This window comes from Pogoniulus pusillus, chromosome 14, assembly GCF_015220805.1.
Source record: "Pogoniulus pusillus isolate bPogPus1 chromosome 14, bPogPus1.pri, whole genome shotgun sequence".
Classification (NCBI taxonomy): Eukaryota; Metazoa; Chordata; class Aves; order Piciformes; family Lybiidae; genus Pogoniulus; species Pogoniulus pusillus.
Genome location: NC_087277.1, coordinates 24,088,791 through 24,160,565, shown reverse-complemented (window position 1 = coordinate 24,160,565; position 71,775 = coordinate 24,088,791). Strand labels below are relative to the sequence as shown.

General features: G+C 43.2%; 2 protein-coding genes across 2 annotated transcripts; both read left to right on the top strand.

Annotated features, from left to right (window-relative positions):
- The first annotated feature begins 29,019 nt into the window (after positions 1–29,019).
- On the top strand, positions 29,020–32,928 carry MRPL53 (mitochondrial ribosomal protein L53). The gene is made up of 3 exons (XM_064153981.1): positions 29,020–29,149; positions 30,525–30,637; positions 32,319–32,928. The coding sequence occupies exons 1-3, from the start codon at positions 29,061–29,063 to the stop codon at positions 32,444–32,446; spliced, it is 330 nt and encodes a 109-aa protein (XP_064010051.1). The 5' UTR covers positions 29,020–29,060; the 3' UTR covers positions 32,447–32,928.
- Positions 32,929–42,106: 9,178 nt separating this feature from the next.
- Positions 42,107–47,455, top strand: LOC135181424 (fatty acid-binding protein 5). Its single transcript, XM_064154600.1, has 4 exons — positions 42,107–42,363; positions 45,258–45,430; positions 46,352–46,456; positions 46,585–47,455. Exons 1-4 carry the CDS (start codon positions 42,288–42,290, stop codon positions 46,633–46,635), a joined length of 405 nt encoding a protein of 134 aa, XP_064010670.1. The 5' UTR covers positions 42,107–42,287; the 3' UTR covers positions 46,636–47,455.
- The last annotated feature ends 24,320 nt before the right edge of the window (positions 47,456–71,775 follow it).

Here is a 71,775-nt window from a genome sequence, read left to right as displayed (position 1 = left end):
ATAAGCAATGAGAATCTGGCAATTAATTTTTTCTTTAGGAGGACTTTCTAATTAATTCTTAATTAAAATGTGGTACAAAAAGAGTTTGCTCTGTGCCCACATAATTTGTTTGCTGAAGGTTGCTTCCCTAGTTAAAAATGACAGAGTAAACCCTTTTATATAGTCACAGCTTTATGACTCCTCATGTGTCTTGACTGGCAAGCTCACTGTACCTTATCCCAACATTATGAAAGTAGTTGTTCATCATTTCTTGGAAAATGGAGCTTCCTTTTCTTTTAAAGAGAACCATTCTGAGTAGGAGAAGAAAAGCTCATTGTAATGTATAAATAAAAGCCACATATTTTCTGCTTGGATCATTGTATTTAGATGCAAATGTAGCCTTTGGATCCCGGTCCATGAGATGTACAGGGTGTGAAAGGATATTGCTGATTCCTGCAATATTGAATGTATATACTATGAATTAAAATGACAAGCCCACAACACTCAGCTAGAGGCATTTAAACTCACTGCTAGATGTCTTCTTTTGAAATCAGTTTGTGTACTCTGCTGAGTCCCCTCCAAAGGACAGATCTACAGTGTGTGTGTCGCAAAGGTGCACTGTTCACTTCGTGTAGATGCCTTGGATTCATAGCAGAAATTAATCTGTGACTCACTTGGAACTGTAAAGCTCAGTCCCTTTGCCAGTTAATTGCTACACTAGCTTGTGCTGCGCACCATACGGAAGCACCCTTTTAAATATGCAAAGAAAGCAAGCTAAAAATAAATCACAGCTGCTGTTAGATGGGGGGTCTAGAGACACAACCGCGGCAGAAAAAGGAAAAGGAACCCTCTTGGTTTAAATACAGCTAAACTGCTTTTAAGACTGAGAAGTTATTCTTCTGTTCTCCAAATCAATATTCACTAATTGTATCCAGAACAGAGAACGATGAATATAAACCTTTGAGATAACACCAGTAATTACAACATGCAGTTTCATAGCTGCAATGTTACTTTAATCATTGCTGTATTCATTTGTATTTGGCTTGTAAGGATCAATTTACATCAACACATGTTTTTTCACTGATATTCTCAGTTTAAGTCCAAACCATGATCTTAACTTAAAATACAACAGAGCTCTGCAGGTGGAAATGAACTTTATCTTCACAGCAGTATTTGCTCCTGAGCAAAAGTAGTGGCTTGACCTCACCCACATAACTAAATCAAGTGAATAATTTGAGCCTTGGCATATTATCTCTGATTTTCTACAACCAGCAAAGTAGGTCTGTGAGAAACACTTCACTATGTTGTGCACATTATCCAGAACAGATCTGTGATAGAAATACCTCATTTACTCTGCATAATACCTGCTTCATCCAACACTCAACTTTTTCTCCTGTGTCAGATTTGTGGATACACACAGCACAGGAGTTTCAGTGAGCAAGGGGAGAGGAAACCCTTCCCACTTCCTACTTAACTGCTGAAACTGTTGAAAACCGTTTTCTCACTGGAGGAGTTTAAACCAAACGTCCCCTGGCTGGGGAGGGGGGAGGCACAACTGCTGATGACAGCAGAGCAGGCTCACATGGCTGTGCACTGACCGCAGAGGCACCCTCTGTCACGCTGGCAGGTAGGGCAGTGTGAGCTGTGGGGGCAGAAGTGATGTCACTAGGAGAAACTGATTATTAATTCTGATAATTTGCCTGGTTCATCTGGCTGCCTGGTCCATGCAGACCTGTGATGACACTGCTGAAGAGATGATGGGGCTAAGACTGATGGGGAGAAGTCTCACCACGTGTGAAATGGTTTGAGACCCCACTCATTCTGCTCTTGCCCATTTCCTTTCTTCAGACCCAGCTAATACCACTGGGAAATCGACAGCAATCCATCACAGGCACAAAAAGAGAGAACTGTTGCAAGGAGAATAGTTTCTGCTCTGGAAGCTATCTTGGCAGCTAAAGGAGGACAGCAGTAAGTTCCAGATTGATGAAGAATGCATGCAAGATTATCATGAGGACAACCTAGCAATAGCAATAGTAATAGCAGTAACTAGTGCAGACTGCCACAGGAATAGCTGCTTCTGCTCTTCATGAAGCTAGTAAAAAACTTAGATGACCAGTTGCCTCCAGCTGTGTGCACTGGTGGTACAGCCCAGTGTAGGACTAGAGACATTTTAACACTTACAGTTTAACAGATTCACAGACTACACTGGGTTGGAAAGGACTCTCAAAGGTCATCTTGTCCAACTCCCATGCTGTCAGCAGGGACACCTCCAGCTGGATCAGGCAGCACTGGGACATCAAGTCTGATCTTGAATGTCTCTAGGGACAAGAATTCATCCATGTTCCTGGGCACCTGTTCCAGGGCTTCACCACTCTCACTGTAAAGAACTTCTTCCTTATGTCCAACCTAAATCTACCCTGCTCCAGTTTAAAACCATTGCCTCTTGTCCTATTGCAACAAGTCCTTCCAAACAGTCCTTACCCAGCTTTCCAGGAGGTCCCCATCAGATATTGAAATGTAGATATAAGGTCTTCCCAGAGCCTTGTCTTCTCCAGGCTGAACAGTCCCAATTCTGTCAGTCTTACACCACTTTTAATGTGTGTTTGGAACATTTTGAATGCTTCAAAGTAAAAGTGCCTGTCCCAGCAGAAAGCAGTGAGTGACTAGACCCACCACTCAAGCTAGCAAAGACCTGAAAGACTCACCTGCCTAAAACATCAGGTGTGTTACAGAAGTAATCAAAGACTGCTGATAAGGAGAGTCCTCCAGGATGCACTTCTGATTGTCACATGAGGAAGACGAAGCAGGAGTGCATGAAAAAAAAGTGCTGATTTCAGTATCAGACTTGCCTCTCCTAACGAAGAGCAGGATGAGGTGCTTAGGCAACATTCTGTCCCTTCTGAACAGACAAATATGACCAAGGGTAGCTGCCTGCTGAGTTTTCTGCTTCAAACCCTTCCTGTTTTCAGCCAAATTGCAATTAATAACTTTCCAAAGTAGTTTCTATCCTATGTTCTTCCTTACTTAGCAGGTACTTAGCAAGTGACATGTCTTTGCAGTGAGAAGGGGGGATTATTTTGGATCACTGCAAGCCCCACTGCAGAAGATGACACCATGCTACCCCATGTCACTTCACTCTTCATTCCCAACTCCTTTACCAATTCCTGTCATGAAATGGGGCTGCAGGTGATTACTGTCCTGGAGGCAGGAACAAAAGAAAGCAGTTGAAGAACTGCTGACTTAATCTTCTGCCCTTACTAGTTCCCTGTTCTAAACCCAGACCTTCTCCTTTGGGTGAAGGATGCAAATTGCCACTTGTGGAAAAGTCCAGTTCTTGATGTTCATTTGAGCTGCCCCTGTGGGGGTTGAGAACGCACTCACACACAGGGCAGCCTTGTCCTGGGGCCCTGAGCACTACAAGCCTCATACTTGTGCTGAGGTGTGCCTGTGCTCATCCTCTACCTGGCACAATTCTTTGCTTGCCCCACACTTGTCTCACTACAGATGTGTCTGGTGATCCTTGGGCTGTGTCTGAGCCCATCACAATCACTGGCTGTGTTTGGCTGCCTGGGCTGTCACTCCCAGTTCTCAGCTTCCAACCAGGACCATTCCCTCTATATCTCTGCAGGACCACTGTGGGCACTGCCCTCCAGAAAGGCCAGCTGATCACTACCAGTTTCAGAGGGTTCCATAAATGCCCTGGCCAGGAATCCAGCTATCCATGTAGGATCTTCCCAGGTCCCTGAAGCTAAATTAGCCAAGCAGTCTGCAGGAGTCCCTGCTCCTGACCATAACCAGCCCTCATGTTCAAACTGGTGCTACCACAACACAGGGCAGGCATGCCAGATTTTGGGGATCATATTCTGATGTACCTGCTTCTAGAGTGCACATTGTACTCCATGCAGTTTGGCTTTTACTTCTTAGCCTTCCAACACGGCAAACTAATGCACTCTAGATGTGCATCCTCCTGACTGCTATCCTTTTCCACCACTGAATTTAATAATATGGGGCAGTAAATAAAACTTTTTCTTCTCAGTTAATAAAATATGGATGTAAATGATTTTTTAGGAAGAAGTTCTACACAGCAAGAGTGACTGCCCATTGGAATGGGCTGCCTGGGGAGGTGGTGGAGTCACCATCCCTGGAGGTGTTTAAGAGGAGGCTGGAAGAGGCACTTAGTGCCATGGTTTAGTTAATTAGAAGGGTTAGGTGATAGATTGGACTCGATGATCCTAAAAGTCTTTTCCAACTTGGCTAATTCTGTGATATAAAACTTGGGAAAAGATTCCTAGAGGACAGCAGAAGCTGGGGCAGGCCACGACATGGAGACCATCCAGGTGAGTGCATGGAGACAGCTGTTACAGGCTGCACCCTCTCTGGATATTCTCTACACTCTCCAGGTGACAGAGGGCAAGGATCTATGTGAGCACAGATTGCTGCTGCTTCTTGGAGTGGAAGTATGGCTTGCCAGGCCCTGTTCTCTACCCTCACAAGTGAGCACATCATGCTGTTCTTCTTTTGAACTTAACAAACACTACCTAAAAATCTCTTCCTTTACATCATCTTTGCTCTGCATGAATAGCTGCTCCAGAGAGGATAGGCTTACAGGAGAGGAACATCTTCTAATGCTCAACCTAACTGTATATCTAGCAGGCACACATTGCCTTGTGCAAACATTATCCTTTCACTGAGGTGTTCCTGCTCCACCTCCATGGTACAATTATAGGCAAAAAAGTGTACTCCTGCACCTACCCTCCCTTGCTGTCAGGACAGCCAAGTTAAGAGCCACCAGCCCTCTTGCATAAAAACCTGGCTGCTCCCCTGCCCTTTCCTGTCCCTTTCACTTACTCTCACAACCAGTGACCAGGGCTTTTCAGAAGGCCTCATTCCTGCAAACATTTCCTGCAGCCTCATTTGCTTTATCATATGACTGCCTCCCATGGTAATTTATAGTACTTCTCCCATCAGTTGGCAGTCATGTGCAATCCTCTCTGGCTGGCAACAATACTGCCCTTGTAGTCACACAGGTTTAGTTATTCTCAGATAAATGATCTTTCATTTTATCGAAGTTCATCCAGTTTCTACTACTGCAGCACTGAAGTTCATCTGCTCATTCCAATAGGATGCCCAAGCCTCCTCTCTTTCCATGTTGCCATCCAGCTTCAGGGCATTAGCAAGTCCTACTAACACTGCTCTTATTTATTGTGCTGAAATCACTAATGGAAATATTAAAAAAGATGGGTCACAAGATTGAGGAATTTCTGTAGCTCACAGCTCTTTGATTTAATGTTTTGCAGTCAGCCCTGATCTGCTAGGGTTTGCAGACCCTAGATGGTAAAGGCTGACTGAAGGACTCGTGCAGGCAGAGCAGTGTCTTCATGGAGCTGTTCAAAGAAGGCAGCACCAGGCAGACTGCAATCGAGATCTACTGGGTGGTGACTTCATTGCAAGCCAGCATCAAGTTAGTCTGATGCCAACCAGTGAACGACTGATGCAGTGGTGGTGGAAGTTTGTGAGGTAATTACCAATGTGTTGTGACTGCAAAATGATTGCTTTGTAAGTGACAGCCATCTTGAGGAGAGGACAGTCCCAGAGTGCTGCTGATGGCAGTCAGACACGTCCCTTTCCTGCACACACAGTGATTGTCTACAGAGATTCTGTGGATACCTCAGTGTGAAAGAATACCAGTGAGGATGACTTATTTGCGTAGGAGGGCATATTCTACAGCTCCTGTGCTAGCAGATTCCAGTCTGCTCAGCATGCCTTCAAGTATCTGTTCTAGTAGGCAATGAGAGAGGCCCCCGGGACGCATTTGGCCCACGGCAGCAATGCCCAGGCACAGGGTTGTGGTTTGTGTGCAGAAGCACTGCCTGGGAAGATGAGACCATTTATTCACAGAGATGTCAGCCCTCCAGTGCCAGTTGGCCTCAGCACCTGGGAGTGTTCCTGGGAATGTCTAATTTACTTCTATAGACACAGCCTTTGTGAATGCCACTGTGGGATACCTTGGCAATGTGCATGGTGCTGTGTGGTCCAGATCTATTTGAATATGAAAGCATCTTTTCTCCTTTACAAAATATGAGCTCGTGCTGTCATTTCAGGAGGGTTCAGTGTACCCTCTCCTAGCCTGGCTGATGAGGCCATTCCCTGCTATGAGAACAAATGGCAGGAGGTGGCTCAGTTGTGCACCAATTTGCTGCTTAATGGACACAGAACCAGTATTAGTCAAACTGAAAGCAAAATGGCAGTGTCTGTAAGCCAGCCAAGGTGCCAGGAAGCTCGGTGTTACTGAAAGTAGAGGGGTGGGAGGTAAATGGCACAACATTTGCAAGGATAATGCAAAGAGCTTTTTGCTGGAGTGGGCTTAGGACACCATCAGTTTGCAGGCCTGGTACAGACAATTAAAGAGCTCATCTGTCATTACTGGGAGCAGTCCAGAAGAGGTAGGCATTGCAAGGGCTTTGTGTGCTGGAGCTTTGTGTGCACAGGGTGAGGAAGTATGACGCTGTATTACTTTGTCACATCCATGCCAGCTGGCAATGGCTTACAGTCATTTTGAAATCTATTAAAAGTTTGGATCAGCCAGCCTGTTCCTTGTGTTTCCTTAAGTACTTAGCTGCCAATGGAACTAAAGCAGGTAAAAGGCTAAACACCTAAACAAACCAACTTAAAGGAATAACTATATCTTTGTTAAGAACAAAGTAGGCAGTAAGCAAAGTTTGCAAAGGAAAACCCCTGCCTTGCTACCTGTGGAGAGGATCCCAGCACCATGCAGTGTCATCTCCCCTTTGATGGGCTTGATTTGATCAGTATTTCTGCTCTTCTCCCCATTGTTATGGTGGGCACAAGAGGAAGAGACCCAAACCTCTGCTGATGTCAACCTCCTGCCCATGACAGAATTTTAAGGGGGGTTCTCTGATCTAGAGTTCATTAGTACAGAAATTATGCTGGAGCTAGAGAGATCTGCAGCAGAGTCCAATCCGCTCATGCTTTCTCATCCTGCAGCTACACCTGTGGCACTCTGTGGTGACCTTACTCTCCCTGGCCATCAGCAAGCTGTCCCTGTCTCCTCTAGCTCCCTGCTCATGAAGGTAACTGAACTCCAACTCAACTTGTACATCATTGTAATTTCTTTTTCTTCCTCTTCTCCTCCAGTGGGTTCCTCTCCCTAAAGCACTCAGTGGCTGTCGTAGTGTGTAAAAGTCTAAGTCCTGATATACAAGGAGAGAATCACAGTATTTTCTTTGTTCTGGTAAAGTAATAAAAGAAAATGCCTTTTAATATCCTTTCCTTTAGCAAGGTCACATCTAGATACCTCTGACAGTTCACTAAGTCTTTATTTCTTCTTTCAATGTTTGTCTTCCAAAAGCATCTGACTCCTAGGTTCTCAGGTTGCAAAAAATACTAGCAATGACAGGGGTTTTATATAAATAATGCTTTTGATCATAATCAACAAAATGCTTTTTAGCTTGGCAGAGGTCCTTGCAAGTTTCAAACATGACTTTTTTTTAACAGTTAAGGTCTTCATCTCATAGTCCACCCATGTTAATATACTGCAGATGCTAAACTGCAAAAGGCAATAAAGTGTTTCTGTGCTAAAAACCCTTTTGTGACTTGTGGATGAAGGACTGCAAGTGTCAAGAGGGAGCAAGAACTTCAATAACATCAAGCTTCATCAGTTGGGAATGAAGAACTGTAAGCACACATAAGCAAGAGACTGAACTGTGATACAGAAGCCTGTTCACAAAATATCTGTCTTCCTCCTTCACCCCCTCACTGCTCACAGGCAGTACATGGAGGAACCAAGTACCTCTCCACTGACTTTTGTAGTCAATAGAGCCAAGAGTGTTCATAGCAGAGACTGCCCAGGACAGCACCTGAATGCTAGCACTAATGTGCCAAACTCAGTGTGTGCTAGGCACAGATAGATGACATACAGTCACTTTGTTAGTTTGCCATTTTCTGTACTGAAAAGGCAGTATTCAGTTAAATTCTAGTAGAAGACATCCCAAGCTGCAAGGTTAGATATCAGCTCTCTGTCTGAGATCACACATACTGATGATGGCAAGGAACAGATTGCTTCTTCCCTTGACTGAGACAGAAGTCATCCTGTAGGAAGCAGTAGCTACCAAAATAGTTTCAGTCACTGGTCATGAGATTTACATGGGATGCTTCTTCAGGAAGCCTCAGCTTGGCATCAGTTGTGACTCTGTGTGATGGTTTGGGTGTTACCCACCCCCACACACTTTGGAAATCCCCCAGACTAGACTCAGCCAGCTCTGGAAATTGAATGAAGCTTATATTTACAGCTTAGCAGAATATACAGGCAGATATTTACAGTATATACAGTTATAGACAGAAATAGACAAGGTAAAAGGTAATACAGAAACACAACAGCCCTCCCAGAAACCTGAGTCCCCAGGAGGGGCTCACAACTGCCCTTCCACCTTCTCTCACCCCTCTCAACCTTACCCCAGTCCCACAGAAGAATGGAGGTTCGGCCAGGGGGTTAGGAAGCAAAGTAGATTAATCAGAGAAATGGCAGAGAGGCTAGAGAGACATGCAGCTCAGAGCTCCCAAGCAGAACAACTCCCTTATCTATGTTTTGATTCTTGTTCTTATATGTCTCAGCAAGCCTATGAGTGAATTAGACATCAGCACTGTTTCTCTCCTATGAGAGGCTGAGGGAGCTGGGTTTGTTTAGCCTGGGGAAGAGGAGGCTCAGGGCAGGCCAGGTGGGGGTTGGTCTCTTCTCCCAGGCAACCAGCAACAGAACAAGGGGACACAGTTTCAAGCTGTGCCGGGGGAAGTATAGGCTGGATGTTAGGAGGAAGTTCTTCACAGAGAGAGTGACTGGCATTGGAATGGGCTGCCCAGGGAGGTGGTGGAGTCACTGTCCCTGGAGGTGTTCAAGAAAAGCCTGGATGAGGCACTTAGTGCCATGGTGTAGATGACTGGATAGAGCTGGGTGCTAGGTTGGACTGGATGATCTTGGAGGTCTCTTCCAACCTGGTTGATTCTATGGTCAGGAGACCAAAGCCAGCCCTATAATGCTGTAGTAACAGCACTGGCTTTTATGAGCTTTCACTAGAGCATGAGGCACTCAGCTGCCAGTATGGATGAAATGGGTTTGATTCTCCTCTTCCTACTGCAACTTAAGTAAGAAGCTGTTCTTTGGGGTAAAACAGTGTTGCATTATTGTGTGAAAGCTTAAGAATCGGATTTGTGGGGCTCAATGTCACGGGGAGCTGACTGTGAAAGTAGAGTGCTATGACTGGTATTGGTTGTACTGTGGTATATGAGCACAGACCACACTGGCATGTGAAGCACAAGGAAAATGAGAAAGCTTCCTACCAGGATGTCTCAATTTGCCTAGAAGAACTTCTGCATTGCCATTTTGAGCAGTGGAACGTCTTAGACTCTTTGCATCACTTAGCATTCCAGAGTAAAACTGGCTTTGCTTTTGTGCAATGAGTGCATTTCCCTGATCAATTTACACTTAAGCATGGAAAATCAAGGGAAGTGGTAATACTAGACTTTCTCTGGCTGGTTGTAGCTAGCACCTTCTCTGATTTTCACTTATGGTCTGGGAGGAATAGTTTTACTACCACTGAACCATAAGGGGATGAGAGGAAAAGTAAAGAGCAGCTGGGTTTAATGAGCTGGAACAGATGTAGGTATTAAAGCAGTGTGTACACTTGTCATGTGAAGAGAACCTACGTGGATATAAATGACTAGCAATTTAAATCAAGACTGAAGTTACAGACCCTACAATAGGCACACCCTGAAAAAGGTTCACAACTTGGTGCCTTAAATTGTTTTCTTGGCCACAGATAAGTCTAAAGCAACTTAATTTACCCCATAAATCATATGTGATGGAGCTTTCATTCTGGACTAGACTGTATCATGGTTTTCTTTTTACAGATGCCTCTTCCTTTTCTCTCACATTTTATGTCAGCCTATATGGGTGCTTCAAAGGCAAATTCCTAGAATGCTGTTTGAGCAGTTGTTTATACTTTTGAAAGCTACTCCAAAGGTGTACACCAACATTTTTGAGTTTTTGTGCAGTGCTCATGAGTAGCTGGAAAGGAAAAAAACCCTGAAATCCATTGAAGAGAAATGTGATAGTTTTATATTTTCAGTTAAAGCATTAAAAATAAATCATATGTTAAGAGGATCTCCATACTTCAACAGCAATGTAATCTTAAGTGACAGGATCTGGTATTGGAAATATGTAATTTTCTCTGTGGAATTAAAGGTATCAATTTATATTTATGCAGAAAAATTGAACTGCTTAATTTTAGACTGAGATTAACAATTTTTCATCCTACTAGCTTGACAGTTTTCAGTATTTAAGCAAGACTGGGATGAAACCATGATGGAAAAACTTTTAATCAGTAATTTATTCTTTTAATCAATGCTAATAGTTATTCCTAGGGCTAGAAATTTAATAAAAACATAAAGATTATTAAAGATGGCTTAGAGGAAATTGAATGCCCCCAAAAGGTGTTGCTTTCACAGTTAATGACAGCATCTGTGCTTAAAATTCAAACCAGCTTTTCTTCATTACTTATGAAAAAAAATTAGTTAATTTTTATGCATTCTGTCCCTTAAAATCCTCCCCTACTGCCCCAGGTCAAAAAAATCAAGTGTCCCTCAAGGGGATTCAGCCTGCAAGACTTTGGATGGACACCTTTGTCAAGGGGCTGGTGCTTGGCAGGCATTTGTGAAGTGCCTCCTGCCAAGAGCTCTTTCCAGCAGACAGTAACAGCTGGGTTATGCCCAACTTCTGGAGGGAGCAGGAAACTGTCATCAAGGGCCTATTGTGTGGTTCCAGGGGCTTTCCCTTGAAAGTGGCCTTTTGCTGTACCAGGGCATAGCTTAGGTGGGCTGCTAGGGGATGACACACGATGAGAAATCTGCCTTGGTACAGCAGAGTATCAGTCTGGATTCTGCACTACAGGAGAGTCCCAGTGACTCGAATGGAATCTGACCTCTGTGAATGAGAAATACATTCCTAAAGAAGCAGAGGTCTTCTTATTGCTGATGTTGAAGATGCTTGTGGGGCTGCATATTTTTAATTCCTCCAAGTAGCTCTTCAGATACTGTGAAGCTACTTAAGGAAAAGCAGAGGAGTGCCTCAACTCCCTGTGGTTGTCTTTCTGTTAATGGGTGGCCCTACACCACACGATGCTCTTTACAACTATGTAGATTCCTTATCTCACTCCAAAATTAACAAATGATGCTAAAATTGTACAAAACCACATGTTTTGATTATGTGTATCAAGGACTCATGTTGCATTATTTTGCTCTCCTAGCAGTAATCTTATTTTACTCATGCTATCAAATTGTTCTTTGAGGCTGCTCTGGAGTAACCAGGAGCCTAACCTGCCTGTAATGGCTCAGTAAGTTGCACTTTCAAATCCTGCTTGACATCCCATATTCAAGAATTCAAATTTCATTCAAAGAATTAGTTCCTGACTGCACCTCTAGCACGTCAGAGCTGTAGCACATGCCAGTCTCCACACACTTTTAAAAACGCCAGCAAAAGGAGTTGACTGCAACTTCTCAGCTTTATTCAGAGCTGAATGACTGATCCCTGAAATCATGGTTGATTGAAGCAGACAAGGAAGGGGAGGGTTCCTCAGGCACAGAGATTTGTGGTATCTCATGTTAATAGCAGCTCAGGGATTGCCTGGCTTGTGGTCATGTCTCGAGTTTTTTTGAGGCAGTTCTGGTGCCTATATGCAACAGTCAAAGTGCAGTTCTCGTTAGCTGACATTTTAAACTAGCTTTTGTGTACAAAAGAGGTGCTGGTGCTTCAATTGTCTTCATGTGGGGTCTGTTTGCCTGTCATCCTTGACCTTTTTATTTTTTTGGAACCACACTTGACAGATAATGACTTGAATTTGTACGAGTTAATGGAGATACACAGCTGGATGGAAGGTACAAACTGTTCTTAGCTTTGCTATGGGAACGACTTGAACACAAAGAGTGTAACTATATTGCTAATTTTCAGAGGCCACACAAAGGAGTGTCCTTAGGTCTGCCTCAGGTGCAGAAAACTGTTGGATAGGTGTTCTTTTCTCCTCTTAAACGTGAGGGAATTCTCTGGAAATTAATACCATCGGTCCTGCTGCTCAAAGAACTACTGGCTGAGGTGTGCCTAATACAAGTCTCTCCAGTCCAACATACCAGTGACTAAGACAAATTCTTTGCATTGTTTGGTGCTTGTGGTGACATCTGTAAAACATTAGGCAAAGATCTATCTCTCAAACCAAGACCTTCAACTGTCAATGTGAGACCTGATTTTCAGCATTCAGGCTGACAATATTGTCACATCTCACAGAAGGATGCAGCTTTTTTTCAACAGTAAGCCTCTCGCTAAAAACATCGAATCAAAGTCCAAAATGCACTAGACAACTAACGGTGCAGATTTTCTTGTAACATATATTGCTGTACATCAGGAGTATAGAGTGGGATTCAACTAAATTTGCAACGGTTGCCAAAAAGGAGATGGGCTCTTGAGATACCCTGACAGTGATTTATTTAGTTGCAGGCATTTTCTTCAGATAATTGTACAACAGACTTGTGGCTGCACACAATCATCTTTACTTTGTTACTGTTCCACAGATACTAACATCTGCCAATTAGTGCTTTGCTACTGTCCAGATTCCAAGTGGGCTCTACTCAGTACAGCCCTGCGGCAGTCTCAGCAGCACCTGAACTCAGCTGTGATCAGCCAGTCATGCCAGGCAGCTTCCACACCCAAAGATACTATGTTGTTGGCTAAAGCCTGGCTTAAGTGCTGCAGCCCTTTCAAAACATGATTTGAGCTGTTTTTATCTCTGGTTGTTTCTGTATCCCTGCACATTGTCTTTGGCTGTGTCCAGCAGAAAATATAAGGAAATAGATTTTTTCAAAATGCAACATCAACTTTTGGCTTTGTGGCTGGTGCCATCACAGGGGTTTTGGCTTTTATGACAATGGGACATTCTTCAGTGTCCCACATGCCTTTTAGGGAGTGATGAGATCCACCTGCCCAGAAGAGGCATGGGAGTCTTTGGCAACAGTTTGGCCAACTGGGTGAAGCAGGCCTTAAACTCAAGGGCATGGCAGGTGGGGTCCAAAGTGCCAACCAGAAGAGGAGGAGTTGCACTCTACGTTGAGTAGAACCCCAAATGTATAGAAGTCAACTATGCTGATATCTAAGCCCTATCTAATGCCTCTGGGCCAAGATCAGAGGTTCATCTCCTAGAGGAACCTTACAGAAGACATCTGCTACCAACCTCCAAACCAAGACAATGAAGCCAACAAAGCAATATTCGAGTCACTGAAGCAAATTGTGGGTCAACAGAACCTGGTTTTATGGGTGACTTCAACTATGCAGGCATTCACTGGAAGAACAAGACAGCAGTTCACCTGTCATCCACCAAGTTCCTGCCATGTGCAGAGGACTTCTTCATATGAGAGCTAGACAACCTTGAGGTTCCTTCCAACCTGGTATTCTATGAAATATAAAGAAGCCAAAAATATTGAGAGATTTCCTCCTGTGCAATCCCTTGGTTCAGGAATCAAGGGTTTAGGCAGCCAAACAGTTGTGGAGCTGCTCTACTTAATGGTGCCTGATAAACTTTCTCTTCATGATTTTTTTCTAATCCTGTTTTCAGCCAGTTAAACTTTGAAAAAAACCCATATATATATATATATATATATATATATATATATATGTATCTGTGTGGCTGACAGAGAGGTGAAGAGAGTGGATTTTAAAGCTGCTGGGAACAAGCAGGTATGTAATTGAAAATGTGCATTCATACTTGTGCTAGTTTGAGCCTAGCTAGAATGTTTTGGTGAGAAGAATTAGACTACAGGCTGTGAAAAGGAAACAGTGGTGATGTCTACTTCACTCACAGGCTTGCTGAAATGTATAAGAACATGAACACAAACACAGATAACAGAGTTGCTCCCTGTCTCTCTCGGGATGAATTCTCTCTAACCTAACCTGCTGTCTGTGTGACTAATCCATCTGCTTCCTAACCCCCCTGGCCGACCCTCCAAACTACCTTGAGCATAAAGCAAAGTCTTGGCTAAGGTAGAGGTGTGGGAGGAAGGTGGAAGGGTGGTTGAGTGCCCCTCCTGAGGAGTCAGGTTTCTGGGAGGTCTGTTGTGTTTCTGTATTACTTTCAAACTTGTATATTTCTGTCTACAGCTGTATAGATTGTAAATACCTGCTTGTATATTGTGCTAAGCTGTAAATACAAAGCTTCATTCCATTTCCAGAGCTGCTGAGTCTAGTCTGGGTGATTTTTCCAAAGTGAGGGGTGGGGGAGAGGGGTAAGACCCAAACCATCACAACAGCTAGTCACCCAGCCAGGGAATACCTTAGGATCAATTACAAAAAAATCCATCTTATCACTTAAATTTCAACAGTTCATGACTGATGTCCTTGTCACATTAACTTAAGGCAACATGAACACTCTGTGAACAGAAAACAGCCAATAACATTCAACCAAAGTCACTTGGGTTTCCTTAGACATCCTTCATCCTAATATTGATCAATTTGCTAATGTTTTTGTTATGGGAGATGGAAAGATTAAACCCATGTATTTTCACCTTTCTCTACAGAAATTTCTTACTCCAATACTTCCAGGCAGTACCAAAGACCACTCTGTCACTCTGAGTATAAATACTGACAAAGAACCAATTAAAAATACTCATGTTCTGTGTTTTCCCCCAGCACAAATTTCTATTTCATACAATCTAAGGTCTTTCAGATTTGTTTCAGTGTCTCACCTTTACCCTGGTGCTGAACCTTGCAGCCCGTTAGTGTACAGGAAATGACAAATTACACTAGTTTCAAGTGGAGAACATCTTTCTTTGTTTCCTGAGGGAAAGCAAAGCTGGTATTATTTCCCTCTCTGTGTGAAGCTGCTGTGTGCTTCTTCCAAAGGGCAGAAGTAGCCACTGGAGTGATTCACATTTAAGTAGCCTGAGAGTCTAATTATCTAAGGAACATTCTTTTGAGCATATGAAAGGGAAAAGGGAAAATTACCAGGCAAATAATACTAATACCACCACACTACTACAGTGCACTGTGCAGTGCCAAATCATATTGTTTTCACCTACAGTTCTTCGTCTAATTACCTGATTGTTTAGCTAAATCCAAAGAGCACAAGAGTCCTTTGCTGTAGCAGCAACAAGGACCTGATGAATGAAGAAGACTGAGAACTATGCAGTCATGAATGTAGGCACATATTTTAGGAAAGGAGTTGGCTCTTCTCTGGTTAAGAGATGCCATCCCATGGCAGAGCACCACTTCCTAGGCACATCAGAACATTTCTGCACCTTTGACTGAAGCTGATTGCTTGTTGTGGTGGCAACCAGCACTACTGAAATCTTGTTGGGAGGAGTCCAATTGGGAAAGATGAGTCTTCTCTCTACACTTTTCAAGCCAGTTTGTTCTCTCTACAGTTTTCAAGCTAGTTTGTTACTACTGCTGCAATTAAACGACAGTGGTTCTGTTGTGTTGCAAGGCCTGAAAGGCAAAAGAAGTCCATCTGAAGTATGCTTATTATGAGAGTAGTTAACTCCTATTATTCTCCCTGTTGAATGTGTAACATGAATTCATCTTTCCTAACACCCATGTCATTTTCCCTATCTCCCAATTATGTTTTTAAATGCCATATAATAACTAAACATCATGAAGATTAAGTTCTCCTCAAAAAAACAAACTGCTGTGAAGTTAGATCAGATCAAAATCATTCCTGGCACAGTACAGCCCTGTAGTAACTCAGGGCAAGTCACAAGAAAAATCTCTAGCTAGGAGTTGTCTTGTATTTGAGGCTCACTTTCATAGAATCATAGAATCATCCAGGTTGGAAGAGACCTCCAAGATGATCCACTCCAACCTAGCACCCAGCCCTATCCAGTTATCTACACCATGGCACTAAATGCCTCATCCAGGCTTTTCTTGAACACCTCCAGGGACAGTGACTCCACCACCTCCCTAGGCAGCCCATTACAATGGCAAATCACTCCCTCTGTGAAGAACTTCCTCCTAACATCCAGCCTACACTTGTCCTGGCACAACTTGAGACTGTGTCCCCTTGTTCTATTGCTGGTTGTCTGGGAGAAGACCAAACTTTGCCCCAGAGCTCCACAAAACTCCTATTAGTGAGTTGCTTGTGAATAGTAATGGTCAGACTTGGCAATCTGGCTGGCTCATAGGGAAAATAAAACACAAAACAGGTTAAAGATAGGTTCCTGTTGTTTGGAACTGGAGAGATCTTACATTCTCATAACAATGTATGAAATTCAACAGGCAAGCAAGAAGGAACTAATACATTTTATATCTAACTGGAACATGACAGGAAAGTTGTAAGATGAGGAAATTTGTTGACAGTGTTGGGAGCAGGTACAACCATTCCAACATCATCTAGCAGCTAAGTTCTAGCAACAGAGTTAGGCTGATTAATTGTCATGAAAATCTAATTCACGAGCTGGTGCCATTTGTTTACTTTCATTCTGCTTCTTAGGTTGGAGCAGGAGAAAGAAAATCATATTCCTGGAAAATCCTCCAGATACATTTTGAAATGATTCATCCTTCCCAAATATAAGAGAATATTTAACAACTGAACTATCAATTCTTTACTGCCTTTCCATAACAACACTCATCACACTAATACATGTCCTTTCTGCCTCTTTATTTGGTATGCTGATCTCTATTCACAAACCAACTGCACACTCTGAAGAAAGAGTAAAAAATACACCAAAATTTAAAAATACTCTTTCATTTCCTCTTTTGTAGATCTCTACAGATAAACTTCCAATGAGACTGAATTCTGTTTGGTTTCCTAATACTGGAATTTTGTGTTAAAAACAAACTTAGTGAAGAGAGCTACAATTTTTGTGAGATCACCTCAGATTTACTCCCACCTCCAGTGAATGAAATTACAATATTTGCTATGCTTACAGAATCCAGCAATGTAAGTGCCCTTTTTAAGACATCCTTTGGAGGTACATTGGGATATCCAAGTCATCTGCATGGGCTAGCACATATAACATGGTACCTCTCACAAGGTGGGTAGCTGGAGGCTAGGCAGAATGCATCCACTGTCTACAATCATAGTAAGCACCTGTGCACTGACAGCTGAGTCCTGCCCAAGAGTGAAGCACTCTGCCACTTCTTTATTCACTTGGATCCTTTTAAATCTCTGCCCAAGTTCAGCAGAAGGGAAGATGGACCCACCCATAAAAAGGGAGGGCAAAAAGGGGGATGTCACTGTGGCCCGAGAGAGTTTTTCCCTGTTCATCATCCACCAAAGAAATCCTGGTCAAGAATGTTCCCAAGCTGCCTGTGGCTGTAAGGAGCAGGGAAGTAAGGAGGCAGTAGGGAAATCCTGCATCCTTTAAACCCACAGCACTGGCTGTAACTAGCTTGACACATTTAAGTTATAGAAGACTTTCTGGAGTTCTGGAGAACAATGTTCCCACAAAGCAAAACAGAGAGTGCTCAGTAAAAGAAGCAAGGAATACGGCAAGGGAGAAGATAGGGTTTCCTTTCACCTTACATTTGCTTATCTTTGGTCCAATGCTTAACATACTAGAAAAAGAAACATGGGTAACGCAAGTCTTACAAGCAGGGTGATAATGTAAAGAAACTAAAGAGACACTCGGATGGAGGGGACCAATTAAGCAATCTATACCTGCCAGGAGAAGAATGTCCTCACCACAGCAATGACTGCAATAAAAGAAAACAAAAGACCAATTCTTTCTTCTCCTAAGGCAAATAAGACTTGAAGCACATTGTGGCATGAGGCACACATGTCAGAGAAATGAAAGGCATCTGATATTTGCTTAGCTTCCAACAAGAGAGTACAATTTTGGCACAGCCTAAGTGGTATAGAAAAGCAGGTGTGAGGTATGAATTTCACATTACCTGCTTCTATTGCCAGCATTACATGCTCTGTTACTTTAGCTGGAATCTCACATTTAAAGGGTGGGGAGGGGTGGTGGAAATGACATTCTGAAATGTCCAAGAGAAGATTTACACAAGCTCTGGTTGTTCAGCTGTGCACCAGTTTGAGAAAATGCTTTTTGGGAAAATCCATTAAAGCAAATCTGATATGACTTGTGGAGTTGCAAAATTAGGTGAGCTCCGCATAGAAACAGTCATCATTTCTTTGGCACTCAGTGATAGAAGTTAGTAGTTACAAGGATATCCTGGAATTAAGAAGTTTTAATTTATTTGCATTTTTAAAAAAATGGGATGAACTTTGAACTAATTTCATCTGAATAAATATAATGGCAACTACCTATTGACTCTGAACAAACACAAGTTTTGTGCCTGATCAGTGCCATCCCAGAAATAAGCACAGAGACACGTTAACACATTTGAACATGCTTAATATGCAGGGGAAATTTTGGGTGGCTCTCTTCTCCCTTGTCTTTGCAGAAAAATTACTCCTTGAGCACAGGAAAGTGGATCCTAAATGTACTTGCTAAACAAAACTCTGCCCCTATGAAGTTAGCTCCTATGGACTCATAGAGGACCACTCAGGGCATCGCCAACCTGTAGGACACTTCAGGAAGGGCTGCATTTTATTGCAGAAAAGCAGTGGGTTCAATTGATGTACGCTGCAGCCCCGTTCCCATGAAATAATAGCGACAGAAAGCATCAGATCCTTCTCTATGAACTCTGGTGCAGGTGCCCATCATCATCTAATGCATTGCCAAGGCAACATCAGCCTGACGATGTTCCCTGTGATAGGACAAGGAGCAGTGTGTGTAAGTTGCAGCACAAGAGGTTCCACCTCAACACAAGGGGGGACTTCTTTACTGTAAGGGTCACAGAACACTGGAACAGGCTCCCCAAACAGGTTGTGGAGTCTCCTTCTCTGGAGACTTTCAAGCCCTGCCTGGTTGCATTCCTCTGTGATCTGTACTAGATTGCGTGGTCCTGTTCTGGCAGGGGGGTGGACTCAGTGATCTCCTTGAGTCCCTTCCAACCCCTAACATCCTGTGATCCTGTGATGTACTTCCACATTTGATGTGGTTACTTGTCTTTCATTATCAAGGTGTTGGAAATTGTCTGACATGATACTGGCTAATTATCTGGGGAGCAGAGGAGTGCTTTTTGGTTCTTACTCTGTCGTTACTGGTTACCTGTAGTTTCTAGATCACAACTCCATACTTAAGTTAGCAGTGTAGCCTCTCTTCCTCTCTTCTGTGCCAGTATTAATCTTGACCATTAATCAGCAGTTTTTATAGAATCATAGGTTCATAGAATTAAGCAACTTACCTCTTCATTTTGATATTGTAACCAACACACTGTGCAAAGGCTTTAATTTGTACCTGCTTAACTGAGACATCTCTTTACTAATTGCATCTGGAATAAAAAAAGTCTTTTCCAGCTCACTGCATTCAGTATTTCTCTGGAATGTTTACCCTACACGAAGGTAAGTAAAGCATCAGTTTTTCAGCCATGGTTTCAAGCACTAGCTGAGCAAAGCTGCTTAAAGCACCTCAGGTACCCAAAGGGTCAAAGCAATGTCTTTAACATATTAATAGGAAGCAAAGGGATTGGTATATCTTCTGTATTTCATCCAGATGTTATGTATTTTCATGCATGCTCTTATGCTGATAGAATCTGACAGAAAAAAAGTGCAGTTATGAAAGCAAACTAAGACTGCTTCATGTTCATCTACTTTTCCTGATACAAAAAGGTTCATAAATAGATAAAACATGTTGTCATTGCCATGACATGTCTCTTCAAATAGCTTCCTGATTTTTTGCTTCCACAACTTGATCATTCTCAAGTAATAAGGAGCCAGTTACACATACCTTTAAACTTGATAGAGCCATTTTATGCAGGAGTGTGCAGTGTCACTCAAAACCAAGCAGCTTTAGTAAAGTTGGTGATGGCTTTGGCAAGTTTCTCATGAGGATCAGAATCTTCATCAGTAATTTCTCTCTGTAAAATACAGTTTCAGCAACACAGAGAATTATTCAGATTTCTACCACTTTGAGTACTGCTTTCTGGCCCTACTTGTCTTTGGGAGGTTCCTCCTTTGACTCACCCTTTCCACACATTTACAAGGTGGGAGTGCAACAGCCTAATTTCTTTAGCTAGAGCAAATGATAAATGTCATTATTAGCTGCAAGGACTTATAACTACTTTGGGAACTGCTGGCTGCTGTTAGATGGTGGGTGGCAGGTTCAGCCAACTGCAGCTCTTGAGCTGTTCAAGTGCAACTTGCTACGTTGGGGCTGGATGTGTGAGCAGGAGACGGTGCTAATGTGAGGCCAAATGCTTAATATGAATATTCAACAGCAGGAGATCCAGGAGAGACTGCTGGAACCAATGCTGCTGATTTCCAAAGGAGCAATGGGATGTCCTGGTGCATTGCTGAATGGTGGAATTCCAAGTACAAACATAGAAAAGATTTCTGAACAGGATTTTTAAAGATATTTTGTCTCTGCTAAACATCAAGAGCTTCTGTCTTTGCTAGCATCAAGAGGTTCCTCTGCAAAACATCAAGAGGTTTTATCTCTGCTTAAGCACAAATCCCAATCTCACACAGTCCATTTACCTATTGAATCTCATCCATTACTCCAATTTATGTGTTTCTGATTGATGTGGTCGGCACAAGGGGCACAGACACCAAGTTTAAGAAGTAAACTTATCTTTTACTTATATAGAGAGCACTAAAAGAACAAGCAAAATAATAATGACACAGCAAAGGTAAAATACATCAAGGGAAGTTTAGCTACAGTGCTAAGAAAGATACATCACCAATTGCCCCAATACTTTACTGTCATCCAGATCCACAGATGCTGGGGAGCCCTGGTTACAGTGAGGATTTGGAGAACCTTTCCTGCCAACTGGGAAGTCATACACAGTGCATCCACTCATAGGTGAGGCCTCCAAAATCACTGTAAGAGGGTCCGCTTTTATACTGTTGAATAAACAAGTTCATGTCACTACAAATGCAGGCATATCTGTTATTGTTCTCTAGCTAAATTCTTCCTATAGCCTGGCCAGGGCACAGGGAAGAACTAAGGGAGTGTGTCTGTCTATTTGGGTTTGACTAATCCTTCCCAGCAGGGCCAAACCTCTGGCTGTGTGGCTTTGACAGTCTCCCTAATATGGTCTTAATAGTCCAACAATCAAGGCCATTCACCTACATAGTCTAAATGATTTACCAAATAAAGCTGGACATCTGCTTACATGGCCTTGACACTCTACTAAATAAGGCAAGTTAAATACATTCCCAGGACATGTCAGCTCCACCAATGATTAATAGATACACATTCCACTAATGATATCTAACATTTGACTGGAATGTTCATTTATTTAGAGGTCAGCTTTGTCTCAGAGTCTATTGCTCAGGCCAGAGCAATTCACCCAGGAACCTACCATCAGCTCTGGCCACAATCCCTCGAGACTTTGAAGCATGTGGAGACTCTTTGAAGTATTGCAGCATTAGGAAGCTGGGTAGCTGTTCCTTCACTCGTGTTTTACTTTATGATCTGCTTTAATCTTCTTGGAGGTGCTCTAAGAGGAGGAAAAAGAATGAGTCATAACCTAGTTTGCAGAAACCTTAGCAACATGCCACAATCAGAAACACAGGTAGGAAAAAATCCCCCTACAGCTATGACATTCCTCAAGATAATTATCTTTACTGAGGAATTGTACCAGGACAGTAAAAAAAATGCATTATTGCTGTAAGTACAGTGAAAAATATGGTAGAGAGGCAATATTTGAAAGCAATACAAGTAATTTCTCCAGAACCTGATCTGCTAGAAGAATTTTACTCACTGAGCTGCTGCAGTGACCTATAAACAGACAAGAATACTCCTATACTGGATAAGGAAGGTGTACAACATAAAGCAAAAATCCTTGTGACATACTTGAGTACACTCTCCAGTTGTTGTTGTTGTTGTTGAGTACACACATCAGTGAGGCAACACTGATGTCAAAGGTCAGAAACTGTGAAAACGAATCACAAAGCAATAACTGCAGTAGGTTATATAAAGTTGTATCAGACTAAGAGAAGAAACATGGTCCTCTATGAGTTGATTACAGTGAGGTGAAAGCCCCACAGAAAGCAGCACAAGATGAGGCAGCAGAGATGTTTGCCTCATCACAGTGAGGGAGCTGCCTTACTGCTGGAAACGTGTTGTGAGGTGTCAAAGGCAACTGCTTCTGTGCTCTGCATTGCTGCCGAAATTTCTCACATGGTGAACTTCATTCTCTCTAGACACTGCAAGAGCATCACTCGTACTAGTTTGGACAACAGTGTCTGCAGTGACAAACCCTTTTTGTGGCTGTAGCATGGGAGTGGACTATGAATGGTCAGACATAATTTTAACTGTAGTAGTGCCAGACAAACACAACTACCACTGTACAAGGGACACATAGACAAGGACAGATCTTGTCACCCAGACCTCACATTGCTCCTGTACTTGGAATCAATACACTACTGATGCATGTTGCATGAAAAGGTCTCTTTGGAAAATGTTGATTTATTGACATGGAGTTGTTGGGAGGGATTACAGTAGAGAGTAAATTAAGGTACTCCTGCATTGCAGATGTGATGGAGATTGATTTACATGGCTAAGTGCAGTTTCTCCACCTTCATTTTAAAGCAGTTATCCTTTGAATGTTATCTTGAAACTATTTTAGTGTGGTAATACTTGTTTGCAAATGTTTGTTTCTCACTAAGCTTCTTCTTAAGGCCTTAGTAAAGCACACATAAACTTGCTTACTGCTAGAAATGATCTTTGGAAAAGAAATTTTAATTCTTAATGGCTTTATACATTGCTAGTTCATTATAAAATGGGAAAGCAAGATAAAAATAAATGCAATGCAAATATTTCCAGTGTTATAGTGTTGATTCATGTGGATAATTTTTATTAATCAATACTACAAAGGGAAAGGTAACTGACCTAAGTTAAATTTGATCCTGCACCTTCCATATATGAACAAAAACTGTATACATAAATCTAAACACAAATGTTGGAGATCTGTGGCTCATACATTCTCTGTTTAATGTATATCTACTTCACAAAAGGAAGTGAATAAAGATAAGAGCTGAACTGTTTATCCAAAGGGTCCCAAGATATTTAACTTAGAATGATAGAATCAACCAGGTTGGAAGAGACCTCCAAGATGATCCACTCCAACCTAGCACCCAGCCCTATCCAGTCATCTACACCATGGCACTAAGTGCCTCATCCAGGCTTTCTTGAACACCTCCAGGGACGGTGACTCCACCATCCCCCTGGGCAGCCCATTCCAATGCCAATCACTCTCTCTGTGAAGAACTTCCTTCTAACATCCAGCCCACACCTCCCCTGGCACAACTTGAGACTGTGTCCCCTTCTTCTGTTGCTGGTTGTCTGGGAGAAGAGACCAACCCCCACCTGGCTACAACTTAGCCAGGTAGTTGAGGATCAGTGAAATCTGAATATGCAATGATGAATTCAAGACTGAATCAGAATTGCCATGATTTCTTCTGGTTAGAGTGACATAGAAAACAATCTTTGATATTTTTAAAACATTAAGATACCCTGTCTGGAAGATCCAGCCTTTTGGAACTAGGCTGGTAACCAATAATCTGCTATCCCACACTGAGATATCTCACAGCTGAACATGGCCACTTATCCCTTAATGATTAGCGTTTACTGATCCCCACAATTTTCAAGTGGACTCTGAGACTCCTGGATCCTCTCTGGAAGCCTACCAACAGTAAAAATTAGATTTTCAAATAATTCAGATTTAAAAAAAAAAAATTCAAAACAATCTTTCATGAATCCACCTGCAAATAGTCCACAAATTACTATAGGTCCACAGGTTGAAAACCACTGCTCTAAGAAATGATACTTGCTTCATTACTGCATTAACTGCTGAGATATACCCACATGTGTACTCTTTATTCCATACAGTCCTAATTTCATTTGTGTAAAATAAAATCCCTGGGAATATCTATCTAAATTGTCATCTGCTGTCCACTGTTTACATAATACAGCTTCTGTATGTTTAACAACTCCTGCATTATCTTATTTGTTCTCCTCTCTCTTCTGACATGCTTACTTCAATTAGTATAATTTAATTATTAAACTACTACTATAATCACCTAAGGAGATATCTGACAAATACTTCAACATGGCTCAGATCTTTATTCTTCTAATTGCTGCAGTAAGTGTGTACGTATCACTGCCTATATCTGGAATTCTTGTGTGACATCAGCTGAATCACAGCCTTCCTGTGCTGTGCAGGCTTTTAACCAAACATACCTGTTACTCTAGGATCAGGTCGAGATCAACAGATTCTTTACCCTGATGCCAGAAGTTTTAGCATGGAGTTACTAACTAAGCATAGGACTGCAAACACACAATGAGCTTCATGTGAAGGATGTGGCGGTATATTTAAATTGACAATAAAGAATGTTTATCGTTGCTTCAAAGGACTGCAAATTACCTTGATATTGGAATTGCAGTATTGAATTTATCAGCTTGTCACTGACATCAATATGTTTTTAAGTTTAAAGAAATATGGCCTTCCAGTCAGGTACTAAGAATTCTTTACAATGTAACTCTTGGGAACATAACTTTTACTTAGTTAATAGATAAAATGAACTGAAACTATTTACAGAAAATGGTTAGATAAAAATCTCCTAATTTGACACCTTCACAGAGAGACTGAGTTGCCATTGGAATGGGCTGCCCAGGGAGGTGGTGGAGTCACTGTCCCTGGAGGTGTTCAAGAAAAGCCTGGATGAGGCACTTGGTGCCATGGCCTAGTTGACTGGCTAGGGCTGGGTGCTAGGTTGGACTGGCTGATCTTGGAGGTCTCTTCCAACCTGCTTGATTCTATGATTCTACTTCCTGTAAGTCTAGTGACTAGGCACTTCATGCTTCCACCTTTATCTGCCTTAGTAGCTATTCTCAGGCTTACATTTATTTAATGTCTAGATACTTTCTTGCAGTCCATAAAAATAGACGTTAAAACTGTTGCACAAATAAGCTTTGCTGAACATCAAGTGAAAGTTCTTGCCATGGAAAGAATTAAAGTGCAAACAAAGGCTGTCTTGGCTGGTCACCACATTCAGTTGAGCAGTATTACTATAGCTTGCTGACAATATCAATAACTTAAGACATCAATCTATAGGCATGGCTATTCTTAGCACAAGACAGTAATAACAAACTGCTTTGCTTACAATATTCACAATGTTGAAGCATGTCCTTAACATAGCAGTACAAAAGTACTGCTGAGCTCTTTAAAACGTGTGAAGAGTTGTAAAAGGCACAGACAAACCTTCACAAATCCTTTGAAAACACAGATTGAATTCCAGTACCCCAGCTTTGTCCAAATCGTGCACTTCAGGTAATCTATTCCCTCTTAAATGATGATAAAGTCTCTATTAAGAGTTAGGTCTGTGTAAAAGGAATGTACCTGTGACCTCACAGTCCTTGTATGCAAGGACCTTTAACATAAAAATATGCACTTTTAAACTACCTGGAGTTTCAAGCCCAGGTACCAGACCTAAAGGCTTCAGGTGCTAACCTTGGGTTGCTGGCATTCGTTTCATTTCACCTTTGTGCCTTGTGCTGTTATGATAATGAACTGTCTTTGTTGGAGGCAACTTGTGCTAGTTTGAAGCTCGCTAGAATGTTTTGGTGAGAAGTATTAGATCACAGGCTGAGAAACAATGGAGATGTCTACTTCACTCATAGGCTTGCTGAGAGGTATAAGAACAAGAAACCAGACATAGATAAGGGAGTCACTATTTGGGCTGTGGGCTGCATTTCTCTCTAACCTCACCCTTCGTCTCTCTGATGAATCCACTTGCTTCCTAACCCCCTGGCCGACCCTCCATTCTTCCTTGGGGCACAAGACAATGTCTGCGGTAAGGTAGAGGGGTGAGAGAAGGTGGAAGGGTGGTTGGGAGCCCCTCCTAGGGACTCAGGTTTCTGGGAGGGCTGTTGTGTTTCTGTATTACCTTTACCTTGTATATTTCTGTATATAACTGTATATACTGTAAATATCTGCTTGTATGTTCTGCTAAGCTGTAAATATAAGCTCCATTCAGATTTCCAGAGCTGTCTGAATCTAGTCTGGGGGGATTTCCAAAGTGGGGGGGGGGCAGAGAACACCCAAATCACCACACAACTCTATATGAAAACCAACATGAAACTCAACTGACAGATGCACCTCTTCAGTGTAGTATTTATTAGACAGGGAAGATAACCAGAGGAAGTAAAGCTTTTGCTCTGCCACATATGAAAGTGTAGCTTGAACAACTTCAGTATGATCCTCAAAGAAATTGAGTTTAAAAAGTGATGAAGTGGCACACTGTCTTTCCAGCCAGTTTAAGGCTGAATATCATTTTAGCAAACACTTCTGGCGGCACCTGTTAACCTCAGACAAGGAGTAAAGAGCAACTAGGGAATCTGTTTATTCACTCCCATAAAAGCTTTCCTTAGTTGATATGCAGTACTTCTTAAATTCAGTAGCTGGCAAACGGGGCAAAAGTATGCAGTTCAAAGGAACAAAACCAGACAGAAATCACTGACTGGTTTATATTCTTATGACTCAGCACACTAAGTGCTCCTCCAATGTGCTAAGGGAGTCATCCCAACATGTGGCACCGGTATTTTATAGTGACTTTGTGATCTTAACCATTCTCTGTCCATTGCTCTTACAAAGATATGCTCCATAATATTGCACTTGTGAGACTGGTTTTGTGTTTGCAGAAGTCATTTGTTTCTCCTGTCAGGCCTAGCACACCCTCGTTCTCAGAGAGCCTCTCTTACTGCATCCAGTTCTGGAGCCCTCATTACAATAAGGATATGGAAATGCTGGAGTGTGTCCAGAGCAGGGCCACAGGGATGATCAGAGGGCTGGAGCACCTCTGCTATGAGGACAGACTGAAAGAGTTGGGGCTGTTCAGTCTGGAGAAGAGGAGGCTCCCAGGTGACCTTATTGTGGCCTTCCACTATCTGAAGGGGGCCTACAAAAAAGCTGGGGAGGGACTTTTCAGGATATCAGGGAGTGACAGGACTAGAGGGAATGGAGCAAAGCTGCAGGTAGGTAGGCTCAGACTGGATGTGAGGAAGAAGTTCTTCAGCATGAGAGTGGTGAGAGCCTGGAATGGGTTGCCCAGGGAGGTGGTTGAGGCCTAGTCCCTAGAGGTGTTTAAGGCCAGGCTGGATGAGGCTGTGGCCAGCCTGATCTAGGGTAGGGTGTCCCTGCCCATGACAGGGGGGTTGGAACTGGCTGATCCTTGTGGTCCCTTCCAACCCTGTTTCTATGATTGTCCCCAGTAATTTGTTAAAAAAGATGACTTCCAATAAGCAAAGATAATCTTCCAAGAACAAGTTACCTTTTACGAAGGAAGCCAGATATTTGGAATTCCTCTAACGGGAATCATGGGTCTGCACTGAATATTCCACAGAAGTTCGCAACATGCCTTTAAATGCCATTGCTCGTGGGTTTATTCCACGTTACCTCTAACATTCCCGAGTTCTTGGTGCCGCTGAGCAGAGCGAAGCTATGAGACCGCGGCACCATTTTCTCCGGGAGGTTTCTGCCACCTAGTGGGGACGCAGAGCTGACACCATCCACACCGACACGCAAACCCTTTGTTCAGACAGCAGGTGCGCAGCCCCTCTAGCTAACCCCTCACAAAACACCACACGCATTCGCTCCCGCCGCCAGCCCCTCTAGCTAACCCCTCACAAACCACCACACGCATTCGCTCCCGCCGCCAGCCCCTCTAGCTAACCCCTCACAAAACACCACACGCACTCGCTCCCGCCGCCAGCCCCTCTAGCTAACCCCTCACAAAACACCACACGCACTCGCTCCCGCCGCCAGCCCCTCTAGCTAACCCCTCACAAAACACCACACGCACTCGCTCCCGCCGCCAGCCCCTCTAGCTAACCCCTCACAAAACACCACACGCACTCGCTCCCGCCACCAGCCCCTCTAGCTAACCCCTCACAAAACACCACACGCACTCGCTCCCGCCGCCAGCCCCTCTAGCTAACCCCTCACAAAACACCACACGCACTCGCTCCCGCCGCCAGCCCCTCTAGCTAACCCCTCACAAAACACCACACGCACTCGCTCCCGCCGCCAGCCCCTCTAGCTAACCCCTCACAAAACACCACACGCATTCGCTCCCGCCGCCAGCCCCTCTCGCTAACCCCTCACAAAACACCACACGCATTCGCTCCCGCCGCCAGCCCCTCTAGCTAACCCCTCACAAAACACCACACGCATTCGCTCCCGCCACCAGCCCCTCTAGCTAACCCCTCACAAAACACCACACGCATTCGCTCCCGCCGCCAGCCCCTCTAGCTAACCCCTCACAAAACACCACACGCATTCGCTCCCGCCACCAGCCCCGCTCGCTAAACTCTCTGCTGCTTGAGTGCGAAGTACTGCCCGTCAGTAATTAGATGTGTAGGCTACTGTTTTAGTGACCCTCACTAATATCCTTGTCTGTTGGGTTGTATTAAACGAACTGCTTCTGGAAGATACCAAAAGCTATCAGGTCACAAAGATTTAACGTAAAGAAATCAGAAACAACCTTGCTCTTTCTGTTTGTGGACACTGCACGCTGTAGCTTCCCGTAAGGGTTGCCCCATGCTTTCTTCCTCTCCTGCATGCAAGTCTTGACAGCACAAGGGTTTGCTCCTTCTGCTGCAAAGCACAGGGGAGGACTTTTAAGTGAATTCCATGTCAAATTCCGCCCTTTTTTCCCCTCTGCGTGTACGGACCGTGTCACAGCATTAGAGAGGAGCCGGGACGGACTGCCCCTTCTCCCTCCCTGCCTCAGCCATCACGTGCCCGGTCCTCAGCGCCTCTCGGTATCAAACTAAGCTCGCCGGGTAAACCGCGGGCACAGCGCCACGGGCGGGCAGTCACCCCCGGTGCCCGCCTATGCCCGGGGCCAGCCGCCCGAAGCGAGGGAAGGGCTCGGGCGGCCTTTCCCAGGTGCCTGCGGGGCGGATGCCCGCCTCTCTCCCGGGGGCTGCTGGGAGTTGTAGTACGGGACGGAAGGAAGATGGCGTCCAAGATTAGCGTGGTGCTGCGGCCGGTGAAGAGCATCGTGGTCCGATTCTGTCCCTTCGAGACCAACGTGGAGAGCACACGGTGAGGGATTTGCGGGGGCAGCTGTGGCCCTGGCTCTGCGGCGGCCTGAGTTCTTCCTATGCGCGACCTTGCCCGGGCTCCTTGCTCTGTACATCTACAGCGCCCTTCCTGCCCTCGGGACGTGGGTTCTGAGCGCCTCACGGCCGGTGCGGGGACTGAACTTTTTGCCTTGACGTTTACTTACTTGGGGCCGTACAGGCTGGGTTTATATGTGCCCGGAGTGCGGCCTGTGCCCTTGGCCGCTCTTGGGCTCTGCGGCAGGGCTTGGGGCCAGGCCTGGTGGCTGCTGCCCTTGGAAGCGTGGAGGGCTCCTGGGGAGCAGGGAGCGCGGCCGCCCCAACCGGCTGCTGCCTCAGTCGCGGCCGTGGCAGGCGCAAAATAAAGCTGTTCAAACCTCTGGCACTGCGGTGCTCGGTCACTTGCTGTCCAAGATCTTGGTCGCAAATCATGAGGGAAACAGCATGTGTTCTATCTCTGCAAAAGAACCTCCTTTTCCCGAACTTCTGCATCTGCTGTACTTTACCTTCGTGATCTTGCTCTTTGAAGGCTTGCGTTTGTTATGGCGTAGTAGCTTGAATAGGCAAAACCGTAACGTTTTAGAATGCTTTTGCTACGCGTTACCAGAGTGCACTCACTGTTCGGTCTGTGTTGATTTTTGGTGGGTCTCTGCCCAAGCATTGACCCTTGCATGTGGATATGTGCATTTAGCTTTATCAAAGGGAGATGCCTTCGGCTGCTGAGCTTGTAGTCGAAATGCTGTTAATGGGAGAGAAAGGGGGCAACATCTACTGCTGTTAATTACTTATTGGAAAAACAGAATTATGCTTCTCAAGTGATGTAAGTTCTGCACCAAACAACTGTAAAATGTTGTTTTGAAATGTCTTTGCAGCTAGATCTGCTTTAGAAATTACCTTAGTAACACAAGTTAACTTTGAACGTCTCTTCACCTACCAAGAATGTCTTGCACTTCAGAAATCTACAGAAGACTGATGATGTTCAAGCAATAAATGTCTCAAACTAAAAATAAAACATTGGCAAGCAACTGATGTATAAGGAAAAATGAGAATTAGTTTACTGATTATTTAAATTATTGTTAGTAACCCAGCTGAGAGAAAAGCAGAAAGTGCATACACTGGATTTTTGCAGGAACTTTGGGTATGCTTTCTACACATTAGCACATAAGGACTATCCATTTGGATTTTAAAGAGTGATTGTCTTGTAAGATGTACCTGTCTGAAGTGATTAAATACAAATCCCGTTTTGCTTATGCTTTTGTTGCCCAGCAATATCAAGATATCCAAACCCATTTTACAACAATACTTAACGATTGTTTCTATCTGCAACTTACTTAATATATTTTCAAATATATTTGCAGAAAATTTCTTCAGCGTATAAACCATAAAAACATCCAGGCCACCAACAGAAACTGTGAAGTGACTGCTGATGTGAGGCACGATGGATCTGAACCAGTTGTAGATGTCAAATTTGGTAAGGAGTTAATTTTAAACCTTGAGTTAAAAACAAGCCCAAACTTGTGCATTTGTGTCGTTATGATATCATGTCTCTATGGTTGTTTCTTTTTACTCTTTTTTGTTCTGGCATGTAGCTAGACAGTATGCAGCTAGGAAGAAAGAAGGAATAGGGAGTCACTAACAGCCCAATGTCTACATAAACATGGCTGTAAGCCTCTGTACTACATACAGTTAGCTTTAGTTGATCTTGGATCAAAGAACTGACTTAACTTTAAGGTTAAGTATACTTTTGTGTGACATACTTGTATGGTGACAGGTAGGACTCCAGGGAGGTAAGTGCAGCTCTGTTTTGATGTAAGATTCTGTTCACTTTCTATGATTTTTTTACTGTTAACTCTGGTGGTGGCATCTGTCTTGAGAACTAAGAAGATGAGTACCTTTGGTTGCTTATGCAAGTGACTGACTTACTATGCAGTCCAAAGGAACTGCTCATGGATATGACCATACATGTGCATATGGACTTGCAGAATGAGGTCAACTGATGCAGAAGAAATTTTTGCTTTCCTTTGAGGGTATGGTGAACAGGCAGGGAACTGATGATGGAGATTTCATCAGTTCTGGAAGCACTCCAGTTTCCAGGCTGTGAACAGATGGCTCTAATCTGCTTTTGTCCTTTTTTCTGGCTGCATCTTCCTGCAGTGCTGTAATGGACTGATATGTCATAGAGACCATTAAAGTTCCCACTGATTCTTACTACCCCTTTTCTTTAACTTTCATATATTTACTGAATCAGTAGAAGTGTCAAGAGTGTTGATTGTACTTCATTTTGCTTAGGAAAGTCTAATTACTTCAGTGTTGACATTGCTTGTTTTCCCCCCCCTCCAGGCCTCTCTCTTTCCTGACCTTGTCCTCACTCTGATGTGTTGCGACTTAAGCAGTAAAGCTTAATATTTCTCACAGTATAAAAAACACACCAATTTATTTCCCTAATGACAAGAGCTACAGCCCTGAACTCTTAGTTTCCTAACAGCTAATTATTTTCCATATAAAGAGTTTCTAGCCCTTGTAGTTGGCAGACATGGGGCTGGAACTTTGATAGCCACACAGAGTGCTGTGTCGTATGGGCTTGAGGATGGCTTCTGTGTTTGCAAATCTTGCAAAAAAAATTATCTTGGCTACAATGCTGCCACCTCCTTCTTTTTAAATAATTGCTTTTAGAATGCTAGAGTATCTAATGCTTGCTGCTTGCTTTGGTGTTCTTTTCATTTATTTATTATAACCACCAGCCTGTGTCAACCAATTTATTATTTTGGCTAAAGAAGTAAGTTAAACAGACCATAGACAACATGCTGCTAAAATGCTGAGCCATGTATGGAAATTATGTCTTCCAGTGCCTTCTGTTCCTTCTGTTAGATGACTTTGAGGGCATGGTATGAGCCATTCTCATCAAATATGTGTTTCTGCTATAGGTATAGCCAAAGAAATGTTTCAGATTTTTCGATAATGCAGCACAGAGGTGAAAATTCCATGTGTTGTATGCAGTTTAATATGTTTGATTGTTGGTGGTGCATAATCAGATTCCTTGGTAAATGGAAGACTTTATAATCAGACAAGATGAACAGGATATTTGGGTTTGTTGCACATTGAAGTAATTGTGACTTAGACTTTGTGACTTCTAAACATTTTTTCCTTTACAGCTGATGGAGACCGTTTGATAATGAAAGGAGCCAACTTGACAACAGTAGAGATGTTAACAGCATTGGGGTCCAGATGTAGTGCAAAAGACATTAAGGAAGAACAGAAACTCAAGAAGAGTCGTCACTGAAGAGCAGAAAAGCAAGAGGAGCAGTCCCTGAAGAGCAGAAAACCAACTGTGTTTGAATTTACATGTGTTAAAACCAGCAGGCTGCACAGAAGGCTTTTTTTCTCCTGTGCAACTAAAACTGAAAGAGAGATGACCAAAACACCAAGCAGTTTAACATGCCACAGGAGGAACCATTTTAACATTGCCCACCCTCCCCTGAAGGAAAACATCGTGGATCAACCTATCTTCTAACACTAGTGGGTCAGAGTGGCTTAAGATGCTTGAATGCCTCTTTCTAAGGAGCTGCCTCAGTCCTCTGCCTGACAGACTATCACATGTATTTGCATATGAATGTGATTAATGCACATTAGCTATTAAATTGACAGCGAAAACAGATCTCTTTGGACATTATTTCCTACAAAGCTTCTATACAGTGGAATGCACAGTACTATTAGAATGCTTATTATTTGTCAAAACTATTAAATACAAATACCCAAATAAAACTCAGAAAGTTTTTGTTGTTGACTTAGCTGAGCAAGTTGCAAAGAGAGGGTGGATTTTAGAATGCTGCTTATAACCCACCTGTTGCTAAGTCCCTGTTGTTTGCTTCCCCTCTTTTACAAGAAGGTGTGACATTTCATATCTTAGAATCAACCAGGCTGAAAGAGACCTCCAAGATCATCCAGTCCAACCTAGCACCCACCCCTATCCAGTCAACTAGACCATGCCACTAAGTGCCTCATCCAGGCTTTTCTTGAACACCTCCAGGGACGGCAACTCCACCACCTCCCTGGGTAGCTCATTCCAATGCCAATCACTCTCTCTGGCAAGAACTTCCTTCTAACATCCAGCCTATATTTCCCCCAGCACAACTTGAGACTGTGTCCCCTTGTTCTGTTGCTGGTTGCCTGGCAGAGAGACCAACCCCCACCTGGCTACAACCTCCCTTCAGGTAGTTGTAGATAGCAGTGAGGTCACCCCTGAGTCTCCTCTAGGCTAAACAATCCCAGTTCTATCAGCCTCTCCTCACAGGGCTGTGTTCCAGGCCCCTCACCAGCTTTGTTGCCCTTCTCTGGACATGTTCCAGCACCTCAACATCTCTCTTGAATTGAGGGGCCCAGAACTGGACGCAGCACTCAAGGTGTGGCCTGACCAGTGTTGAGTACAGGGGCAGAATAACCTCCCTCATCCTACTGGGCCACACTATTCCTGATCCAGGCCAGGACGCCATTGGCTCTCTTGGCCACCTGAAGGTAAATTCAGCTCAGCAATTAAAGTAACAAGATAATGGGACTGTGAGCACACAGTACAGCTACTCATCCTGCATGAAAGTAGCTAAGTTTGGCTCAAAGGGAAATATGTTAGGTTTTTGTGATATTTGGAGTAAAGGACTATGTTTGAAGTTCACTTTTGTAGTATTTTTGTCACTCACTTTAGGGAGGGTTCAGTAAGTATTTTATAAAGATCAAAGGGAGAGCTTTGTTTAGTGATTACAGCCCTTTGCTGAACTATACTGAAGTGCTTAGGTGTCTGTCTCATCTTTACAGCAAAGCCATGGCTTTGGGAGGATTGATACCTCCTCAGCCTGTGCAGGGTGAAGGTGTCCATTGCACCCGTGTTTCATGTGCATCAGTTTTTTCTGCTTCAATTCATAATGAAAATGGAGGTGAAAGCTCCAGTGTTGAGACTCTCAGGTACAGTACCATCAACACCACGTTGCACTCCTGCCTCTCAGCAAGATGCCTAGCATAGTTATTTCCAAAGGTCATCTGGCAGCAGATTCAGGGCACAAATATGGAACTATTTCGAGCTTGTGCTGAGATTTGTAAATGGATACTCTTTAAAAGCAACACTGTTTAAATAGCGTTGGCAAGGCAGCTCCTTGCAACTTCACCAGGACACTGAACTCAAGGTGTGCTAGAGAAACTACTTCACTGCAAGGGTTCTCAAAACACTGGAACAGAATGCCCAGGAAGGTGGCTGAATCCCTAGAGGTGTTAAACAGAGACAGAGATGCAGCGCTGAGGGTCATAGTTTAGCCCCAGCCTTGGTAGAGTTAGTGAATGGTTGGATTTTTCCAACCAGAATGATTCTCTGGTAGCAGGTGATGACATCAAAATGTCTGGATCGCTAATGCCTGGAGGCTGAAAACAGTGACTAGAATCATCTTAGGCCTGTTTGTCCTACAGTTCCTGTTATTTACAAGTTGTTGTCCTGCAATAGATGAGTGTGCCATTCAGGTAGCTCTGGTTTGTCAATATACTTCTATACTTCCCTTTAAAATACCTGCAGAACTCTTTCTAGAAATAGGTAATGGTATCTCCATTCAAGATTCCAACTGGGAGCAGCACTGACAGTGTTTCTTCAGCAAGTTTGAACTACTACCTGGGCCAAACAGGTACAAAATGGCAATGCCCTGATGCCTTTCTGGCAAGGTGGAACCAAGCAGCAACATGCTTTCAGAGCTGGTACGTATGGCCAGTACAGATTCTGTTCTTTGTAAGAATTTGAATGTGGACAATTTTCATGTCAGAAAAACTGGGTAGAACACAGTATTGTTGTGCAAATCCCACTTAAAAGAGTGAGAATATTTAAATCTCAAATGCTTTATTACAATCTGATATGTTTTTTGCTGTATGTGGATGTGCAAAATTCCAGAGAATTGCTCACAAGTAATTTGCCCAGTTGGATGTGGAAGAATGCATTCATTTTGGCTGGCTTTTCCTAGTTCTTCCCCTTTAGTATATGTGAATTCTGAATGACATGGGTGTTTATATGGTATTAGGAAGCCCCCCAAAATTAACAACATAAATATCCTTGACTGTGTGTAGCAGTTCTCAAGACTTTTGCTCCCAAATGCATCTTCTGCACACAAGCTTCCCCTGCAGATGGACACACCCCTTGCAGTTTAAGAATTGTGGCCACTTTCCCTGGATGCTGGGGCCTGATTCTCCACCGGGTGGTTTGGAGTCACTTTCAGACTGACAGGTCACTATCAGCAGTGCCTCAGCCAACTGCACTTGGCTCCCCTCCCATCCTTTTCTGGCTAACAGCTTTTATCCTTCCTGATACTTTCTGGTCTCCATTCTCACCTTTTCCCCCTGGACAGAGTCACTCTTCTGAACCTTTTTAATTGTCTGCCAGGAGCTTCCAGGATCTCCAAGGAGCCGAGGTGCTTTGCTCCTGGTAGACCACTGCTTGTTCTCCCTGCACAACCTCACTAATGGTGCTGAGGAATGTTGGGACAGGGTAACACAAATGGCTAGCGGTGCTTCTGATTATCTCAAAACCAAACTGTCTTTACATTGAGCTGACCTTCTCAAGGTTTTACACAGCTAAACCCATGCCCACAGATACATGTTGGAGCTGTGAGGGCAAACAAGTTGCTGACCTTTTATGATCATGCCTCTGGTCTCAAAAGGGTGCTTGAGAGTAGAGTTAAGGTGAGCACAGAGTCTGCTTGACTCCAGGTGTTGCCAGCAGAAGTTAATGGTGTATGAAAGAAGATCTCCACATTTGTTATCTAACTGCATGAAGCAAGCTTGACTTGCTTAAGTTTGGAAAGAACAGAAGTGCCGGAAAAGAGGACCAGCAGTCCTGTTTGTGAAGGGAATACTCAGTCGATAGGAACAAAGCCTGGGAAAGATCAATCCTTCACAAAAAGGTTTTCACAACTCAGACTGGCAATCCCTGCAGGAATTTTAGAGGACAGATAGGAGGCAAAGCATCAGGTTCCTTCCTCCCTCCCTTAGGTGCTACTTCTCTGATTCTTTTGAGCCCTCCACCCTTTCTCAGCAAGGACTCGAAAGACCAGCCTTACTGTGAAAATAGCATGGTCAGCACATGAAGCCAGCCTGTTTTTCCAAACCTGGCTCATGCACAGACACACTGAATTGTCTTTTTGCTACTGCTGAGCCTCAGCTGTTCACATCACTTGCACAAATAAAATAAACTATTTTAATGAAATTTATAGAGCCTCTTTTTCTAGGTGGAGCTTTACAGAACTTGTCCTCAGAATCCATTTCTTTCATAAATTTCACAGTAGTTACTGGAAATGGCAAAGACAAGAGCCAGACGATTAATTCTTCCTTTCCTTCTTCACATACCTAGATCAGTGTCAAGCTGCACATAAAAGTGCCATGGTCAGTACCAGAAACCATCTTGAGGCAGAAGTATAGGAAGACATCAAGGAACTGTGATGTAATTTCTTTTCTCCTTACAGATTTTCTCTGGCCTAGATGTCAGGTACATAAGATCCTATCTTTAGGAGGAATCAAGGACCTAAACCCAAACAGCAGGAATCTTTTCAAGTGGAGAATACCTGCTGGTTCTGCATGACTGCCTGAGATGCCAGAGGCAAGAATTTCCTTAGAAGATCTTTTGAACACACTTGGCAAACTGGGAGTGTTGGCAATGGGATAGTAGTAAAAACTGGCTTCAGCTTCCAAGTGATTTTCCCCCCCTATATTCTTCTACTGTCCATGAAAGAGGAGGTATTCTCCAAAAGGCAAGTCTGAACTGGAAGCCTACATTTTCCAGCTGTTTGCAGCTGTGAGGAGACTTGTGCATTTTGTAAAACAAAACAAACAAACAAAAAAACCCCAAAAACCAAATTAGCATCAACAGTGCCCTGGGGAACTATTTCATGCCCAAGCCCTGGTTCCTCCAGAGTGAAGTCCTTTGGAAGCCCTGACCTGGTAGACAAGCTGCATATACTCTAAACACTTTATGACAGGATTTTGCTCAAGATGAAGATCAGCAGCCACAGTTCCTCTCACTCCACTGCTGATATCCACATCCCACTGAGAAGACCATCTATAAAGCAAGAAAGTGTCAGGCTCTGCCCTCCAGGTTTCTACAGCTGTGATACTCTTCTTTGTGGCATCCCAAGAATGCAAAGTAGTAAAATTTATACAAGTATAAAAGAAACTTTTTTTTTAAATGAGGTTACCTTTGCAGTTGTCAATTAAAATATTTAATAATGTAACCCATAATATGCAGTCAAAAAAAACCCCAAAAAAACAAACCCAACAACCAAACCCAAATAACCCTAAAACTTGATACACTCTTTCTAAATCCATTAGGCACATCTGCAGTCTGTGATTCTAAATTTCACGGGCTAACTGCTCATCACTAGAAGAAAAAAATCTTTTATCATTGTTTATTCCAAATGATTTGTTCTCATTCCTTGTCCTTATCTTTATGTTCTTACAGCTTTGGACCACACAGAAAGGACTTCTGGTTTTTATTCAGTTTTAGTTACAGAACTTTGGGATGATCCTTTTTGCATCTGAGATTATGTACATCTGAGGCAGCTTTTTGGTCATGTCAGTGTATTCTCTTTCTGCTCCTCTGTGAGTAGGTATTCCCTGCTAATAGGCTTTTTGTTTATGTGGATCAAATGCCTTTTCAGCGCTAAAACTACAGCTAGGGGCAATCTGTAGCCACCCTGATCTCTGCAGAAGATAGAGATCTTGCAAATTTTAACTTTGCAATGGCTATGTTGATTCTGAGCTGGTCTGGAGTTGATGTCGGGTTGTTTTCGTCTGGAATGAGGAAAACGAAGCCTGGAGTGCTCTTTCTGGACACTGCAGGTTCTGCAGCTTTCTCTCCTGTCACTGAGGCAAGCTGCAACCGGTGAGCTGTCACCCCATAAATTCTGTCCTGCGTTTCCCTTTATGCTGGCTTTGGAGATGCTGCTGGCAGTATGGAGGACAGTGAGGCCCCTGCACTTCAACTGAATTACAGTAAAGCTTGGGGGTGTCAGCCAGGGCCAGGGCTCTGCTCGGCTCAGGTCTCAGTGCTGTGCCTGCCTGCCCGAGACACCTGCCCACCCACAGCAGGGGCAGCAATGGCCAGATCCACAGCAAAGTCTCCTCAGATCCACGTTCCTGGAGCTAAGTTGTGCCGGGGAGCAGAATAGCTTTGTTTTGACTTGAAAGGTGAGATGTGGCATACAAAATTCATTGATAAAACACAGGCCATGCCCAGCTATTCCAGCTCAGAGGTAATGAAATGCTGATACACTAGAAGATCTTGTGCCTGTTGACATACAAATGAAAACCTGTAGGTTCATGTGTTGTTTCATAATCCCTGGTCTAGTATTGCCCAAACACATAGCTCCTGAGCTGGGGTAAAGCCTACCTAGGCCAGCTATGCAACCCTAGCACATGTTTCATCATGTCTGCTCAGTGATGACAAGGCTGGGAAGGGAAAACCACACTTGTACAACAAGGAAACAGAAACAAAGCTGTGCTACCTATGCAATTTTTCTCATCCATGCCTTGGGGGTGAGTAGTGATTATTCATGGGATACTTTAACTATTTTCACAGCTAAAGATAGGCCAAAAAGTGAAATTTGGGCTGTGGCATACAGCTTTCCTGGGCAATTTTTAAAGCCTCTCTTAAGAAGTCATCTTGACTTAGAGAAGGAACTATACATAAATGATGTCTGTGTACTAGAAGGAAAAGAAGATCTTCCCTTTGACTCAGTAAAGTATATCAGATTGTTTTCCTTCCAAATGAAACGTATGGGCAGTTTCATGCGTGAAGCTCTAGGGAAAAGCTTACACCTCCTATGCAACCTGATCCAGAGATACATTGCAGACCAGGAGGTGGTGGTGCTCTGCCCTGTCCAAGCAGCAGCTGTTATGACTTGGGAAGATGAAATATGTCTGACCTGGCATGTAGTGGGTAATCCCATGGCTACGTGAAGAGAAACCTCAAGCACTGCTGGCCACAGCTTCACAACTCTCAGGTCACATGAAGCATCACTGCACGTCGCACACTTGCCTAAAGGAATAGAATGCAGGTGTCTGTGCATTCTTTTGCCTTGGTCCTTTTTTTGTGTGTGTAATATCCCATCCCTCCTCCCTCCTGCCCCCCCGAGATACAAGGGCTTGACTACCTCAGGAAAACATTCACCCAAGGTGCCAAGGTGGTGGCTCCTAACTGGCTACGTGCTTTCTGTGCAGCTAATTTCCACAGAAAAATGTACATTTCTCCCTGTAACTTTAATTCTCCTTCTCTTGAACAACATATAGTCTCACATGGAAATGAGCAAAACTTCAGAGAGCCCAGATACCTGTGCTGAAACAGTGACACGTGGCATAGCAGTTCCACACTTTTCACATGAACACATCTGTTTGCTGCTGCTCTTTGTGTTTATCTTGAGACTACACATAAAACGTATCTGACCACAGTGTCAGCCTCAAACCAGGCAGGAACTGGGATTTAGAGACAAATCCCTGTGGCCCAAGCACCTCTGAATATCTGACCGTTTGATCTTGTCTCCCAAGGTACAAGCCCTATTGGACTAATATATATACAGTCATAGCAAAAATGAACATACATTTTGCAGCCCCAAAGGATACATCTATGGTCCCTCTAAGTACTTAAAATATTTTCTTTGCTATGTGGATACCACAGATTTCAGCACTATTTAATAGAAATGTTGAGGTGTGGCATCAACAGTATGACAGCCACTAACACAGATCACTGCCTTAATTTGCAAAAGATTTCAATCTGTAAAAATTGCCTTAAAGAAACACCCAAACCTGTGTCCTAACACTCTGCATTTCATAAAAGAGAGATAAGATGCTCTTTTCTTCTTACATCTTACATGAACATGCATGTCTAGACTTGAAAATTTTGTAAGGAGGATAAATCAAACCAAATTACTTGTGGGAGAATTCAAAACCATAGCAACACTGCACAGGTAGGTAGCTGCATGTCTTGGAATTCTGTCTCACCACTAGATGGAAATAGTGGATTTTACATCTCCTGCTTGCATTATCAGCACTTACACCTGAACAGGATTTGCATATCACAAGCCATCTGCAGGCAGCGCTGTAGAAATGTGGATACATGGAGCAAAGCCAGGATTTCTATTTCGAGAAATGGTCCCTGTTTTTCAAAACCGAAGACTTGCTAATTCCTGCAGGTTGACTCTCTTTGATCCCCCATCTAATTGCTTTTGATTTACCCTTTCCGCAAGCATCCAGAAAGGGACTGCAGAATGGAGGGCATTTAATTTCTGCTGCCATGAATGAGGTAGTAAACAGTGGCCTGATTTAAAATTTACTCTCCAGACTCTTGAGCAAGACCAAAGAAAGCAAAAAAAAGTGGGAGGAAGTTGCCAGTCTTGTGTTTCAGTGCACCTACTTAATGACAAAAAAAAGCAACGTGGCTTGCTGCCTTATGAGCAGACGCTGCAGTCTTGTTTGCATATTAAAAGCAAGCATATAGTCAGAGAAGTGGAAGGTAATTAAAGGCAGCTCAGTAGAGAAGCAGAGTCAGAAGAGTTTTTTTAAACCCCAGTTGAAAACCCAGCTGATTACTTAGAGTGTGACAAATCTGACCTTTTCTAGAAAGTACTGAGCCTTCAAACGGCTTCACTTTGGCTCCACTAAGTTACGTCACTGCCAAATGTAAAGAGGAACATCCTCCTTGCACCAAAACATTTGGATTCATGACATCTTCTCATGTTGTGAAATGCAGGAACCAGCCAGAGACCTTGCAGTCTTCTCTGGTTTTGACATCTCTGTCTCAAACTCCTCCATAGCAGAGGAACAAAGCCACAGCTACTCCATCAAAAAGCTCCAGGCACTAGGTGTATCTTCAGGTTTTTGTTTTTCTGTTCAAAAGAAAATAGCTATGGGCTTCACTCAGCCTGACACGAGACCAAACGGGCCAGAAATTGTTATAATCCTGACGTGGGAAACAGCCCTTGGGTGTACATCAGGATTTCTGTTGTGACTTAGAAAGCAGCAGCTTTTTCACAGAATATGACAGTAAATCTCTGCTCACCTGACAGAATGTGACAAAAGACTGACCCAAACTCAGGGAGCCTGGTAATGCTATGTTGCTGTCACCTCATGGCACCTCTGTCCCAGCATACAGTGCTGGCAGCTGCTCTTTCTTTTGAGATGCAGGAATCAGGATCTTGCAGCTCAGTATGGACTGAACCCAAGGGACTAGATCTACACTTCCCCAGAGATGAAGCACGAGGCTGTGTTCAGGCTTTGATTTGTCCTGTACGCTGTAGATACCTGCACTAGTTTTGTGTTTGGATTGATCTTGTTTGCTACCTGATCACTGATCACTGTGTGCAACACGTCCACTCCCAGGTCATAGCAATCTACAGGGTACGGTAGCTCAGTAACATGTGATACCCCAGTAGGGCTCGTGGGGATATTGGGAAGGCTTGCACTTAAACCCCATAAACTGCACTGGGATACTGACCCCTTATTGCTCTCTTGCTGTGCCATTTGGTCATTCATTCTGGCTGGAAAAAACCTCTGAGATCATCGAGTCCAATAATTATGTCTGATGCTCCTTTGCTCTTGAATTCTCTATAAAACGGTATGCAAAGAACGGTGACATTGGGGAATCTGTCCCCCAGACTCACAAAAATGTCCCCGGGGAACCAAAATTCTGGAGACCACTTTTGGACCCCAGGGGCACCGTGGGCAGGACTGCTTCACCACAGGAGGTGCAGGGTGGTGTTTGTGCCCCAAGAAGCATCCTGTGGCGGGATGGCTCCAGCAGTGTCCCCCCGTTCTAGGCGCAGTTTCCCGGGCCGGGGTACAGACAAAGGGTACGTGTGTCCGTGTGTGCGGGAGGAGGGCGGGCAGGGCCGCGACGCGACGTGCCCGTTCTTGCCGCCGCCGCCGCGGGCGGGACTCGCCGGGCGGGGGCTCGGCGGGGAAGGGGCCGGGGCGCGGCGGGCGCCCCATTGGCTCTCGCCGGCGGCACATGTCGTCGGCCCCGGCTATAAAGGTTGGTCGCGGCCCCGCTGCAGCCCGCTCTCCTACCTCTGCGCTTCCCAAGGGACACAGCCAGCCCCAGCGCCTCCGCCGCCATGGCCATCGATGCGTTTTTAGGCAAATGGTGCCTCATCTCCAGCGAGGGCTTCGAGGAGTATATGAAGGAGCTGGGTGAGGAGCAGCAGCTCTCCGCCTCTGCGAGGGAGGGAGGGACGGAGGAACGGATGGAGGGTGCCGGCCCCGGCCGCTGCGAGGACGTGCCGCAGCCGGTACCGGCCGCCGAGGCTCTGTCCAAGGTCTGCGGCGGGCGCGGCGCCGGGGCTGGTGCGCGGCGCCCGGGCTGGGCAGGCGAACCGTGGGCGGCATGACCGAGAGCTGCAGCGGGGCGGCGGCTGTCAAGGGGATGCCGCGGTGCCTTGGGATGCGGCAGCGGGGGGCAAGGAGCAGACTCCTCTTCCCGGGCCAGCTGCCGTCCCGACTTCGTATCCGAAAGATGTCGGTCACCCTTTTTGCCCCGTAAATTGCCCACAGGTGCCGGTGCCAGCAGGCGCATTCCCGTCACCCCGCTGCTGCCCAGCCGTCACCCCTCTCTCTGCCGGCAGCACCCCGGATTATCAACCGGTGCTAGGAACCCGGCTGCGATTAGGCCGGTTTGCTCCTCCCTCTGCCAGCAATGCCCGGGGCGCAGAGCCGGGAGAGGCCGGCACTGAGGGACCGGTGCAGGGGAGAGAGCTGCGGGCTGCCCTGGCCGGGGAGCTGGGGGCGGCTGGGTATGCCGCCCCCGGATCTACTGCCGGACCGCGGCCGGGCTGGCTGTGCCCGGCTGCCGCACGTGGACCTGCCGGGCCTGGGCTGGCTCTCGGGGCAGCCACCAGGGACGCCGCCTCACCAGAAAGGCACCTGGGCTGTCTCCTCACCAGAGAGCCTAACTGGATCGGCCGCCCGTGGGTGACCGACAGCTGAGTGCTGCCCGAGGCCGTTTATATTCAGCTGTGGGCAGAATGTCTCGGGGGACAGTTCTGGCCTGTACTCCTTGCTGTCAGGTTGCCCTACATTTTGTAACACAAAGTTACCTAATCGAGGACAGAGCTAATACCAGGAGCCTCCTCTGCAAGTCCCGACCGACCACCTCCTTAGGAAGCGCCTTGGCCTATAGGTGATAGCCACCTTGCAGTGTCTGTGTAGCCCAGCAGCCATTGTCTTCTGCAGGTGATCCACTGCTGAAGGTTAGGGTCTTGTCCCAAAAGGCGGAAGATATGGCTTTGAATGTCTTTGGGGGGAGGAGAGGGAGGCATTTTTCTTGTGCTCTTCATGTGAAATACGAAAGGCATCAATGCCTTTACAGAGAGCAGAGGTTGTAACTATTTCGTAAGAGGCCAGTCAGAATGTGATAGCTGTGATAGGAGAAAGCTTCCTGGACTGAGTCCTTTGAGAGACTTTGGAGGAAATTCAAGAATGTTAAGCTCAGCTCCATTCAGCCATGGATTAGGATGCTGTGCTGCTCACACCTAACAGCAGGGCTAGGCACTGGCCGAGTTGCAACTTCAAAGCAGAAATTAAGTGGTGCAACTACAGAGCACCTCCCATGTGTAGGTAGCAACTGAGTGGTGTTTGTTTATTTTCAGGTCATGGTCCTAATCTGGTCACTTTTTCTTTTTGCATTTACAGTTTAGGCTATCAAATATATTTGAAGTCACACTTTAGGAACCAGTCCTTTATTGGATCACTCCTTGACTGCTTAAGAAACCCTCTGCCACTGATGCTATTGTTGCACCATAAATGAGATTTTGCAGATTCTGCTCATTCTGTACAGAAGAACACTTGAGGATAAACAAGTCTGCATTTCAATCCTTGCCATATGGAAAACATAGGCAGCATATATTTTCATCTGCATATGATAACTTGGATTACTCTGGACTGGATGACAGAAGGGGAGTGGGGATGGGGTGGAGTCACCATAACAGTAATTTCCAGTTCTGGTCAGAAAAGCTGGGCTGAGGAGGACTAGTTTGTGTTCTGCAGGCTCAAGTTCAGGGCTCAGTCCAAGTTTCTAAGCTGAGCCTGGAGACAGAGCAGATGCGAAGTACTTTGGTTTTGCGTCTCTCAAGGAAACCTTTGCTTTGTGGACTTAGCCCTCATCCACTTATCCTCTCTACTCCCAGGGAGTGCTGTACCGTTACCAGATAGCAGTTTCGGTCTACACCAGATACAGAGTCCAGACACTCACTGACTTGGTGGCATTTCCTGCTCCTTTGGCTTCTTAGCAATTCCTGGTTCCATTATGCACTTCCCAGTTTGACGGATTCACATTTGTTGCTTTCCTACTCTCTTATTTGTATCTTTATATGAAAGGCCCAAGCAAAACCTTCAAGCAGTGCACACAGGGTCTGAGCCAGGGTGAATCTTTTTAGTTGAAGTTTTGAGAGCTGCTGTCTCAGATGATGGATTTCCAGTCACTCACAAAGCTCAGTTCTCTTGCAGTCCATTTGGGGTTTTGTGGGCGTGTGCACTGTTTTGCAAGATAGTGGTTTTCTAATTCACAACTACATAGTTTAGACACAGGATGCAGAGGATGGAACTTCATTAAAAATTGCATGTTTGCCATTGTGCATGGAGTGATGGGAGAGTATTTCTTGAGGAAGGTGGTAATCTGTCAATTAAATAGAATCTAGATTTTTCAGAGTGTTCAGAACTTCAAGGGAATAGTTCTATGTATTAGTTTAAGCTTTTGTGCTTGTTTTACAGTTTATTGTTGATTTCTCTTTGTACAAAACTCAGTGTTGCATTCAAGGACCTCTGCAAGTGCTCTAAAAGGCAAAAGAAACTTAGTTTCAGCTCTCTGAGGAAGTGAAAGCCTCTGAGGAAGCAAAAAGGCTGCAGACAAGCCTTTTTCCTTTCCTCATCAGTGGATAATTTAAAACATCCTCTTTCGTGGCTCTTGAGTGTTGATTTTCAAGTGTACTTAAGTGCCTAATTAAATGGGAATTAAGTATTTGAATTCTTGTGTGGCCCTAAGCTTTAGGGCTTAACTGACTTGGTGACACTCTGTGCCTCTCGCCTTGCAGGTGTGGGTATGGCCATGAGGAAAATGGGGAGCATGGCCAAACCAGATGTTTACATTATTAAGGATGGGGACACAATCACCGTCAAAACAGAAAGCACCTTCAAAACTTCACAGTTCAGCTTCAAGCTTGGTGAGAAATTTGAGGAAAACACATTAGATGGCAGGAAAACTCAGGTCAGTATACAAGAGTTTTCTACTGAAATGTGGGAATTCTTTGGGTGTTTTACAGATGGAGATGTTACTGAAAAATCCCTGTTGACATCCATACTAACAATGCTTTCTCTGTTGAACAGCTCTCTCTGTCTCACTGATTTTCTTTCTTTTTTTTTTTCAATTTTGTTGTTGAAGCAACTTCCAAAGAGGGAAAGTGCTGAAGCCAATAATGTCTTGTGTATTTAATTGTTTTGATTCTGTAGCAGAAGTGTTGTGCTAGTAAAACTAGCAGACTTCTAAATCCCTGTTAAAGCCAAATGTCACTGCATTTGAAGCCTGTGGAAAAAAATCCTATTGATGTTTAATCAGAGGCAATTCAGCCCTGGGGTTAATCTTTCTGCTCAGTCTCCTATTTGCACAGCGAGAGAGCTGGGGTCAGTGTGCAGTGGGACAATAGACACACCAGATGTATGTGAGAATCACAGTCCCTAATCTCCAATATTAGAAGGCCAAGATCTCTTCCCTGCACCAAGTAGGGAGAATATTCACTCAAAAGTAAGTTAGACACAAAGAAGCCCTCAAGTATGTTTCTCATTTCCATGTGTGAGTGCTCTCTATGTACTATTCCCCCTTCATCCACTGGCAGTTCATCTGCTACCGCAAGATCAGATAAATGTTCCACAAAAGCTCAAAGCCTGTGCACAAAGAGATGAACAAAGGACATTGTCTGCTTCTGCTAATTGAAATTGTGCATGCTGTCAAAGGCCTGCCTGTGCACTGAGAGAACAAGCAGTGAGGTAATGCAGGAAAAGGATCAATAAAACGTGTAAGATAATATCCTGGTTTGGGCTGGAGATTTTCCCTTTGGAATAATGTGTTGGAAAGTCTCAGTCTCCACCAGATGTCATTAATGAAGTAGTAACGTTTGGGTTCTTCTTTCAGACGCTTATCAGCTTAAAAGATGATGGGTCATTGATTCAGGAACAGGAATGGGAAGGCAAGAAGACCATAATAACACGGAAGCTAGTGGATGGACAATTGGTGGTGGTGAGTCCAGTCCTGCTTTCTGATCCTTGACTGCTGCTGGCCAGTAGCCTGAAAAGCAACTCTAAAAGACCTTTCTCCTTAAAGTTTGTACTGAGGCAAATCAGTAAATCCACCTCTTTGTCTTCTAGGAATGTGACATGAATGGTGTGAAGTGTGTTAGAGTCTACCAGAAAGCATGAGGACATCATCATGTTCAGTAGGAAGTTACTGCAAAGAACTCAGTTCAGTGGACAGAGCTCCTCTACACTCCATGTTTTCCTTTTCCCTGTTTTCTAGTATTTCAATGGACTGAGTAGCTGAGTGCAATCCTTTTTAAAAGCCGTGATGTAACTATTATGTAACTATTCTGAACTTAGGAGGCTGTTAAATAAAATGTCAAATATATGAAGTGGAAATGTTGTTACTGTAGTGGAATTGCAAAATGAGGTTTTATGAAAAACTGGGTTTGGTTTTAGGCTCTACTGCAAACTGCCTTCAAATCAACAGAATGCCATACATGGCACTGAACACTTGATTCAGCAAGCTGAAGTTTTGACCAACATCCTTAATTGCTAAGATAGGAATATCTGAAATAGAAAAAGTATTCAGAGTCCAGGCTCCAGAATTGTCTCTAAATTGCATCTTGCAAAGTAAATAGAATGGGATGGGTATGAGGCACTTAGTGCCATGGTCTAGTTGACTGGATAGGAATGGGGATAGGTTGGACTGGATGATCTTGGAGGTCTCTTCCAACCTGGTGGATTCTATGATTCTATGACAGAAAGAAGCTTTATTGGTGTTTAAGTAGAGGAATGTATTTTCTGAGGTTAGCTGTTTGGGTTTTTTTTTTTGTTTCAAACCCACAAATTTCTTACCTGAAAAAAATTCTTGACCCAAATTTCTGAAATACTGCCTAAAACATAAAGCTTTGTCTTATTTTTTATTTTTAAACTGGCTTGAAGCACCTAGAAATGGAGTCTATATGCTTTTAAGTGCCATAATAAATAATCAGAAACATCATTGTCTTGAGTATTGCTTTTACACTGGGTGAGAGACAGAACCTGCAGTGCTGTTATCCTTCCACAGAGATGTCAGATCAGGCAAAAGTTTTAAACGTTTAGGTGAATTTCTGCCACACCAGACAAAGAAGTCCTGAAAGTGCAGCTCTTTGGTGACAGGTGCTGGGGAGATTGCTCTCAGGTTCAGAATCTGGGGGGTTATGCAGTCACACACTTACAGCCTGCAGCATCAAGCCTTGCAGAATCTACGGCTGCTTCAGCTCCACTGATAGTTTAGCTGCTCAGGGCATGTGCCCCATTGCAGAGCTCAGTCTAATGGCAGAAGAGTGTTCTTCGTGCTCATTCTGCCAACTTTGGAAAATTGGACCATTTATCCTCTTCATCATTTCCTGACTATTTATGAATCATCCCCTTTACTCTGAAAGAGTTTATAGCTGGATCATGTTTGTGGCAGGTTTATTCTTTTTCATGATTCTGTATATTTCCCCTGGTCCTCTAATGTCTCCTTTTTGAGTTGGCCAAACTTCCTATCCCTTTTATATGCTATTTTTCCATACTTTAATGTCAGCCCTGAAGATCGAAGTCATAGACTTATAGAGAATATTAGAAACAGGGTTTATTATTAGGAAAAGAAATATTCACACAGGAAAAAACAGAATACAAACTGATCTGGTGAGGTACCTGATCGGTTTATGATCAGAAATACAATATCCAGTAGCAGGAGAATGGGTGCAGCAATCCATGGCACGATGTGAAAATCCTGTCTCCCTCTCGAAAGAAACATTATTGCTGCTTTAAGTGGGACATTGTGCTTGCTCTGGTGTCACTGGTCTATCACTTACAGCTGCTTGTTTACTCTTCTGATACCGACTAGTGTTAATTGTTTACTTTTCATTTGAATGGAAAAAGCTTCCAATGCCCTTTGTAGAACATCCTGCTTTGCTGACAATGAGATCAGGTCTTGTAAAACAAAAGGCAGAAGAGTATCCTTGCAGAGCGATTTCCTTGGGAAACGAGGCTTATAAAGCCTGTGTTTGTGTGTATGCGCTCTGCACACATCAGCCACGTCTGATGTAGAGGCTAGAGATCCCAAAGGTAATTATTCTTCCCCAAATGTCATGAAAAGTAGGCAGCCAGATGTCTCCTGATGAAGGAGACAGACCGTTAAAGTGCCCTGATGATGGAAGTGACATGTTGCTTGACATTAAATGGAAGAAAACATAAGCCCTCTTGGCACAGGTTAGAAGATATCTTAAGTACAGAAGCTGACCAACGGCAAGATGAAGATCAACAGGAAACTGGATTTTTGTTAAGGGCTAATCCTCCAGAACTACTTCAGCTCACATATTTATTTGTTTGTTTGTTTTTTAATAGTACCTTCAGCCTCTGTTGCTGGTAACTTCATTTGAAGTGCACTTTGACACAAAACTGTTGTCTATACAACCTGTTTGTGTTAGATTAGAGCACATATTTAAAATTCTAATTGTCTTGTAATACTGCAAGCCAAGATTTATAATGCTTAAGGCTAGAAAATACATCTCCAAATCCCTTCCATTCGTTCTACAAGGCAAAAGTTCTACTCTTCATAAAGGGGCTTTGCACAATTTCACAACTGGTGTGAACCAGTTGTCCTGAGATTTGAATCACTCTCTTTAATTCAGTAGATCACATAAGACAGTGGGAGATAAGACTCCCCAGAACAACTGGAAAAGAAGAAATTACCCGTTATGCAGCTAGAACTGCTGGATAACACTACAGAATTAGGAAACAAGGAGAGATGTTTTGTTGTGACATTTTACTGCATGTTTGGGAAAGTATTTTGAAGGGTTAACAGGAACATGTTCAGCAAACTGAAGCTGCAAAGTAAAACTTGCTTGAAGAGAAGCAGTTTCTGTATTCACTGCAGGAATTGCAATGGGCTGGGATGCTCAGGGAGGTGGTGCAGCCACAGTCCCTGGTGATGTTCAGTAAATGTGTGGACATGGCACTTTTCTGGATGTGGTTTTGTGTTGATAGTTGGACTTGATGATCTTGGAGGTCATTTCCAACCAGAACAGTTCTATGTTTCATGTTCATTTGAAGTTATGAGCGGTGTCCAATCTTTGCATTTCACTGTCTTCTCAAACAGGTGTAGAATCATAGAATCATAGAACTTCTGCTATGTTTACATATAGAAGGGGGCTGGAGGATATTGTTTGGTTTTGCTTGGGTTTTTAAAGGGATTTGGGTGGAGGCTTTTTGGGTGGTGAACTGGAGTAAAGGAGTAGAAAATGAAGTTGTTTAGCGATTTAGAGCCAATTTTCTACCACATCAGGGAAATCTCTTGTCTGAGCTTTCCAGGAACACTATTGAAAGAGCACTGTGCTTTAGGGAGAGCGTACTGGCTCTATACAATGCTCAGACTATCAAAGATCTTCCTGTTATGGTTTGGTTAGATGATTTATTTCAAAACTGTTGTCCTACTCTGCCTGCAGTCCCTTCACATAATACCGGCTTTTCCTCTTCCTCTCCCCTTCCCACCTCGCACATCAAAGTTCTTGAAAAAACAAAGTCAGTGATGGGAAATCTCTGAGTTTTCTGAGGGTATGGTCCCACTGTTTGCTGTCAGATGTCCTAAAAAAAGGCAGTGATTATTTCTTCAAGTGTGGAGGTCAAATGCAGGAAGATGGTTTTGCTCTGCCAATAGCTACTCGGGCAATATTAACCATGAGCCTCAAACATCCATGCAAACATCCACACTCTATTTTTTTTTCTGGTTAGAACCTAAGAATCTGTTATTGGTGAGCCCAGGAGCCTCATTTCAGTGCATCCTGGAGCCTAATTCTGTGTCTGAGGTCGGTGTCAGAGAAGGTCAGATCAGATGCCTGTAGATTTTACACAAAAACTCATGCATTAAAGTAGTTTCTGTGAAGGAGGTGCCTTATAAAGGACTTGTTTTCTACTTTAAACTATTGTACAAAGAGAAAAGCAGTGATGAAGGACAGCTCCAATCAGACCTTTGTGGGTGGCTCCCATCTCTGCCCGAGTACGTGCTGATGCAATGAATGGGTCAGAAACCCCTTGCATTATGTTGAGTCATTGTGTTTGTAGAGAGAAAAAAATATTCCACTGAGTGAGCTCATGGGTGGGAGTTAAGTTATATTAATTATTCTTTGGTGCTTCATTTAATTCCCATTGTTCTGCCTTGGAAGGATTTAGCACTATTTTCAGACATTTTGGAGAGAGTCCAGCATCTGTGTAAACACAATTTTGTCCCATAGTTCCCCTTCTAGTTTTGGCTTTTCAGCCCTTGTATATATAATTAAGATTTTGATGACACCTCCCAGAACAGTTTTACTTCATACTATTATTTCAGAGGAAAAGGAAACACTATTAGAGACCCTGCTCCCAAGAGTGAATTTGGCTTCCTTTCCAGCAAAAGTGTTTTCAAAATCAATTCCCTCTACCAGATGGTCTTAATTATATTCTGGAGATATTTCCAGGTGAAGACCATTACAGTTTCAGAAGAAATGTGTATTTTCAGCAATAAGGGCAATCCAGAATCAGTTGCAGATAACACCTTGCAAAGATCTGCTGAATCCCAAATAGTAAAGCTGAGATCTTAAAATAAAAAACACATTTGCCTCTAATCACAGACGTAGTTAACTCTGAAGTTGAACACCAGAAGACAATTATCCCACCCTGAGGACTATGCATACTACCTATCTAGGACTAGACACTTGCTCCCACATGCACAGTATCTGGTTCCCTCCGAAATTCATGCTTGAACACAATGGTTCTACCTTCAGAAAAGGCATTAGCTAAGGCTTCAGCTGTGCTGGTTCATTGTGCTGTGCAAGTGGCCACCAGAAAAGCAAAGGACTGAGCACAGTTTTCAGCCTGGGCTGGTGGAGCATTGCTGCTACAAACTCAGGTTGTCAGCCATAGTTCCCATTCGTGTAGACAGAGGCTCATGATTTAGAACTGGATGGACATCCCTTCTTGTGAGTTAAAGCAGAGTTTGTGTGAGAGGTTGCACAGACATCTGCTGGAATTTCCCTTTTCCCAGCTGCTAACTCTTGTGTCAATTGTGCCATTGGTCACTGTGATCAACTGTTTTCTTACAGACAAAATCCAAATTTTGGTCCCAGTTGGTGAGAGTTCTCTGTCCTTGTTGTACCCATGGCTTCACATTTCAGGAGATGCTTGATACTTCTCCATGACTCCTTCCATAGAATTTGCTGGAGAGCTAACTGCTGCTTTGAGGCTTCAGCATGCTGAGCTGGATTTCCCAGTTGAACTCCTGCCACGATCAAGAGCTAAGCCTATTTATTATAGAGGCACTGATGATATCTTACCAAGCCACAGCCTTCTCTATCAATGACAAGCCTTACATTACTTCAGTAGGGTTGGATCAGGCTTTAGTAACTGAACACTACTATTAGAAATTGGGAGTGAATGATTAATTTTAAGGCACATTACTGACTCTTTAAAATTAGATGATAAAGTTTTCATCCTTGATGTTTGTAATACTTATGATAAGAAACTTCACTGCAAATAGAATTTGAGCAGCAAGTAAAGCTTGATAGGTTCAGATTTTTACTTATTTATTCTGGTAGGTTGGTGAGACCAAGACTTACAAGAGAAAGGAGGGGTCAGTGTTGCCAGTATGGTTTGGTTATTCTCTCATTGTCTTACTTCTGGAATGAATTGAGTTGGGCAGGAAGCATATCACATTCTCTTGGTGTTCTTATTATTTAATTACATTATAGAGAAAACATTTCTTTTACATGGCTTATTGGTCTTGAATAGTATCAACAGATTTTAGTAAGAAGGCTCATACAGGAGTTTGGGTTGAAAGGGACCTTAAAGACTGTTTGAACCCCCATGCCACGGACAGGAACAGCTTCTACTAGACCATAGAATCATAGAATCAACCAGGTTGGAAGAGACTTCCAAGATCATCCAGTCCAACCTAGCACCGAGCCCTATCCAGCCAACTAGACCATGGCACTAAGTGCCTCATCCAGTCTTTTCTTGAACACCTCCAGGGATGGTGACTCCCAGGTCCAGGGAGAGGATATCCACAATATCCCTGGACAACCTGTTCCAGTGTCTCACCACCCTCACTGTAAAGAATTTCTTTCTAATATCCATCTTAAATCTCCCCTCTTCCAGCTTAAAGCCATTCCCCCTTATTCCCTCAGTTGCACCTCACAGTAACATCTCACTGTCAACTTCAATTATGTTATGATGACATATAAACAAGGAAAAACATTTAGAATGTTTATGATCCAATGTTTTTGTTCTTTTTTTTTAATCTTAGTGCTTTTGGGGAGATTTTTGGAAGAAAACACCTACAAAATATGTTGTACAGTATTATCAGCCATGTCTGTGCCATGATATAATGTTGCTGAGAAGAAGGCTGTAATTAATTTTTGACTGCTGCATGCAATAGGGTGTTGCAATTACTAATTTCATGTTGTAAAATGTCACCTACTAAGCAGAGCAACTTTCTTTGCTTATTAAGTTGCATGTAGTTACATCAGGGAGGAAAAAGGAAAAGTGATGCTATTTTATTGCTGTGAGTCCAGTGGATTCCAAGGAAATCCAGAACAACCAGATCAGTTCTTTGAAGAGCTCTTACATTACTGGTAAAATGATAGATTGCTTTATGTGACTTCACCTGTTACTTTCAAAAGATGTGCTTCGATGGAATTTGATGTAATTCCAGATATCATGTAAAAATAATAGGTTACATGAATAAAAGCATGATTTCATTAACACAATTGCTCTTAATGCCCAAGCAGTGTAGGTTTTCTCTTGTGATTTCCATTTAGTAGGTGCATTTCACAGGCAGATGTCTTGTCAGGCAGTGAGGTGTGACCTCTGTTTTTATGACTGTGACTTTCTACCAAGTAAAAATGTGCTTCCTGAGAGTTCTGATGAAACTCAGAAGTTAAAGGCTCATCTAATGACCACTGTCTCAAAATATTCAATGCCTCCTAGAAGTAAAAACCCATGCACTGGTCACTTCTTTTTATTTATGTGAAAGAAAACAATTGTGAAGGACTGGTAGGCAACTACAGTGTATTTTTTCTGTCCACTCTCTGATCCTTTGGTGAGGCTGAGTCTAGAATTGCACAAAGTGAAAGTCTTCTACAAAAGGAAAGTTTGATCATTTCACAGATTTTGCTTATGCTTTTATTAGGAAGTTTAGAAAGCTTTTGCTTATTTCCCTCCTGTGACAAGATTAATTTAGTGGAATTCATTGAACTAACTTTCTTTCTTTCTTTCTTTCTTTCTTTCTTTCTTTCTTTCTTTCTTTCTTTCTTTCTTTCTTTCTTTCTTTCTTTCTTTCTTTCTTTCTTTCTTTCTTTCTTTCTTTCTTTCTTCCTTTTTTCTAAGGAGTCTTCTCATAGTCAATATTCCCACTTTGGTATAAATGGATTTTCTATAGGGTTCTTTATCAGTATTTACTGCCCTAGTTCTATATTCTAGATATATAAACAGAGGTTTAAAGCTGGATGAACTCAGATGCTGATTGCAGGTGTAATAGCACAAATAAAGTTTAATTCTACTCTAGATACTTATTCAATTTCCCTCTTTTCTGGGACGATCCTGAACTAACCACTTTTCTATTTTCTTGTGTGCTTTGCAATAACTTGCTCTTTCTCTGCTTTCCCCTCCCTCTTCCCTCTCTCTCTTTCCCTCCCTCCCTCCCTTCCTTCCTTCCTTCCTTCCTTCCTTCCTTCCTTCCTTCCTTCCTTCCTTCCTTCCTTCCTTCCTTCCTTCCTTCCTTCCTTCCTTCCTTCCTTCCTTCCTTCCTTCCTTCTTTCCCTCTCTCCCTCCCTCCTTCCCTCCTTCTTCATTACTATTCCACTTATATCTCAAAGAAGTATCATAGAAGTATCATCCAGAGTAGGAAGGGTCTTTCACAGCTCATGTAATTCCTTCTCCTGTCCCAAATCTGAATCAGTGATGTGTGTATTGTCTCTGATAAAATAACAGTTGAGCTATTTGTAAAACATTTTGCTAATGGAGATTCCACATCATCAATATTTTTTGAATATTGAAGAAAAATATTAGGTCCCATCTTTTATTGCAAAGTTCATCCCTGTCCTCTCTCATAAGCTGATGTTGGTGAAAACATCCCAGACAAGGTCTTTTCCTCTTACCATTCCTCTCAAACAGACAATTGCTTTCTTGGCAACTCCATCTCTTAAGAGTTTTTCACTCCATGGGTTCACTTCCACCTTTCCTACAGGCTCTGCCCATGCATGCAAGACAGCATTGTCTGGTGTTCTGCTATCTGCATTGTTGGCAATGAGCAGGGACTGATAAGGTCTTGTTATCAAACTGATTGTTTCTGCAGCTTCTGTTTACCCTGGGTTTATACCAGGCAGAGTCTAGTCAGATTTGGGATGTATCCCAACAGCTGAGGATGCCCTGGTCACTGGTGGTACTGTGCCCTGTGAAGTGACTCTGCTTCTCTGCTGACCCAACAGGTCATGGTTTCTTGGCTTGCCTGCAAGTCTGAGGGTTGTCATGAGAAAATGGGAACATGGTTTGGAGTGGAATGAGTCAACTCAGTTTCCATTTTTAACTACACTATTTAGGGCTGGGATGAAGAAACAGATTATTCTTTAGTTTCACTCCCACCATCAGACATACTACTTTTACATATGAGAAGAATTTCCTGCTGTTTCTGGTGGCATAGAGCTTACACTTTGGTTACTGGAGGGAGATTTTCTTCCTGTCATTGTAGTAGCAGCACTCCCACAATATGTATTTATTTCTCTTATAACCATCTACAAAGGGGCACCTAACAATGGTTCCTTAGACAAGAAACTAGACCATTTGTAAAGTTTGAGAGCATCTATGGAGGTGACATAGGATCTATTGTTCACATACTTCTTGTAGGCACTTAAATCACGCAATTGCTGTGATTTCAGCTTTATCCTTTCACTTGACAAGCCCAGAGAAGAGTTTTAGCCACTTTGATACACTGTGGAGTCTGACTCATTTCACCTAACCTAATATGAAGCATCACCCAGCTGCAGTGTTCTGCTCCTGTCAAACCAGGGAAGAAGTGGATATGTGACCTGGAATTGCCAGATGGCAGAGTCTAAGGACTAAACTGCTAGGTACACAGCATACATACTTTGTTGTCTTCCAGAGATACACAGTGGTGTACTGTAAGGCTAGAAGCCATTATACAGTAGGAGGTACACAGCTTACACAACACCCAACCAGTCTCACAGGAGTTGGTGAATCACATCACATACTCCAATCCATGAGCCACATGAAGTGCACACAAACATTTATGTATACATATATTTATGTGTGTCTCTGCATGCTTACCACTTGTGCTTTAATGTGTCTGTTATCTAGCTGTGCAAATGGGTTTTGTTTATGTTATCCCTATTAATGATCTTCAGTGGATATTTTGTGCTCAGGGCAGACTGCTTAGAAATAGGCACTGCTTAGAAATAGCAATTAGTTGTGAATACCTGGCTCTGAGGGAGTTTTGGATTATGTTGCACTCCATTGTTTTGATTCCTTTCAGAAACTGCTAAAAGCATTGGACGTTGTTATCTCTACCATCAAGAGCATTTTTTTCTCCAAGAGCCTCCAACAAAGGAGGTTCTTGAGGTTTGGCACACTTGGGTCACTAGACTTTCTAGGCATAGTCTCCTGATCATCCAGCACAGCTTGTGTGGCTCAGTCACTGCATCCAATCATGACTCTCAATGGGCTTGCTGTGCATCAGGAGGGTGTCTGCTCTTGATCTTGCCTTTTACAGAGTTTATGCAACTCAGAGGATCTTGATAGGGTATTAGAAGGGGCTTCTTCACATTGCAGTTGAATCCACCTAAGATCTGAGGCCATGGCTGTGGAAACATCTACATTTTTCTGTGAATAGAGGGGAAGTTGTGGGTGATGGGACATTGCTGAAGTGTCACATTGAAAAGATAACTCTGTAAAGAGTCAGAAATGAGCTGACTGTAACATTTTCTGTATTTTCTTCAGGATGTGGAATTGCCTGAATTGATAGCCTTGCTCCATCCCAGGTGTGCCCTTAAGTTGTTCTTTTAATGCTGGGTTGGTGCCGTCACCCATAGCTCCTGCGCTCACCTCCTGTTTCACAAAGAGGATTTGGGCAACTGCCTGACCACCTCTATAATCACCATATCTATAATCACCTAGTCCCACCCCAGATGTTTTTCATATAGCTTACATGTTGGCTTACAGAGGGTGGTTGCCCCAGACAGATATGCCACATCGCCAGGGAAAGAACTTGTTGAGCTCTGTGTTTTCTTAGGTTATTGTAGGCACTGTCTTCTAGTAGGTGATACTGGATCCCTTCCTTCTCTGCCCGACCCTCCTGGTTATTCATCTTCCTCTAAGTATTTGTATTTTTCTGCCAGAACCACTAGGTGTCACAAGTACCCGCAGCTGAGCTAGGAAATCCTCTGAAATACTCTCCTGCAGATCTTGAGACCTTGTTCTTATCAATAAGGCCAAAAACTGTGGCACAGACTTGCTGTAAATGTGGGATTTGCCAAAGGAGGAAAAAAAAAACAGGTAGATGCATCAAGCTGGTGCTTACAGAATAGGTCCCTAATGTTCTGCACCAAACAACTGGGCCTATGAAGGAGTTAGATCTGCCTTTAAAGAGCTTTAATTCAGCTAAGTATGGTAAACTAATACATTTGATGTCATCTGGAAGATCAGCAGAGTGGATCTAACACAAGGAAATATGCTGGCGAAAGAGGGTGTGTTGAAGTAGAAAGTGGAAAGGGCTCCACTCTGAAAATAAAACCTTATGGTTGAGAAAGAAAGCAGTCTTCAGGTTAAATTTAGATGATTTTCAAATGAAAACTTAATAAGCCATGCCACTAATGAGATGCATCTTCCTCTTCTTCCCACTCTTATTCCCATCTGCCTATTTATAAGCTACTCAATCATTCTTGATGAGCAGCCTGAGTTCTACACTAACTGGGAGGACACATTCTCAGCTTCCCAGTACACCACTGGATTGCTTTTTGAGACACTATTTCTGAAGATGATATTCCAGACTTGCAAATGTTACAGGATGTATTTTTTAGATCTCTTTTTCCTCAACTCTGTAAAAGTACATTTTATCGTTGGTGTTTCTGTGGTATTTTTAATTGCAGGCAGTCATTAAGGACATTGAAATGTTGACGTGGGTCCAGAGGAGGCCATGGATATGACAGGCTGGAGCACCTCCCCTGTGGGGACAGGCTGACAGGATTGGGGCTTTTCAGCCTGGAGAAGAAAAGGCTCTGGGAAGACCTTAGAGTGGCCTTACAGTACCTGAAGGGGGCCTACAAGAAAGACAGAAAGGGATTTTTTACAAGGATTTGTAGTGGTAGGGTGAGGAGCAATGGATTCAAGCAGGAAGAGGGGAGATTTAGAGCGGATATTGAGAAGAAATTCTTGATGGTGAGGGTGATGAGATACTTGAACAGGTTACCCAGGGAGGTTATGGCTACCCCTTCTCTGGAGGTGTTCATGGACAGGTAGGATAGGACCTTGAGCAACTTGGTTTAGTGGAAGCTGTTCCTGCCCATGGCAGGGACATTTGAATTGGGTCATCTTTAAGGTCCTTTTCACAGTATCACAGTATCACAGTATCATCAGGGTTGGAAGAGACCATTCTGATTCTATGATTTCCATTTCCAGGCTCCCCCTCCCCCCTCTAGTCCATCACTCTAGCACCATGCAGTACATCCACCTGTATGCACATCATTTGTCCTTTTGCTGCTCTTCAAGGCTTGGCTTGGTGCACCATCATACTTCACAAGCAGCACAGGAGAATACTTTCAATATAAAAGGCAAGAAATCCAAATGCTGCTCTTTGGAGTGTGAGCTCAGCTAAGCCTCGTGGCAGACACAGGCCTTTGAAGCTTCCCAGCTTACACCAGCTGTGCCTTCAGCTACAGCAATGTGTAAGGAGATGATCACAGGTCATGGAAATCATAGAATCACAGAATCATAGAATCAACCAGGTTGGAAGAGACCTCCAAGATCATCCAGTCTAAACTGTCACCCAGCCCTATCCAGTCAACTAGACCACAGCACTAAATGCCTCATCCAGGCTTTTCTTGAACACCTCCAGGGACAGTGACTCCACCACCTCCCTGGGCAGCCCATTCCAATGCCAATCACTCTCTCTGTGAAGAGCTTCCTCCTAACATCTAGCCTGTACTTCCAAGGAGTATGTGTGAACATTAGTCTGGTGGCAATTTGGCTGCCAGTATTATAAACTAAAAGATCACACAGTAGCCATCTAAAAGCATTGCAGCTGGGCAGGAGGACCTGACTTCCCTATGTTTCCTCCTTCCCCAATTCCTACAAGTCCCTTCCCATACATTTCAGGAATTCTCTGTGAACTGCATGCCAATGACTTTGTATTCCAGTGTTGGCTACATCACTGACTTCAATCCTTAGCATTTGATTTGTTTGAGACCAAGAAGAGATTGTATAAGAAATAGGCTTGATGAAAGGCTTTGATGCTTCCATGGATCTGCTCCGAGTGTACTCTGAAATACATCTCTCCTCCTCTCCTCTTTTTCCATATTTCTAAATTGTTTTCCTCTAAATTAGCACAGTTTTTATATACAGAGATCTGAAACATTGCATGCAGTTAGTGGTTTGATCAAATGTGTATGACATTCGAATAGACAGACAGTGTTGTAAACCTGAAGTGGCTGGCAAGGTGAGTGCATAATGGCTTTGAACTACACCAGCTGGTGAATTTAGGCACTGAGGAGCACTGCACAGCTTCTGGAGTTGGAATGCATCACTCTGAAAGAGGCAAAGCCCATTCACTCCTTTTCTAAAACTGTATTTAAAAGATAAGGATTGACATCCCTGTGTTGCTGTGAGTTCTTGCTTAATAAAACTGAGCAATGCTAGTTAGTCATGCCATACAGTGCACTATCAGTCAAATGAATCACTCATACAAGGCAGCCCATTTGGCTCCTAAATACACTCCTCAGAGTGAGTGCTGGCTGTTATTGACTGTTATTAAGTAGCCACCTGCTGCACATTTACCCCATTATATTTGCTATATTGCTGCCATAACCCTAACTGTGCTTAAAGGTAGAGTTCAGTTCCAGATAATGTTTTTTTTTAAGACAACCTACCATGTAAACAAATGCAATCCATTATGGTCAGAGGTAATTACAGCATTGAATCATTACCTTACAACACTTAAATTAAAAACAAAAAAATCAAATCAGATTGATTCAGAGAGATGGTGAACTTGTGTTTAAGTGAAGGTGTGCCCCAAACCATAAGGGCTGCAATTACAAAGATAAGATTAAGGAGGTGGCAACTTTCTTCTGTTTTTATGTACCTTTTCTGAGTAACTCTGTAACAAGGCAAGATGCTCTCTGTGAAGAACAGCCAAGTCCCAAGCAGAAATCTTTCTCTCTCTTTGTGGGCCTGGCTGTTTTAGGAATGTTCCTTTAATTTACCAACCAGAAACCTTTTTTTTTTTAAAAAAAAGGATGTTACATTTTGTTGCCACTGGGGTGTGCCACTGAAAAGGATGAAGGTTTCTGCTCAGTAATTTGGTCTCCCACAGCTTTGTGCTGGACCAGTGCCCTTTCCATTCTTCTGGCACTTTTCAGGTGTGAAAATCAAGTCGCTTGGCGGAATGCTCAGATCACTCTCTTCTGAGAAGGAGTCAAGGGAAATAGAAGAGGTACTGTTTCTTGGCCAGTGGTACACAAATTCAGCAGTCAAAGACCAGAGGAAACAGTCTGTGTCCCCAGCAGCAGAATTCATTACACCTGAAGTTTGCTATTGGTTAGCTTTTAGCTAAGCAGAAAGGCTCTTTGTCTTGTCAGCAGGCAACCTGAAGCACACCTATGTTACAAGGGTGGTTTCCCTAAGAATGTGACTCTTTCTTTCCCCACTGGTGGTGTTACCCTAGCACAAGATTATCTGAGAAACCTAAACTTTAGGAAATGAGATGTAAGTGAATTGAACCCAACAATCAGTGCACTTTCCAACCCACCAGAAAGGGTTCAGCTTGGTGAAAAGAAGTATAGGCTGGATGTTAGGAGGAAGTTCTTGACAGAGAGAGTGATTGGCATTGGAATGGGCTGCCCAGGGAGGTGGTGGAGGCACCGTGCCTGGAGGTGTTCAAGAAAAGACTGGATGAGGCATTTAGTGCCATGGTCTAGTTGACTGGACAGGGCTGGGTGACAGTTTGGACTGGATGATCTTGGAGGTCTCTTCCAACCTGGTTGATTCTATGATTCACTTAAGTGCAGCCTTGCAGTACTTAGGAGGGAGATTACCAAGAAGAGGGAGATAGGCTCAGTACTGATTTACATGGTGGGATGAGAGGCACCTTCTCATTGACAGAGTAAAACAGAGCTGTGTCTGGACATAAAGAAAAAAACTTTTTCCCTAAGGACAGCTATGCAGTGTAAGAGAACTATGGAATCTCTAAATCTGGAGACTCTGATAGAAAGACAGGGCAAAGCTTTAAACCACCTGATCTGCACTCAGATCTGCCCCTGGTTAAACTAGGAAATCTTGATTTAATAAAGAGAAATAAATTCCTATCTATGTTCAAAAATGAAAAGTAAATGATGCTGTAGGTGGAAAACTAAAAGATGTTTTAATAACAAAGGCCAGTCAGGGAAATGTCAGAGGCAAATCCTCGAGCTTGATGCTTGATGAAAGAGAATCTAAATGATAGGTCACTTAAAGGCTGCACAATTAATTTGAGAAATATTTAGTCAATGCCCTATGTTCTGCAGAGTTCCAGTTTGGAGCACTCTTGGCTTTTGCCTTGGGAAATGATACAGTGCAAAGTTTGTGCTCAGGATTCCCACTGGCTTTTAGAGCAGAAGAATCATGCATTGAGGAGAGCCAAGTCAGTGTTAGTTAGAGATTTCTCAACACATTGCTAGCATATTTCTTATTGCAAATAAGTTGCACAAAAATTAAAAATGCCTATAAATAAAACAACTCAGTATGCAAGAGCAATATTTCATTCCATGCCCAATGATAGTGATGTTTCTGACTGATTAAGTCTTGTACTGAAGATGTTATTCTCCTTATTAAACCACACATTTCTGTCAGCACATCAGAGATAACAGAAGAAAGTATGATCATGCTATAGTTTTCAGCACAGGTTTATTCTAAAAGCCTCGAACCCAAACCCTATTGAGGAGAGACTGAGTGAGCTGGAGAAGAGGAGGCTCAGGGGGGACCTCATTGCTGTCTACAACTACCTGAAGGGAGGTTGTAGCCAGGTGGGGGTTGGTCTCTTCTCCCAGACAACCAGCAATAGAACAAGGGGACAAATGTCTCAAGTTCTGCTGGGGGAAGTGTAGGCTGGATGTTAGGAGGAAGTTGTTGCCAGAGAGAGTGATTGGCATTGGAATGGGCTGCCCAGGGAGGTGGTGGAGTCGCCGTCCCTGGAGGTGTTCAAGAAAAGCCTGGATGAGGCACTTAGTGTCATGGTCAGGTTGATTGGATAGAGCTGGGTGCTAGGTTGGCCTGGATGATCTTGGAGGTCTCTTCCAACCTGGTTGATTCTATGATTCTACCCCTCCTATTTTAAAATCAAGCAGCTCTCTGTTATCTTTGTGTCTGGTTGAAAATTGAAACTGTATTTTCCTAAAGCTTTATATAAGAAAGTTTGACCTTGTTTAGCCTGAAAATAAGGGGAATAGCCTTGAAAAAAAATATTGCTGGAACATTGTTTGTTATTTACTGTAATGTTAATTTCCAAATAACTGATGGGACTATGGCACATGAGTTTTACAAGACAGAATTATTATTAATAAATTTGAATAGGCAAATGTGGAAGTGCTTTGTCTATTGAGGGTCACCAAATTACATCCATTTCTTGGGCAAATAAATAACAAAGACAAAGGCTGTTAGAGCAGCTACTGAGCAAGAATACAAGACACTGACACTCATCTTCTGCGTTGCTTTGAGAGAATGTAATAACTTATGCACAGATCTTCAAAGCCATGTGCTTATGTGTTTTCAAACATCTAACTGAGGCCCCTGTGCTTTTCCTACTCTTTGGAAAGATAGCACTGTATTACTTCTCTACCTCACAGGCGTTTATTGGAATACTCAACACACTGAAATAATGGGGTCATAGAAGTAGTTTAGGTAGGAGTCTGAGAAGGGGAACAACACCCCAATGCACTTATAAAACTATGCTAATCACTTCCTCTCACTAATTTGGATTAAAATTATGCAAAAAAAAAACCCCCACACCTTCATTAGCCCCACCTTAAATGATACTCTTTGCCACCACACTCACTTATGTGACACGTGCAGAAACAGATATAGTCTCCTTTTTTCCCCTCAGATTCAGATCCTGAGAAAAAAAACAGAGTTTTATCATTGCAGCTTCTACCTTCAGCCTTCCTGGAAGTTTCCATTGCTCAGCACCATCTTGCAGGTGTTGTTGACACAATACTCTCAGAGGGTGAGGCCCTTTCAGCCCCAAAACTGCTCTGAAAGTGCCCAACATAAAAAGGATCTTGACTTTAGCACCTTTCCCTTTCAGTCTGGATGAGCTTGTTGCCATGGTTAACATTTCAGAGAAAATGATCCCTCACTTGTGAAAGTAACCAAAAAGTAGCCTCTCCCCAGAGGCATTGTGGGGTCTCCTTCTGTGGAGACTTTTAGGGCCTGCCTGGATGTGTTCCTCTGTGATCTGTGTTAGATAGGGTTGTCCTGCTCTGGCAGGGGGATTGGGCTCGATGAGCTCCTTGGGTCCCTTCTAACCCCTAACATTCTGTGATCCTGTATTGCATTTTCTACAGACTTTATAAACATATTCATTCAGTGGAATAAAAGAAGTGACTTAACCTGTGTTTAGTAATTATTTGGCTCTCTTCTGAAGGCTTTGTGCTCTTTGCAACGTATTGGAAGTTCCCACTCCAGGCTTTAATCACCATCAGCAGCTCCTGTGATACCATGACCCCACATTTTCAGGTCAGGTCAGTGACTGAAGCTAATTGCAAGCCTCTTACATGGGAGGGACCATATTGACTTGTTGATGTTCCATTTTCCTATTTGGAAATCAAAAGACCTCTGCAATCCATGGAATGTATAGGCAGTCTACAGAAGTATGATGTGCAACAGCATGTGTCACCAGAAGTCCTGGACACACTGATAGAATAGCACCAGGTTCGTGTTCTTGGCTCAATGGCAAAACAATTGCAATTCAGATGCAAAGCCAACATGTTCTAAATGCCTATAAAGGCTTGTATATACACTTTATAGCTTCATATAAGCATTGGACACACTTCTGGGGGTCATTTAGTCCAGCCTCTTGCTTGGCACGGGACTACCATTAGTAAAGGCTTCAGTCAGTTATGACTTTGTTCTAGCTGGGTCTTAAAAAGTACAAGGTGGTGACTGCATTTGCATGCATCCAGTTTTGATGTGTTGTCAGTCTGAGTTAAAATGCTGTATGAGAATGTCTTCATTTGCATTGTCTAGGCAAGGCTCAAACCCAGAAGTGAATACAATTACTTATGCATAGATTTTCTAAGCCATTTTCTCACTGCTCTTACCAGAGGACAGTTTACCTAGACAGGGCTGGAGGTTTTGTAGTTAGGAATAATTATGGTGGAAGTGATATGTCATGAGAGCTTATCAAGTAGAGCCTGCCAAATGCTCCTCTAGGCATAATAAAACTTGATAGCATTTTGTAGTCAGTCTGTGCAAGAGGCACAGCTGTTCCCAGGTAACTTGCACATCCCAGGTCTTGCTCTATGGTGAATATTCATAAAGGTTCTTTTTCCCACAAGTGAACACTATAAATTTATAATTATCACTCCCCAAAGCTGTATTATTCACTATCAAGTGGGCTGGAAACAGCTTACCATTCAGGCAGCCCACTAGGATCTGCACATTTCCCAGCTGATGAGAATGTGCACTTTTGGATGAATGGTGCTGGCTTCTAATGCATTATGGTGGAGGGGGCTGAATTACCCAACTGTGGGTTCCTCTGTGAAGGAAAAATGTCATCTACAATGTAGGTGTGTCACGTGTAGAAATTTCAGTAGCTTTCTTCAAAGTCCATTTTTTGCCTTGCTGAATGTTTCTCTTGTTCCTAATAACTTTAATCTTCCTTCACAAATTCCACAAAAGTTGGGCAGGAGAGGTTTCTTCCAGTCTGAGAGCAGCATATTTCTTTACACATTGCCTTCTATATCAAACAGAAATTTTATCTTGAGGGTGCCATGGGAAAATGATACACTCACAACAGTGGATCCTTTATCTATAGAGAGCAGGTAAACCCCTCTGTATTGCCTGCCTTCCCACTGCCACTTGACCGTGAGCTGCAAAGGCAGCTTCTCACATTGACTCTCCATCTCTGAAGCCTGCAGCTTACTGCTTGGAGTAAGCTTGGATCAAGATCATGCTTCTGTGCAGTTTGCCCTCTGCAACCACGTGTTAAGTTTCTGATCACGAAAGTATCACAGTATCACAGTATCACCAAGGTTGGAAGAGACCTCATAGATCATCAAGTCCAACCCTAAGTTGTGACTGGTTGGACACTTCTAGGTACTCCAAAACAGATTGAAAGCTGTTTGGTGCCTATTGAAATCTGTTACTGTTTTAGGCAGATTTCCCTGTAAACCAAGCTGCACACATTTTTTTTTTGGGGGGTGTGTTTTAAAAGCATCTCTTGCTGGGTATCAAGACAGGTAATGAAAACAATGTCTCCTTAAGGCAAGGGAATGTTTTAAAAGCATCTCTTGCTGGGTATCAAGATAGGTAATGAAAACAATGTCTCCTTAAGACAAGGGAATGTCATGGGCATAGGCACAAGCAGTAGCTTTAAATGTAAACATTTAATTTGTGATCATTTTGAGGACAGGGTCAGGAATTTGCAATGAGCAACAATGAATCATTGAAATGCATAAAAAATATATGGTAAGTTTTAAGGAAGATTGCTGGTTTGGGACTTTACACTGCTTTGCACTGCTGGAGTGTCGAGATGCTCCTGGAGGAAATTTTGCCCACATCGATTAGCTTATTTTTCCTTTTGGTTAACTTAATTTTTAGAAGGCTGAAAAATATACTAGGAAGTGTCACAGACGTTTCACACAGAAAAATATCAACGGAGATCCTTTAAAAATGCTCTGCCAATGAAAAATAGAATGTTTGGAGTAAGGAATGAGTAAGCATCCCACGAGTAGATTGTGTCTGGCACCTGCAAGGTGCAGGAATCAGAAACTTTCTAGGCCCCTTTTCTTCAGTTTCTCTAAGGAAACTGATGGTGAATATGACATTCAGCACAGGTACCCTGACCTGAAGTATGTTAAAGAGAGAAGCACACAAATAAACCTGAGTTTCACCAACACAAACAAATAAAGCTGAATTCCACCAACAAACAGATCTTTTTCTTTAACAGGGCAGTACTAACAGTGAGGAAACAGGAAGAATGGAATACGAACTGGTGCATGCCAGAAGCAAAGGCAAAGGATGTAAATGGGGAAAGATGAGCAGGTGTTAAAATAGGCTGTGTACCTGAAACAAAGTCACATGAGTTAGAAGAGCCATGGCCAAAACAGAATCCAGCTAAAAGGGATCTAGTGCTACAGGTGGAAGAAAAGAACTGGTTTCCTTCCCATTTTTGGCCAATTTGAAAGATTGAAGCATTCTTCTAAGGAGAAAAAATTTGCAAGGCATCAGGGGGTTGGATGGCAGTTTTAATACTTTGAATAAAAGGAAACAAAAGACAGGGTTCAGCTCCTGACTTTGAATGTAGGTATTTCTTTCAGGTATCCAAATGTGCTTTAGGGGCCTCTCTCAATCCCGTGTTCCTACACAAGTGCCTGGTGGTTACCATGTGGGACTTAGTGAAGTTCTGTGTCTTGCTGGAGGCAGGGTAGGGCCAAGTATCTATCCAAGCCACCTAGGTTTAGGAAGCTGAAATGGCCCTTAAGACAACTCAGTCAGTAGAGCCTGGTGGTCCAGGTCACCCTAAACCAGACACTTACTCACTGGTCAGCTAAGCAGCGCTGCAGGCTCTACCAACTGCATAAGCTAGATATCTGCTGCACATGAAGGGATCTATACATCCAGAGGTCACATAGATACCCATTACATATTTAGGTATCTCAATCATATGCCAAAATGTTTTTATTCAAGTGAAAAATCACAATGATGTAATTAAACTCCCCAAAATATTTTTTTTTTGTTTCCCTGAATAAAATTGTCTACATCTCACAGGATCACAGGATCACAGGAGATTAGGGGTTGGAAGAGATCCAAGGGGATCATTGAGTCCAACCCCCCTGCCAGAGCAGGACAATACTATCTAACACAGATCACAGAGAAACACATCCAGACAGGCCTTGAAAGTCTCCAGAAGAGACTCCATGACCTGTCTGGGAAGCCTATTCCAGTGCTCTGTGCCCCTTATGGTAAAGAAGTTCCCCCTTGTGTTGAGGCAGAACCTCATTTTAATATTAGTAAGCAAACTCTTGAAGGCAACTCAGATCTTAATTTTAGATGGCAAAATGGTAGATTTTTACTGTGACTAACAGAAAGGTTTTCTCATTTTAAATCCTTTATCTCAGTCATTTAATTTTAAAGCAAACATTTTGTTTCTCAGCCCCTTCATCCATACCCAGACGAACTGGAGACACAGCTCTGAAGCACTGCCATGCTATCTGAGGTAGCTTATTTCCAAAACAGCCTTGCTGATGAGTAGCTTGCACATACGTGGGGAGATTATGTGTGTATTTGGCAAGAGTGTTACAACTGCCATACAAACTGACAGGTTGGAGAGGTGGGTGTCTTTCAGTAGGAAGGTCCATGAGATCCTCATGCATTTTCTTGTGGACAAAGCAACTTTTTATTTCTTTTAACCTCAAGAGAGCTGATTTCTTGCAAAGAGGAAAAATAGAGTGCACTGCTTTGTGCATCTGTTTGTGGAGCTCTCACTGTGCATGTAAAAAACATAAATCTGTTATCAAAGTACAATTTATTTCTTCTATAATCACTTTTTTGGGGGGGTGTTAATATGTTACTGAGGTGGCTGACAAGACAAATGCACACTCAGTTTAATTTTCCATGCATGCACACAAGCAAATCTGTATAGTTTTGTTGTTCCACAACTGGAGCATCAGCAACTCCTCTGGCTGCTTACACATTTTTCCTTTCAGGCTCCATTTTTCATGAGGACAACAATTCATACTTCTGAAAAACATTAATATTTCCATTTGCAAGTGTCTTGTGTTTGAGCTTAGAGAAAAAAGACTGTTGGAAGAATTTCTGGTTTGTTGGCTGACTTTATGGGGAAGAATGACAAAGTAACTTCCCTGTGATAAATTCACTCAGTGTTTTTGAACAAATATGGCATAAAAAAATTAAAAAGCATAGATTGAGCCAACCATGAGCCTCAATGAAAGGGAGTGTCTTATGCTATGCCAATGGTGAGCACTGGGCTTGATTTCCTTAGTTATAAGGCTCTGAAAATCTGCTGTCTGGCAGATCCAAGAAGCACTGGCAGTGCTGCATGACATTGCTGGACAGGGAGACGTCCAGCCTGAGTGCATAGTGAGTTGGTGAGGTGGCAGAGATGGTGACTATCCCACAGTACATGGGTCTCACATCTTTGGTGATGTTTCTTCTGATGCAGGGGTATTTAGCATCAGAAAGTGATGTCAGATTTTCCTTTGTTTAAAAGATATTTTTAGACCAACTACTTCAGCTCTGGCATTTCCAAAAACCCCATTAATGTGGCCCAAAGGTCAAAGCCTCCCTCAGAATAAGGACCCAATGCCTGAGGTGGCAGGCTAGCACTCTGACTAAGATTTCCTCTTCTTTTTTAACTCTCCCATTAGTAAACTTCTTCCTATACTCCTGTTTCAGATTCCTTGTCCCATCTCTTTGTCCTTTTTTTTTTGGGGTGGTTTAAAATTATGACTTTAGGGTGTGCTCAAAGTGCAGCTCCTCAACAACTGCATATCTGACCTGCATACTGACCTTCATGTCTGGAAAACACCCTTTTGGGGCATTGTAGCTTTTGGAGTTGTGGAATTAAAACTATGTTGAACTGGAACAGTAGTAAATTTGCAATAATAGTAAGGTTTTCTGTGGCCTGCTCTGGACTGACTACACAGAATCACAGAGTCACAGAACATATCTGATTGGAAGAGACCTCAAAGATTATCCAGTGCAGCCCCTGACCTGTGTGTTTGCCTGTGCTGTGGTAATATGGTGGCTATAATTCTGGAAGCTTTCTTCATAAAGATGTCATTCTAATTTCAAAGATGTCTCTGTAGAAGAAATGAAATTGCAGTCTCTATTTTGGATTAATTTATCCATTGGTTTAAGGACTGGTCTTTGTTTCTTCAGACTCACTCTATGTTCTTTGTCTTTGTGTCCCCAGAATGAAGGCTTAGGACAAATCCTACCACTTACTCCTAGCGCTACTTTGGTGAAAGGGAAGCATCCTGAACTCTGAAAAATCCATAATTTAAAGGGCACAGTAAATGACACACTGAAATGACAACTGGAAGAAGGATACTGTAGCAAGTGATATCAGACTGAGCTGCCTAGGGTCAAGCACAAATTGAAGCACCCAAGGGAAAAGGGTCTGTCCCACAAAATAGTTAGATAAAGATACCAGGAGTTCAGCAGGTACTATGAGAGGAGAACATAGGATGGTGGAAAAGAACTGGATAGGACCTTGAGGTAAAAAGCAGCATGATGCTTCCCTTGCACTACAGCTGGCACTTCAGCTCTTTGCCAGGAAGAAGTCATGCTAACTTTACTTTCTCTTTCCTACTGAAACATTTCCATTTTTAATGCCTCTAAGTTTGGTTGTTTGTGTTTTTTTTTTAATCCTTAAGAACTGCCTCTATTCTCTGACCTGTCTTCAGTGTAAGCAGAGAAAAGGAGTGGGGAAAGACAGAAAAGATAAACAGAAGAGAACATAGAGCCCAAAAAGAAAAGAGAATGTCACTTCCCAAGACGTTTTGATCACACTGATACATTTGGATGTCACTTTATTGTTGTTTTTCTCTTGAAGAACCACATGGTTTAGAGATGGCAGTGACTAAAGACTTCAGTCTTGCATTGTGGCCGCATTTATGGTGTCAATATTATGACACCAGAGCTGCTTTCAAAGCATCTTTAAATATTTCCTTGGTATAAAACTAAGATTGTTTGGCCTATTGCAACCACATTCAAAAACAGGTTGGCAAAAAAATATACTGGGGAGTGGATTTTTCCTGGGACATAAATTCACTCTATTCCAAACCAGCTGTGGAAAGGCCTCATTTTGGCCATGTGGTTCACATATGCTTGCAGACACATTTTCACTTCTTAAAGCACTGAGATAATGAGGCTTAAAGTGGATTTATCATTGCCCAATAGTCAACATTTCACAACGTGAATTACAATTACCCAAGGCTCCCGCCATGCACTCTCTCTGTTGCACACACATCCCAGGTGAAAGGCAGGTGGTTGAAATTATTTGAAAGTACAGCATGATTGCATCAGCCAGGTAGGAGGCTGCTGGAGATGAGCCTCAGCCCTGAGTCAGCAGAGCGTGGCGTGGTACCGGCTGTGCTGGAGGTGGTGCAGAGCCTCCTTGCCTCAGCAGGAGCTTTGGGAAGTGTTTTGGCTGAGAGAGCTCTCCTGATAACTGCTCCCTCTATAGTTGTTTCCACATTTCCACACAAAAAAAAAGCATCTGTCTCTCTCTTAGGGAAATCTTTCCTGGGCTGTTTTCAGCGACAGGCATGTGCTTTTGTCCAGCATTTATGAGGATCATGCAAAACAGGTACAGGAAGACAAGAAAAATGGATGTGTGTGTGTCCTTGATCCAAACATGTGCATTAAGGCACCTCATGTGCCAAAGTTATGCTGTAGAAAGGCTAAAGACCTTAGAAATTAGATGTTGGAGGCTGTACAAATGCTATATTCACCACTGTAGACTGTTGCATGACCCAGATTTTGTGTTTTACAAAGCAGTTTTCTCTGAGTTGCTTAGCACATCTGCTTGGTGGATTATAGGATAAGAAAGGAAGGGAGAAGCAGACATAATTTTTCCTCATAAGACTACAAGGAATCAAACCCAACTATTCATACTGCAGTGTTAACAAACCTGAAATCCTCAGCTCCCTGCTCTTTACTGTTCTGAATGTGAGTATCCACATTGGCATGGTTTATACTTCCACAGCAGTAAGTCTCCACCAACAAGTCTGGTACAGGATTTGCTGATGGAAAGAAGACAGCTGCTGTATGCTAATTGCTCCAAGGGGAGGATAATCTATGAAGGAAGAATGTGCCTTGTGGGATCTCAGCATTTCAAAAGACACCAAAGTAAAGAATTCTGCATACCACCCTCTTAGAAAAGACAATTCCTCCTCAGAGAACTTTTCTTATATATATATATAAACAAAAATTTCATTGTCTTCTTCTACCCCACAGGATAGGGACTTTAAGTATGACTTACACAGAACTAATGTGCATGAAAAATCAACCCTTTTAGAAATTTCATTTCTTCAGAAACCTGATCAGCTGTTAGACTTGTAGTGAGTTATTGAACACCTCATTCTTTTGTTCAGCCTTTCACTGAGTTCACTAGTTGTGCTGCAATAGCCCAGGCCTCTCCCCATATGTGAATCTGTTATGGCAGATGCCAGAACCTCTTGCAGCTTATATTGAGAGTCAGTTCTTGGTTATTCTCTTTACATTTTAGCTTCAGTAATTTCTGTTCTCTTTCCTATAAATGTTATTATCTTCAGTTAGGGCTAGTGAGGTTCAATAATAGCAAAGTGCAAGGTCCTGTACCTAGGCTAGGGCAATCAGTCCAGGCAGAGGGGTGATTGAGATCAGCCCTGCAGAAAAGGACTTGGGGATACTGGCAGATGAGAAGCTGGACATGAGCCAGTAATGCACACTTGCAGCCTAGATGGCCATTGGCATCCTTGGCTGCATCAAAAGAAGAATGGCCAGCAGATGGAGAGAGGTGATTCTGCTCTTCTGACCTTCTCTGGTCTGGTGAAACCTCATATGGAGTTCAGTGTCCAGATCTGGGACTCCAACACAGGAAGGATATGGATCTGCTTGAGCAGGTCCAGAGGAGGGCCACAAAGATGATCAGAGGACTGAAGCACACCTCCTATGAAGACAGGCTAAAGAATTGGGACTGTTCAGCCTGGAGAAGGGAAGGCTCTGGGGAGACCTTGTAACTGTATTTCAGTATCTGAAGGCAACCTACAGGAAGGCTGGGGAGGGACTGTAGAGACAGAGTGAGGGGCAATGGTTTGAAGCTGGGGCAGGTTA

Excerpts from the sequence above, each read along its gene's own strand:
- LOC135181424 (XM_064154600.1), top strand. The coding sequence starts at position 42,288 with ATGGCCATCGATGCGTTTTTAGGCAAATGGTGCCTCATCTCCAGCGAG. Across the intron at positions 42,364-45,257 it reads GGAGTATATGAAGGAGCTGG|GTGTGGGTATGGCCATGAGG; the intron begins GTGAGGAGCAGC and ends CTCGCCTTGCAG. Across the intron at positions 45,431-46,351 it reads TAGATGGCAGGAAAACTCAG|ACGCTTATCAGCTTAAAAGA; the intron begins GTCAGTATACAA and ends TTCTTCTTTCAG.
- MRPL53 (XM_064153981.1), top strand. The coding sequence starts at position 29,061 with ATGGCGTCCAAGATTAGCGTGGTGCTGCGGCCGGTGAAGAGCATCGTG. Across the intron at positions 29,150-30,524 it reads ACCAACGTGGAGAGCACACG|AAAATTTCTTCAGCGTATAA; the intron begins GTGAGGGATTTG and ends ATATATTTGCAG. Across the intron at positions 30,638-32,318 it reads AGTTGTAGATGTCAAATTTG|CTGATGGAGACCGTTTGATA; the intron begins GTAAGGAGTTAA and ends TTTCCTTTACAG.